Here is a 72089-nt window from a genome sequence, read left to right as displayed (position 1 = left end):
GTGGTACAGGAAGAAGTCTGCATCCTTCAAGAAAAACATGATTTTCATGCAGGACAATGCTCCATCACACGCGTCCAAGTACTCCACAGCGTAGCTGGCAAGAAAGGGTATAAAAGAAGAAAATCTAATGACATGGCCTTCTTGTTCACCTGATCTGAACCCCATTGAGAACCTGTGGTCCATCATCAAATGTGAGATTTACAAGGAGGGAAAACAGTACACCTCTCTGAACAGTGTCTGGGAGGCTGTGGTTGCTGCTGCATGCAATGCTGATGGTGAACAGATCAAAACACTGACAGAATCCATGGATGGCAGGCTTTTGAGTGTCCTTGCAAAGAAAGGTGGCTATATTGGTCACTGATTTGTTTTTGTTTTGTTTTTGAATGTCAGAAATGTATATTTGTGAATGTTGAGATGTTATATTGGTTTCACTGGTAAAAATAAATAATTGAAATGGGTATATATTTGTTTTTTGTTAAGTTGCCTAATAATTATGCACAGTAATAGTCACCTGCACACACAGATATCCCCCTAAAATAGCTAAAACTAAAAACAAACTAAAAAACTACTTCCAAAAATATTCAGCTTTGATATTAATGAGTTTTTTGGGTTCATTGAGAACATGGTTGTTGTTCAATAATAAAATTAATCCTCAAAAATACAACTTGTCTAATAATTCTGCACTCCCTGTAGCTTACAGTAAATTACTGTAAATACTTACAGTTCTGAAGACTCCAGCAGGCTCAGGATCAGTGCTCTGATCAAGGGGCAGCTGGGCTCGGGGCTGGAAGTGGGCAACGCTCTGCAGTTCAGTAGACCTATAAGAGGCACCTAGGTTTTAGAGGGGGACAATGAGAAAAAAAATATTTTTCATTACACCTCAGGTCAGACCACCAATCAGACCCCCAATGTTAATCAGACCTCAGCTGACAGCCCCAATCAGACCCCCAATGTAAATGGGGCCCCCATTATCAGCCCTTATGCCTCTCATCATCCCCCATTATGCCTCTTAGCCCCCATTATGCCTCTCAGCCAGCCCCCATTATGCCTCTCAGTCCCCAGATTATGTGCCCCTCACAGTAGATATGCCCAGATATGTGCCCCCTAACAGTAGTTATGCCAGATTATGTGCCTCCTCACAGTAGTTATGTTAGATTATGTGCCCCTCACAGTAGTTATGCCAGATTATGTGCCCCTCACAGTAGATATGCCCAGATATGTGCCCCCTAACGGTAGTTATACCAGATTATGTGCCTCCTCACAGTAGTTATGCCCAGATATATGCCTCCCTCACAGTAGTTATGCCAGATATGTACCCCTCACAGTAGATATGCCCAGATATGTGCCCCTCACAGTAGTTATGTCAGATTATGTGCCCCCTCACAGTAGTTATGCCAGATTATGTGCCTCCTCACAGTAGTTATGCCAGATTATATGCCTCTTCACAGTAGTTATGCTAGATTGTGTGCCTCTTGCAGTAGATATGCCCAGATATGTGCCCCCTCACCGTGGTTATGCCAGATTATGTGCCCCCTCACAGTAGTTATGTAAAGATATGTGCCCCTCACAATAGATATGCCCAGATATGTGCCCCTCACAGTAGATATGCCCAGATATGTGCCCCCTCACAGTAGATATGCCCAGATATGTGCCCCCTCACAGTAGATATGCCCACATATGTGCCCCCTCACAGTAGTTATGTCAGATTATGTGCCCCCTCACAATAGTTGTGCCAGATTATGTGCCTCCTCACAGTAGTTATACCAGATTATGTGCGCACTCACAGTAGTTCTGCCAAATTATGTGCTTCTTCACAGTAGTTATGCTAGATTATGTGCCTCTCACAGTAGATATGCCCAGATATGTGCCCCCTCACAGTAGTTATGCCAGATATGTGCCCCCTCATAGTAGTTATGCCAGATATGTGCCCCCTCAAATTAGTTATGCCCACAGCCCCCTCACAGTAGTTGTTGCCCCCAGTCTGCAGCTTTATAAAAAAAACAATAAAAAAACATACTTACCTTTTTTCCTGATGACGAGCTCCCACACTCATATCGCACTGCTGGCTGTGCTGGAGGCCGATTCCCGGGCCTTCAGCACTCCTCCCACAGCCAGCAGCACGATGTGTGGCCAGCAGGGGAAGCTCTCAGAAGAACAGTGAAGCAGGGAACAGAGAGCGCTCCCTGCTTCGCTATGGAAACAACAGCCCGGCAGTGACAAGATCTGACGGGTGTGTGAGTGCGCACCGCGCGCCCTCGCTCTCCTTGCCTCTGCGCCAACACCCCCTCTTCCTTGCCTCATAATATACATGTTTGAGGAGCGCTCCATTACATGTGAGTGAAAAAGACGGCCCTAAAGGGGCCCCTAGTGGCCGCGTGCCCTTGGTCCATGCCCGAGCGCCCGAATGGTCAGTCCGCCCCTGGAGAGAGAAGAGAGATGACATGTGAATGGAATATTTGCATGTCTTCTGTGTTTTGTACCTACTTCTGCTTTTGGCTACCAAATCATAAGCCAATTCTGATGCAAAATAGGGACCATGTCATACAGGCCTTACAGCTGCTACATAGACAGCTGTACATAGACATGAGAACAGCATGAGAAGTCCACAGTGTGGCCCAATGACAGAGTGTTGAGGTGGCAGCAGCATGAGGAGACCACAGAGTGGCCCAGTGACAAAGTGTTTAGGTGATAGCAGAATGAGGAGACCACATAGTGGCACAGTGACATAGTGACATAGTGGTGAGGTGGCAGCAGCAAGAGGAGACCACAGAGTGGCCAAGTGACATAGTGATGAGCTGGCAGCAGCATGAGGAGACTACAGAGTGGCCCAGTGACATAGTGGTGAGGTGGCAGCAGCATGAGGAGACTACAGAGTGGTGATATGGCAGCAGCATAATGAGACCACAGAGTGGTGAGGTGGCAACAGCATGAGGAAACCACAGAGTGGCCCAGTGATGATGTGGCAGCAGCATGAGGAGACCACAGAGTGGTGATGTGGCAGCAGCATGAAGAGACCACAGAGTGGCCCAGTGAGATAGTGGTGAAGTGGCAGCAGCATGAGGAGACAACAAAGTGGTGAGGTGGCAGCAACATGAGGAGACCACAGAGTCGTGAGGTGGCAGCAGCATGAGGAGACCACAGAGTGGCCCAGTGACATAGTGGTGAGGTGGCAGCAGCATGAGGAGACCACAGAGTGGTGATGTGGCAGCAGCATGAGGAGACTACAGAGTGGTGAGGTGACATCAGCATGAGGAGACCACAGAGTGGTGATGTGGCAGCAGCCTGAGGAGACCACAGAGTGGTGAGGTGGCAGCAGCATGAGGAGAACACAGAGTGGCCCAGTGACAGAGTGGGGAGGTGTGGGGGGCAATACCAGTACCAGCTGAAGTTGGTGGGTGCCAGTAGGAACATCTTGCAGCAGCTGTGGCATCAGGCGGGTGGCAGCATCAGAATAGTAGCTGAAGCAGGTAGCCAGAAGAAACAGGTCTCTTTTGACAAAGTTTAGGTGTGGCACCATGGATGAACTAGTCTGATGCATCAGGCACTGGTGTTTGAAAATCCTGGCTGATCCATGCGTGATTCATCTTCACAAAGGTTAGTTTCTCCTCATTTTGAACAGGCCAGTTCTCCTTGGGGTAACTATGGCCCCCGCTGCACTAAATACCCACTCTAATGCCTCACTGCTGGCCGGTCAGGAAAGCTTGTCCAGGGCAAACTCGGCCAGTTGCGGCCACAAATCGAGTTTGGCTGCCCATTAGTCCAAGGGATCTTCGATGTGGGGTGGCAGGGTGCACTCCAAGTATGCCACAACCTGCTGGTTCAGGTTCTGCTCTATGTCTAGCTGCTGCTGCTGGTGAGTAGTTTCTTCAGTAGGCAGGTGAAGAAAACTGCTCATCAGCAAATCTAGACTTAAGTTGATGCTGATGGAGCTGGTACTGCTCCTGCCCCCCCAACCCCCTAGCAGCCATGGCAGTGGAACATGAGTGCAGAAGGCCCCACCGGTCAGACCTGCGTGAGGATGGGTGATGGCGCACATAGGCAGCGGCCAACTGACTACATAGGATGTCTCTATAGTAGTTCAGTTTGTCCTGTCTCTCAGCGGGTGTAAAAACGGCCCCATTTTGGACCGGTAGCGAGGGTATAACATGGTCGAGAGCCAGATGTCATCTCTCTGCCGAATGGTGACAATTAAGTTGTCACTATGCAAACAACTGAGCATACATCGGGCCATTTGCGCAAGTGACTCGGAGGGATATCCATCTACACTGCATATTGCCATGGTGTGTCTGGGTCATCTGCCTCATCTTCCTCATCACCCTGTAGCTCTTCAGGCTGCTCCTGCTCCTCCTCTCCTGTCACCTGTGTAGAAAAACTAGTAGTTTCTCTATGCATTGCTTGTGCTCGAATGTCCTCCTCCTCTAGTTCAGCAGAATCTGAACCAGGAGATGAATCAGTGGAATGACGTTGTTCATCCCGTAGTTCTGGCGACTGACAAATAAAGTGGCCTCCTTAAAGGGCCTGAGCAAACGTCAGGTGTCACGCATGAGCTGCCACTGGCTAACATCAAAGTTACACAGGGGAGTACCTCTGTCCGCCTGTATCATCAAGAAATCGTTTATGGCCGTTCTCTGTTCATATAATTGGTCCAACATATGGAGGGTGGAATTCCAACGGGTGGAAACATCGCATATCAGCCTATGTTGGGGAATGCCATTCTTCCGCTGCAGCTCAAGGAGGGTGTGTTTTGCGGTGTACGAGTGGCTGAAGCGCATGCAAAGTTTCCTGGCCATTTTCAGGATGTCTTGCAGACGTGGTGAAGACTTCAGAAACTGCTTTACAACCATATTGAACACGTGCGCCATGCAGGGCGCATGGCTCAGGCCTCCTTGATGCAGCGCAGACACCATGTTCTTCCAGTTGTCGGTCACCATGGTTCTGACTGAGTTGTTGAGGAGAAAGCCAGGATTTGATTTTTTGATGAAGGACGCGGAGCAGTTCCTTCCCTGTGTGACTCCGTTCGCCCAGGCAAACTAGGTGCAGAACAGCATGACACCATCGTGCCCTGCACATGTGGTATGCTGGAGGAGCACTGTGAATTGTCCCTGCAGTGGAGGCTGAGGAGGAAGAGGCTGACATTGTCACAGGACCAACGGCGTGAGAACGTGAAGGCCGAAGCTCTGTCAACTGGCCAAGTTGCTGACCGTAATTACAGCTACACACGTCGGCGTTGCCGTGCACTATGGCAGAAACCGACAGGCTCAAGGACTGGCCCACCTTCTATTCCACATATGTGTGCAGGGCTGGTACTGCCTTTTTGACAAAGAAATGACAGCTTGGGACTCTCCACCTCAGCTCGGCACAAGCCATCACTTCTCTGAAAGGTGCGACGTCCACCCCTTGGAAAGGGAGGGACTGCAGCACCAGCAACTTGACCAGGAGCGCGTTCAGCTTCTGCACCGTTGGAGGAGTGCACACATACTGTTGTCTCTTGGCAATCGCTTCGGTGATCGATTGCTGACAGAATGACTAGGAGGATAAGGAGGAGGAGCATCAGGACCAGCAGATGATGGGAAGGACAGACAGCTCCCTTCGGCTAAGGTGGTGGAGCCTTGACTCCATGAAATTGGGTGTGTGCCACTGGGTGATGCAGCAGGCTGAACCACCACATCGGAGCCACGGTTCTCCCAGGCCACTTAATGTTGACGCTGCATGTGTTGACGCAGGGCATGGTGCCAACATTGACACCCTGGCCACGCTTCACCTTCTGCCATAAATTAAGCAAATGGCCATGTTCACCTCCTCCGGCGGCCTAACAAAAAATTGCCATACCACCGAGTACGGCATTTTCCCCTCAGCCTCCGTGAACCCCTGCACTGCTACTTTCCGGGCAGGTAGGCTCCTGCAAAGCGGGTGGTCTACCCTGGGCACGTTTGGCTCCCGACCTCCCACTGCTGCCACCCTGATGACTCACAGCCACGCTACCATCTTGCTGGCTCAGCTGCTGCCTCATGCACAAGCTGCCACCCTCTTCTCCTGATGATGATGATGAAGTTCCTTCTTCACCTGGTTCCCAAGTGCGATCGGTTACATCATCATCATCGCACGATCTCAGGGCCCGGCGCTTGACCGTTTGCAACAGCTGCTTCCACGCGACTCTCATCATCACTACTTGCCCACCTACCGGATCTTGGCTGGGCAGTGACTGCTGACTGTCCTATAGTATCTTGTCCTTGCTGAAAAGTGTAGCCGAGCCTACGGCATATAATACTTCTCGCGCTGAGAGAACAGAAAATTACAGAGGTAGGTTGAGGACAGTTGAGGGCACAGGGCCTGCTCCCGGGCCATGCCAACTAAACGTCGTATCAGAGGAACCCACCGACTAATGGCTGGGAGTGTCTGATGTCACTTGCGACGAAGTTGAAGACCGAGTCAACCATTCAAGCACCACTGCGTTGCTGGCCAAGACACGACCGCTAGATGACACCGGGAGCTCAGGCCTCTCGCTGCGACTCCTGCTGCCACCCCCCCTTCTTCTGCTGCTACTTCTCCCTGCGACAGAAACATTTTGGCCACTGCCCATTCCCTTTAAAGGACCTGTCACCTGTCTGCCTGACATACTGTATAATAAAATAATTAAATTAAATTAATGCACCCAAAATAGGCTGTAGTACAATGTAACTTCACCGCAGAACGGCAATTAAGACATATTATTTTTCCTATTAATACACCACAATTCACTGCAGAACGGCTAATAGGACGTACGTATATTTCCTTTTAATACACTACATAAATGGCTGTAGTACAATGTAACTTCACCGCAGAACGGCAATTAAGGCATTCACCGCAGAACAGCTAATAGGACGTACGTTTATTTCCTATTAATACACCCCGTAAATGGCTTTAGTAGAATGTAACTTCACCGCTGAACGCCAATTATGACATATATTTTTTCTTTTTTTTCCTATTAATACAGCCCCCCCAAAAAAACAAAAACAATAAAAATTCACTGCAGAACGGCTACTAGGACGGAGGCATATTTCCTATTAATACACCCCGTAAATAACTGTAGTACCATGTAACTTCACCGCAGAATGGCAATTAAGACATATTATTTTTCCTATTAATACACCCCCCAAAAAAAGTTAAACAATGTCAAATCAACGCAGAATGGCTAATAGGACGTACATATCTTTTCTATTAATACACCCTGGAAATGGCTGTAGTAGAATGTAACTTCACCGCTGAACGGCTATTATGACATATATTTTTTCCTTTTTTTCCTTGTTAATACATATGTAATAAAGTACCTAATGCAGTGAAATGACCATGAGAGAAAAATGGTAACATTAGAAACACCAACACCAACACATATGAGTAGTGTCCAAATAATCTTGGTCCACCCCAAGACATGTTTCAGCCTCTGGAGGCCCAATGTGGTGGGCAGGTTGGGACATACCTGCATCAATGTGATGACTTCATCATATGGATGCACTAGAACTCATCTATGATAGCCTATGTAGGGTGTTTTACAAAATAAAGCATGACTGCCCTAAAATGTGATCTAAATGCATGATTTGCACCCTTACCAGAAGGGTTAAGGTTGATTGTGAGCCATTTACAGGTAATTGCCTCAGATTTTCCCATGACTGATGAAATGGAGCTGAGATGTTAAAACTAGTGATGAGCGAAGTTTGCAAAAAATCGGTTCAGCTGCTTCACCAAATTTCACAAAGAAATATGTTTTGTCACGAAGCGCATTTCATTGTAAGTAGCGGGCCACGTCCATCACTGATTGAGGCATCTGAGAATAATAGTGAGGACTTTCAGGGGTTAAACAGTTGAAAAAAACTCACCTTATCCATTTGAGCCTGAAGAGACGTCATCACGCTGGGACGTCATTCGTCACTGTGCACAAGATTTTGCGCGGGATCTTCAATCAAGATGGCTGAAACGGCTTCTTCGTGCACAAATGGATGAGGTGAGTATGATTTTTTTTTTTTTACCATCATTTAGAGAAATTGATTTGTTACAACGAAGCACAAGGAAATTCTGCTTTGTGGTGAATCAATTTTTTCCTGAAATTTGGATCGAAGTCCACTTCAGATACTCCGATTTGCTCAACCCTACTTAAGACAGACAATAAAGTATACAAATGGAACACATGGGTCCACCCTTAGAAACTCCAGTTGACCAACCAGTATCACTGAAGAAAGTTGAGGTCAGACCATATATTTAATTGAGTAACCAACCATGTAATCCTTCAAAGCAAGAACTGCTGTTTGTCAGCAGCTTTCAATTCTTGTTAATAGAGGAGAAACCTAAGCAGGCCACCCGCTCCATAATGTCTATATGTCATAGTGGGGCATTTGGAAAAGGGTTGTCTTCAACATAGCGAGACAAAGCCATGGATCACAGAGAAACAGAATCTAAAGCAACCAGAAATCATAGTGTTCCTACAGATCTGGTGAGTTTGGGTATTGTAACCCTATAACTTTGCACATGTTCTTCATATATTGATTATCCATAGGTTATTCCAAAGGCAAATATCTTTCAGATATTGCAGGGGTTGTGCCATGATCCACGTAAAAAAAAGGAAAATCTGTACATCATATAGTACATGACAGTCACTTTCTAATAAAGCCAAAGCAAACACTGTACTTTACATGGATCCAGAATTCAAACCATTCATTGCTCCAATTGCTGTGCTAGATTTCTGGTATCTCAGTGGCAGTGTCCTTTCTCAGAGGGCATGCCATTTCTGCTGCAGCTCTACCCCATAAATGTCACAGCTTCTTACAGTAGATATGGCTGGTATCAGTTAAAGGATGGAACTGAGCATGAGTGACCACCTCAATGTGGTGGACAGAGAAATAATGAGAGGAACAAACAGCAGGTGGTGCTACAAAGAGACATTTTAGTCAATAACTTTGTGGCTATACTTAATTTTTAATTACATGCAGTTGCAAAAGTATTCAGATCCAGACGCTGGTTTGAAAAATGTGGAATATTTACCGTGGGGCAATTCTGTTAAGCAAGCATCCTTCCTACTCTCTGACAGTGAGCCCATTAACATAACGTAGAATAAACGTGTGTCGTACATTACAGTTTGCATAGAATTAGCATTGCAAATACATCTGCCCCATTTGTATCCTATGTACCTGTCTTTTACCCACATATTCCAACTGTATATTCTTCTCTTTCCATTCCTGAAGGATTTTCTATCTGATTCTTTGTGGTCCACTCCTTGACCCCCTGGAAAGAGCCTGGAGCTTTCGTAATGGTTGATAGACCGCCTGAGCATTCAGATGGGACCACACGTCATCCACAGAGAGCCTGCAAAAGGGAGATAAGGAAGGGAGAGATAGATGCCAGTTTTCAAAAGCTATAACCTGAGCCCAGCAGGATGCATGTGGTGCTTGTATGGCTGCTGAGTTATCTTTACCTACCTCTAACATCACAGTCTCAGCTGACATTTGTAAATGAGGACTTGCAGGTAGCTGTTTGTAGTGAAATCACAGTAGCTGAGAGGCATCGGGCTGTCTACAGATGTTTAACCCCTGCAGTGATTCTGCTGGATGCGTCGCTCCCACTGTGCATTCATTTATGTACGCTGTTCCAGATCCTGCAGACTTTGGTTGACATTATAATCTGTTTTACATTTTTACTTTTCACTAAAGCTAATGTTAACGATGCTCGTATAGCTGTCAATGTTGCAAAAAGGCCCTCAAAGAGGGCACCCAAAACGATATCAGTAGGCGGTTAGGGGTGGTATAATGGCCTCTCTCTTTTCAACGAACCCTATAATTTCTCTATATAAAGAAAATGGGAAACCGTTGTGCAGTATGCAATGAAACCTATGAGGCTCAACTGTACCTTCTTTTGTCTGCATGCCCCATCAGATATCAACATGCAGAAAAAAGAACATTCCCTTAAGGCCTTATTCACAAGATCGTTCTTTGGTTCCGCATCCAAACCGCATGTTTTGCTGCTCGGATGCAGACCCATTCACTTCAATGGGACCACAAAAGATGCGGACAGCCCTCCGTGCCCTGTCCGCATCCGTTACTCCATTCCGTGGCCCCACCAAAAAAATAGAACATGTCCTACTCTTGTCTGTTTTGCGGACAATAATAGGCATTTCTATAATGGGCGTCCCGTTCCGCAACGGGCAGCATCTGTGCTTTGCGGATCCGCAATTTGCGGACCGCAAAAAATGGTGCGGTCTTGTGCATGTAGCCTTAAAGGGTTTGTCTGCGTTATATAAAACCTCGGGCAACCCCTATAACAAACAAAAAACATACTCCCCTATTTTCTCTGTTGTTTCTTTGAGCGCTACGCTCTAGTCCTCCTGCTGTTACCGCTGCTGCCAATTGCCGGTCTCAGTCGTGCATGGGATGTCTCTGGTGAGGCCAGTAAATAGCTGCAGCAGTGACCTGTTTGCACAGAACATCACTGCATCAGACAAAAAAAAACCAAGAGCAGTAGTGAGGATAGAAGCGCACCGCAGGAAGTAGCAGAGGAGAAAATGGGTGAGTATACATTCACTTGGGATTTTAAGCAGTTTACTGGCGTTGCCCGAGATTTTATATAACTCGAACAACCCCTTGAAAATGTATCGCTTCTAGGGAAAAATATCTCTTTAATACGGTATTGCACGCTCCATTGAATCTTGAAAAGCTTGGCTAGTTCTGGATGAATTTTGATACAGCACAGAATGACATCTAGAAGTGTTTTTAACAGTGGATGGAGTAAATATGTTCACAGTTAACAATGCACTGCTGTGACTATGGTACTGATTCCTTTCCCATGTTTTAACTGTAGTAATGGATGATGAGGCTATACCATCAGAAGAGCCATGACATCACCTATGCATGATGGAGGCTAGTGATTGATCCAGTGGTTTATTCATTAGCATTGCGCCACCAACAAATGTTATTTTATTATAATTCAGGAAAAAAAATCTATTACTTTTGTAATTTACTTAATGCTACAAAAATGCTCCAATTGTGTGATATGTTCTTTACTTCATTACAGTGATGCCCACTACTGAGCTGGTTGAACATGGTTACACATGCCCAGCTCCATCCTTCATTTGCCACCAGTTTTTCTCTTGGAAGCTATAATAGTTACAGGGATAAAGCTGCAGTAGAAAGGACGCACCCCCTAAGCGGTGATCGTGAGAGAACTGCAGTAGAAAAGACACATCCCTTTAAGAAAGGACATATTCCTTAGAAAGGACATACCCCCTGAGCTACTAGCCTGAAGAAAATCTAGGAGAGCAATTGGAGCAATGAATGGGGAGATCTCTAGATCCATGTGAGATACAGTGCTTGTTGTAGCTTTGCAAGAGATTGTCATATACTATATGATTTAAATTTTTTAGATCTATCATGGGATAACCCCTTTAATTTTCTATAGGTATGAAAATGTACATATTATTTATATAAATCCCTTTATTTCAACTCCCATTACATTGAAAGTTCTTTGTACATGAAAGACAATGTGTTCTATGGTGGGTAGTAAGGATGAGCAAATTGGTTCTACTGGTTAATATTTTTGAAAAAGTTCCAATACACACAAAACCAGTGAGAAAGAGAAAGAGAGAGTTTAGTTTATAAATGTGTGTTTCCTCAACAATATATTTGTGTTGTCTAAGAGGTACTCCTTTGTATGGAGAGCCCCTAGTATGCAGAGTACTTGTGAACACTATTGTAGGCCAGGTGATTCCCTTATGGGTTTCTGGGAAAGATATTCAAATTAGCTATGCTAAACCTATCCAATGCCAGCAGATGTTAGGCATGATCATTTGCATCTATTTTCCCCAGAAATAAAGAGGAGTGTTGTTTAGCCTACAATAGTCATCATGTATATCAACTGGTCTCCATAATAAAAATAGTACCCACTTAAAGGTTCCCTTTAAGGCCTTGCAACTAGAGAAGCTGTTATTATCTGTTTTGCTCAGATAAAGGGCTTTTGTCCTGAAAGAGCTAGTTGCAGGTGTGAGGCTGACTTAGCTATTTTCCTAGCTTTGCTACCTTAGTCTGTTTAACCCCCTTCAGGGCACAGCCATTTTTGCAAATCTGACATGTGTCACTTTATGTGGGAATAACTTTGGAACGCTTTTACTTCTCCAAGAGATTTTGAGATTGTTTTCTCATAACCCAATATACTTTATGTAAAGGTATTTATAAAAATAAAATCCCAAATTTACTGAAAATTTGTAAAAATTCACTCTACCTTTAAGATTGATAGTGATACCTCATTAAAGTAGTTATTACTTAACATTTCCCATATGTCTACTTTATGTTTGCATCATTTTGTGAATGTCATTTAAATTTTTTAGGATGTTAGAAGGCTTTGATTTTTAGAAGCAAATTTTCAAAATGTTAAAGAAATTTTGGGCTGCCTTTTCAGCCATCGGGTCCTCATCAGCACAGCACAGGGACCCGATGGGGACAGGGAAAAAGCCCCCTCCCTCCACACAGCCTGTACATGCTAGACCCCTGCTGCTAATCAGACAGGTGCAGCAACTTCACCTGCCCGATCAGCGCGCCATACCTGTACAGCGGCTGTCGGGAAGACACTTCCTGATGCGGCATACATGTACAGGAAGCCAGGAAGGGGTTAAGAGGCTGAAAAATATCTTTGCCAATTAACTGTGTGGAAATAGTGCATCACCCGTATGGATGCTGTGTTCTCTTTACTGTGACAGTCAATTGCAGTTGCAAGTAGTTATACTTATAGCTCCTGCTGTCCTAATCCACTTCAATAGGACATCTCCTTCCTATTCACCTGAGGATACATCATCATGATTCATCAGTATAACAAAAAAAGACATCTTTAGCAATTCTATTTCACTATTTTAGATCAACTTCAGATGAACCAGAAAGACCTCCAAAACCTGCTTGACTATTGTATGCCAGGCGACACTACTCTTTCTTTCTAGGAAGAGTATATGCAAATCGCGTATCTTAATTCTTCTGGCATTAGAAAGCATATACCCTCTTTTCTTTTTTTGTCAGACAAGCTAATTTACATACTTTCTGCTTTCTAGAAAAGATATTCAAATTAGTTTTTCTTCCAAAACAGAAAAGAATGCTAATCTTTTCTCATGCTAGAAGAATTAAGATATGCGATTTGCATTATATATCTCTCTCGCAGGACAAATTAATTTGTGTCTGAATTGTTTTAAAAAGAAAAAGAAACCGAATCTTGCCAGGTTGGCTCATCTCTACTTTCTGTATTTTATTCTAGAACATCTATGTACTGTATGATGAGGCCGCTATCCATTAGGGATGGCGTTCTAATAAAATGTTATTAGCGTGGCATTCATTGGACCAGATTGGAAATACTCTGTTTCTATGAATACTATGTTTCTATGCTATGAATATGGTTTCAACATCCCATCAAAATACAATAACAATAGGACATCCAAAGATTTATGCTCAGAGCATTGGTCCTTTTGTAGAGGGAACAGCTGCTTGTTAGATTGCTGTCTTCAAATGCTCACCATAAACATGCATGCTCGGCTTGGCTAAGTGTGCATTTTTATTTCATTGGGGGCAAGGTGGTAAGCTAGATATACACTTTTCATCTCTGGAAACTGAACATGCTGAAACCTAACCTACTCAATCCTTTTTTTACTCTGATATCTGCCATGAAAGGAGATATCTTTGATGGCAGATATCAGATATTCCAGTCGTAAACGAAGAGTTCGGTTTCAAGTTTTAAAGTGGTTTTCCACTTTAAAAATCAACTACTGAAGTTATTCAACGAAGTCACGCGCGACTTTTAGAATAACTAACTTCGGCTCATCGGAGCCCATACATTCTAATACTGTACGGAGATGGATCTGAAGTTTTGAATGAAGCGACTTCGGATGTAGCGTCCAAAGCTCGCTTCGCTCATCACTACTTACAACCTATAAATACTTACTGGAGAATGTTGACACAAGAGTGTAAGTGCACATCTGTGCAAATTTAGGCATTTCTCAGTAACTTTGCAGGGTTAGTAGCAGGATGAATTGCTGTACTAATTGCTTACATTGGCATTCAAATTGCTTATTAAGCATTTTTGGATCTGTAATTTCTAAAGTAAACCTGTCCATGTAATCAAGACACAGTGAATAAATACACGGTATATATGTAATTATAGAGAGCACTTCAATTATTTTTTGTGTGTTTGAACAGAAGCCTTTTTGTACATTCTCATTGCTGGCTATGACTACTGGGGAGCAGCCTGTTTGAATAATAACCATGGTTACTTGTCAGAACAAAAAATAAATAAAAAATACTGAATTATTCCAGTTCTGTATGACGTAAATGTAGGCCAGTCCAAATGAAATACAGTGGATTGAGGAATATTTATCTGTGTTTGGTGAAATAATTATTTTGTATTACTGTTACATTTAATTAACAATTATAGGGAGTTTGTCAGCAGTTTTGCCCCCTCAAAACTGCTGATAGCTCTAGATAGGTGATGCATTTGCTTTGCGAGTTCTAGTTCATTGTATTTTGTACTGCAACTTTGTAGATGTGCTGCAATACAGAAGATTCGCTAGTGTTGAGCGCGAATATTCGAATCGCGAATTTAAATTGTGAATATCGCCACTTCGAGAATTCGTGAATATTTAGAATATAGTGCTATATATTCGTATTCATATTTTTTGCGAATATCGGCACTTAGCAACATTCCTAGCAACCAATAGGAAAGTTTCCTACCCCTTAGTGTTGATGTTGAATATTCTAATTGCAAATTTTTATTGCGAATATATTACATTGCCGATTTTCGCAATCAAGTAAACAATGAATGGAGATCACGAATTCTCGAATTTGTGAATTTATGGCGAATATTCGGCCAAAAATTCACTAAATATTGCGAATTCGAATATTTCCTATGCCGCTCATCACTAGAAGACACTGTTTTTATGAGATTGCCCTGCAATGCTGAAGCTTCCTTCTATTTATGTGGTTCCTTCATCCTTCATGCACATGGGACGCCTCTAGTTGAAGTGGGTGAGCTGGCTTTGGCTATTTTTTATAACTTTTTTTGACCTATACCTCTATAATTTTATTGCCTGGCTTACTTTGAGACAGAATTTCGTTCCAGAATTGTGGTGTCACTTTTTAGGCCCCGTAACCCCTACTAGTGATTTGGGAGACATCCTGTGGTCAGATGTGTTGCCTTGGCAAGACTTCCAACTGCCATTTTTCAGCAGGATAATGCTAGTCCACACACAGTAAGGGTTTTCCAAGAATGTCTCCACCAGATTGTAAGACTTCCTTGCAGGGGCGTAACTAGAAGTGACTGGGCCCCACAGCAATTTTTTGTATGGGGCCCCCCACCCCGCGCACTTTGCAACTCAGGTGCCAGGGGGGCACAGACCAGGGCAGCATAGACAAGGGCTGGGGGAAGTTGCTGCAGAATTGTGCTTTCCTGTGTAATATAACCGAAGAGGTGAATATGACGTCACACTACATTGTATGTACAGCACAGTATGACCCCTGCTGTAGGATAGGTGCCCATTCTATGTATTGCTGTATTGCTGCAGGGCTGACACCGACTGTCCCAATGGTCTGAGCCCCTAATAACCACAGCTCACTGTCTCCATACATAAGGGAAGCCTACAAGTAGCCAGGTTTTAATGGATTTACACCTATTGCAAGAACTAATATTCTGGGACTTGTAGTTCCCCAGAAGCAGTACAGGAAAGGCGGGGGGCTCTGGTTTTCTGCGACCCCCGTATCTACATCAGTGCTGGAAATGCTCCATTCACATGTCCTACGGCAATGGCTAAATACTATACTTGGCAAGGACCTACTGACGTCACAACATCACGTGGCACTCCCAGATCACGTGGATCAGAAACAGGAGAGTAACGTGCTTTTTCACATGGATCATGGAGTTCGCGAGTGTCAGCAGCGCGGGAGAAGTATGCGGAACCTACTCATGTAGTAACTTATTTTGAACTGAGATGTGGGGGGGACTGTACGCTGAGATGTGGGGGGACTGTACACTGAGGTGTGGGGGGGACTGTACACTGAGGTATGGGGGGACTATACACTGAGGTATGGGGGGGACTGTATGCTGAGGTGTGGGGGGGGACTGTACATTGAGGTATCGGGGACTGTACACTGAGATGTGGGGAGACTGTACATTGAGGTATGGGGGGGACTGTACACTGAGGTATGGGGGGACTGTTCACTGAGATGTGGGGGGACTGTACACTGAGGTATGGGGGGGACTGTACACTGAGATGTGGGGGGACTGTACATTGAGGTATGGGGGGACTGTACACAGAGATGTGGGGGGACTGTACATTGAGGTATGGGGGGGACTGTACACTGAGATGTGGGGGGACTGTACACTGAGGTATGGGGGGACTGTACACTGAGGTATGGGGGGACTGTACACTGAGGTATGGGGGGACTGTACACTGAGGTATGGGGGGACTGTACACTGAGATGTGGGTGGACTGTACATTGAGGTATGGGGGGAATGTACACTGAGATGTGGGGGGACTGTACATCGAGGGAATGGGGGGACTGTACACTGAGATGTGGGGGGACTTCACACTGAGGTATGGGGGGACTGTACACTGAGGTATGGGGGGACTGTACACTGAGGTATGGGGGACTGTACGCTGAGGTATGGGGGGACTGTACGCTGAGGTGTGGGGGGGACTGTACACTGAGATATGGGGGGGACTGTACACTGAGATGTGGGGGGACTGTACACTGAGGTATGGGGGGACTGTACACTGAGATGTGGGGGGACTGTACACTGAGATGTGGGGGGAATGTACACTGAGGTGTGGGGGGGAATGTACACTGAGGTGTGGGGGGGACTGTACACTAAGATGTGGGGGGGGACTGTACACTAAGATGTGGGGGGACTGTACACTGAGGTGTGGGGGGGGGACCAACTCACTGTGAACTGGCTATATACTATTTCAGTTACATGTCCTACCTCAGGAGATGCGAGTTCATAGTGAGCATTGAGCAAAAGGACCTTTCATGATGTCAGGAGCACATGATCAGTCACATGAGTGGGCGGAGTCAGGCTTCGGGCTGTGCTGGAGAATGTGTTGCTGCTCACATTTGGTCACACAGGGGGCAGTGTTTGGTGATCGACAGGTCAGGCCCCCAATTGGAGCTGCACTGTATGTGAAGGGGCCTGGCCTGAAAAACTATTAGATAATTAGGAAACTTTGTGCCTCACGCTGCTGGGCGCCGGGCCCCTTGTCAGCCCGGGCCCTGAAGCAGCTGCTTCCCCTGCTTCCCCTGTAGTTACGCCACTGCTTCCTTGGCCTGCCCGGTGACCAGATTTATCACCATATTCATCACCAATCAAGGATTTATGGGACCAGCTGAGGTGCCAGTTTCGGCAACCTATGGGTGCACAGGATCTACAGGCCCAGCTGTAATATTTGTGGGCAGATGTGCCACAGGATACCATAAGGAACCTGTATGCCTCCATGCCCTATCATATCTCATCTTGTATCCAGACTAGAGGAGGCCCAGCAGGGTACTAGAGCCTTTTTTCAATTGTACAGTTTTCCCCAATAAATGAATCCTTTCACACTAACATTGTAATAACTCACATATATCATCATTACGTTCACACATCATGCGATTCCAACAACTCCTTCTTGGTCCAGAGAATGAGAGTATTTAAAGGGGTTCTGCAGTTCGTTTAAACTGATGATCTATCCTCTGGATAGATCATCAGCATCTGATCAGCTGTTTGAGAAGGCAGCGGTGCTCCAGGAGCGCCGCAGCCTGCTCACTGTTTACCGCAGGCCCAGTGACGTCACGACTAGTATCAATGGCCTGGGCGGGGCTAAGCTCTGTTCACTTGAATGGAGCTTAGCCCTGCCCAGGCCAGTTGATACTAGTCATGACGTCACTGGGCCTGTGGTAAACAGTGAGAAGGCTGTGGCGCTCCTGGAACGCCACTGCCTTCTCAAACAGCTGATCGGCGGGGTCCTGGGTGTCGGACCCCCGCCGATCAAATGGATGATCTATCCAGAGGATAGATCATCAGTTTAAACAAACCGCAGAACCCCTTTAAATCTGCCTACCAATGACCTCTGTGTAACGGGGCGCCGAAGGGGGACTCGGTCTCCCATCAGCCACAGACCTGCTGCTTAGCTTCGGGAGCGAGAATCTGTGTTTGGCCTCGTTCCCAGGGCGGCTTTGCTAGCTGGGAGGCTCCCTGCTCCTAGGTCTGCCTTGAGCACCAGCTGATCACTCGGTGCTCGACTTGTCACATGACCCTCACTCCCCACTATAAATACAGGCGGCCTGCTGGCTACAGGTTGCCTGTGATTTTCGTCTCTAGGGCTGTGTGAACTATTATTATTGCTTCCTACTTGACCTCTGGTAATGAACTTGTTTGTTTCCTGACCTCGCTTTTCCCACTCCCTTGGTACCTACGCTATCTCTGGGATTTGACCTCGGTTCGTTCTCTGATTTCGTCTTCTGCCTCATCCCTTGTATTGACGTGACCTCCCGGACCAACCTCGACTAGTTGACCCGCCATTGCCTTTCCCATCACTGGGTACTGTTGTCTTATCTACCTCCCTGTCCATCCGTTTGCCTTAGTCTTGTGTACCGCCTTCTGCCTTGGCTGTCTGTTCCTCTCTTTCTCTCTGCTCTACACTTACGTAGGTCAGGGACCGTCGCCCAGTTGTGCCCCGTCACCTAGGGCGGGTGGTGCAAGTAGGCAGGGACAGGGTTGAGGGTGGCAGTTTAGGGGGTGCACTTCCTCTCTACCTTCATTATCCGTGACAGAATCACAGGCCTCAAATTAACATGGACCCTCTACAGAGTCTCACCGAGCATGTGCAGGGTCTTGTCCAAATTGTGCAAGAATTAGGGGAGAGGTTACAGGTACAGGAGACCGCCCAGACACCCCCCATTCTCGCTCCACCGCCATTCAGGTAGAACCGCATATTAAATTACCTGACCGGTTCTCGGGTGACCGCCGGAATTTTTTAGCTTTCAGGGAGAACTGCAGACTTTATTTCCGACTACGACCTCACTCCTCGGGCCCTGAACCACAAAGGGTTGGGATAATCATCTCTTTGCTTCAAGGGAACCCCCAGGAGTGGGCCTTTTTTTTGCCGTCTGACTCCCCTTGTCTCAATTCTGTCGACCTCTTTTTCCAGGCACTAGGGGTCCTTTACGATAAGCCTGACCGGGCATCTGTGGCTGAATCTAATCTAAAGGCCCTTACCCAGGGAGAGCGGCCCATGGAAGATTATTGCACCCAGATCCTCAAGTGGTGTGTTCCCTCGGGCTGGAACGAACCTGCTCTCAAATGCCAATTTAGAGCAGGGTTGACAGAGAGGTTGAAGGATATGCTGGTCTGCTACCCCAGTCATGACTCTTTAGAGGAGACCATGACCTTAGCCATCAGATTAGACAGACGAATTAGAGAGAGAGAGTTAGAGAGAGAGAGCGGGAGAATTTGTTTTCTCCTCATTCCCTTCTCAAAACTTCTGCTACCGAACCCAAGATGGAGGCTCAGTTGGACGAGCCCATGGAGCTCGGGATGACGTGAAGAGAACTACGCTGTTGTCGTGGCTCTTGTTTTTATTGTGGCAATTCCGACCACTGGGTTTGTCAATGTCCCAAAGCTCCTCCTTCCGTAAGATCATCCAAGTCAGAGGGATCCAAGGACAAGGTATTCCCAGAGGTGGTAAGCAAACTATTGCTGCCTGTCCCAATTTCCTTTGGGGTCTTAAAGGGGTCAGGAAGTGCTTTTGTGGATTCTGAGTCAGCCTTTACAGTTGTGTTCAAAATTATTCAACCCCAATGCTGTAAAGGGTTTTAGGGAATTTAGTGTACATTTGTAATTGTGTTCAGAATGAAATCTTACAAGGACTTTTTAAAGAACCAAATGCAACTAAAATTACATCAATTGTTTTTGTAATACAGTATTAAATGTTTTTTTTGTGATTTCTTCATTGACACCCCTTAAAGACTACCACTCTTAAGAACAGAGGTTCATTCAAGTGTTTTCGATCAGGTATTCAGGCAATCAAGCATAATAAGCACCAATTAGGCAGATTTAAAAGGACTGTGATACTCAGCTCCTTCTAGACATTTACTGGTGTGTTTACAAACATGGTGAAGTCAAGAGAATGGTCCAGGAAGACAAGAGAAGAGGTGATTTCTCTTCACAGGAAGGGCAATGGCTATAAGAAGATTGCAAAGATGTTAAACATACCAAGAGGCACCATAGGAAGCATCATTCGCAAATTCAAGGCAAAGGGCACTGTTGAAACGCTACCTGGTCGTGGCAGAAAGAAGATGCTGACTTCGACTGCTGTGCGCTACCTGAAGCGCAAAGTGGAGAAAAGTCCCCGTGTGACTGCTGAGGAACTGAAAAAAGATTTGTCAGATGTGGGTACTGAAGTTTCAGCTCAGACAATAAGGCGCACACTGCGTAATGAAGGCCTCCATGCCAGAACTCCCAGGCGCACCCCCTTGCTGTCTCCAAAGAATAAGAAGAGTCGACTGCAGTATGCCAAAAGTCATGTGGACAAACCACAAAAGTTTTGGGATAGTGTTCTGTGGACTGATGAAACAAAATTAGAACTGTTTGGGCCCATGGATCAACGCTATGTTTGGAGGAGGAAGAACAAGGCCTATGAAGAAAAGAACACCTTGCCTACTGTGAAGCATGGCGGGGGGTCAATCATGCTTTGGGGCTGTTTTGCTTCTACAGGTACAGGGAAGCTTCAGCGTGTGCAAGGTACCATGAATTCTCTTCAGTACCAGAAAATATTGGATGAAAATGTGATGCAGTTCGTCACAAACCTGAGGCTTGGGAGACGTTGGACCTTTCAACAGGACAATGATCCCAAGCATACCTCCAAGTCCACTAGAGCATGGTTGCAGATTAAAGGCTGGAACATTTTGAAGTGGCCATCGCAGTCACCAGACTTAAATCCGATTGAGAACCTCTGGTAGGACTTAAAGAAAGCAGTTGCAGCGCGCAAGCCTAAGAATGTGACTGAACTGGAGGCTTTTGCCCATGAAGAATGTGCGAAGATACCCGTAGATCGCTGCAAGACACTTGTGTCAAGCTATGCTTCACGTTTAAAAGCTGTTATAACTGGAAAAGGATGTTGTACTAAGTACTAAGATTGAATGTCACTTGGGGGTTGAATAAAACTGATAATGATGTGAGCACAGAAAAGACATTTGTGGTTATTTCATTATAAATGTTATGTTATATTTGTCTGACTTACAAGTGCCTCTTTGATTTAATTGTAAACAAGATGACTGAAATGATCAAAATCAATGTCAAACTGGCCAAAACACTCAATTTCAGTGGGGGTTGAATAATTTTGAACACAACTGTAGTTTTATTGATCTCAAATTTGTTGAACGGGTAGGGATCCCAATACTAAAATTGTCCACCCCGGTCCAGGTGGTTGCTATCCGTACTCCCGAGATTACCCTGTCTGTAGGGGTCTGCCACTCTGAGAAATGTTCTTTTTTCATTTTAGAGAATCTTCCGGTACAAGTAGTTCTTGGCATGCCCTGGCTTAAGCAACATAATCCGGTCATAAACTGGAGTTCGGGTGAGTTAGAGAGATGGGGTTCCAACTGTAGTTCTTGCTTAACTGTAGTTCAAGCTGGAGTTTCTTTTGATGCCATTCCTCACTTTATTGCTGATTTTTCATTATGTTTTTTCCACTGCTGAGACTGACACTCTCCCTCCCGATAGGCCTTATGACTGTGTTATTGAGTTAGTATCACGGTCGGCGTGGCTATCACATACGTGACACAGAGGGAGGGAACGAGGAAGGCCCTGCCAAGTGAGAGGGAAGATGGTGACCCCTGACTGACCTGGCGGCTGGCACCTGGCTGCCCTGACGTCCCTAGACGGGTTCCTCACCCGTACGCCGATCACGTGCCTAAAGCCCTGGCTTTCCCTGAGCTGAGCCCTAGGTAGTGAACAGGGCGATGGGAACACTAGTCCGCACCACTAACTCTAATGGAAAACACCAAGGGGAGGACAGACAACACAGACTCAACATATATTCCCAGGTGGGCGACAACAAGAGACAACAATAAGCCAAACAGGGATCGGGAGGGAAGCACACAGGAACAACAACCAGGATTAACCACTCCAGTGGGTCAGTATAGATGTCCAGGCAGGAAGCTCTATAACTGGCAACTAAAGAAGTGTGAGGGGAGAATATAAGGAGGTAGGGAGTGGCAGACAAGAAACAGCTGAGGAGGAGAAGCTACGGATCCCTGAGAGAGACAAAAAGGATAGCAAGGCAAACACAGAAAACAATAACTAAGAAACACCGTGATCTTTAGATATAGAGCGCGCAGCCACCCGCTGCGACTTCCTGACCCCGGGTATAACGGAGTCAGACGTGGCTCTTGATACCCTCGTGACAGTTAGTTCCCGAGTCCAAGTTTCCTAAGAGACGCATTTACAATCTCTCTGGTCCTGAACACACTGCCATGAGAGACTACATCCAGGAGAGTCTTAAGAAGGGACATATTAGGCCCTCCACCTCGCCCTTGGGAGCTGGGTTCTTTTTTGTTAAGAAGAAGGACGGTGGTCTCAGACCCTGTATTGATTATAGAAACTTGAATAAAATTACTATTAGGAATCAATATTCCATCCCGTTGATTCCGGATTTATTTAACCAGATCTTGGGTGCTTCTTGGTTTTCTAAACTCGATTTGAGGGGGCTTATAACTTGATTTGTATTAAGGAAGGTGATGAATGGAAAACAGTCTTTAATACCCCAGAGGGACACTTTGAGTATCTTGTTATGCCATTCGGTCTATGTAATGCCCCAGCTGTGTTTAAGAACTTTATGAACGACATTTTTAGAGAACTTATCAGCAAAGTTATGATTGTTTATCTTGATGATATCTATAGTATCTCACATTGTTCTTAGAATCCTCAGGGAGAATCATCTGTCCGTTAAATTGGAGAAATGTGTGTTTGGAGTTCAAGAGATTCCCTATCTTGGGTACATTCTTACTCCACATTCATTTAAAATAGATCCCAGTAAGGTTCAGGCTATCCAAGACTGGGTAAGACCATCCTCCTTAAAGGCACTTCAACGCTTTTTAGGATTCACCAACTTTTATCGTAAATTCATAAAGAATTTTTCTGTTATCGCTAAGCCCCTTACTGAGTTAACTAAGAAAGGGTCTGATCTTGTCAACTGGTCATTGGAGGCCTGTCAGGCCTTTGAGACTTTAAATTTTTTTTTTCAAGTGGCCCCAGTCTTGGTTCAGCCTAATCCTGAGGAACCTTTTGTGGTGGAGGTGGATGCCTCGGAGGATGGTGTGGGGGCCATTCTTTCCCAGGGGTCTTCCAACTTCACAAATTTAAGACCGTGTGCCTTCTTCTCTCGCAAGTTCTCTCCTTCGGAGAGAAATTACGACATTGGAAACCGCAAGCTACTGGCCATAAAATGGGCATTTGAAGAATGGAGGCATTTTTTAGAAGGGGCTAAACACTGTATTACGGTCCTCACTGATCATAAGAATTTAGTGTTTCTTGAGGCGGCTAAACGCCTTAATCCTAGGCAGGCTAGGTGGGCTCTATTTTTTACTTGTTTTAACTTCTCTGTTACTTTCAGGCCAGGAAGTAAAAATATTAAAGCAGATGCCTTGTCCCGGAGTTTTAATGCCATCCAACCTCCTGACGCTCCTCCTGAACCCATCTTACCGGCAAGCATCTTTGTGGCAGCGATATCCTCAGATCTTTCCTCTGAAATTCAATGAGCTCAGCAACTTGCTCCTCCACAAACTCCTTCAGATAAGTTGTTCGTTCCCGAGCATTTTCGTTTTCGTCTTATGGGTGAGTGTCATGACTCTGTTCTGTGTGGTCATCCAGGCATTGCTGCCACTAAGGAATTGCTGCTGAGGTCCTTCTGGTTGCGTACTTTGTCTAAGGATGTACAATCTTATGTTTTGGCTTGTGAGGTATGTGCCAGATCTAAGACCCCGAGAACACATCCCGCTGGTGAACTACAACCACCCATTCCCTGCAAACCATGGTCACACATTTCCATGGACTTTATTTCTGACCTGCCCCCCTCCGAGGGGAAGTCAGTAGTTTGGGTAGTGGTTAAAAGTTTTAGCAAGATGGTGCATTTTGTTCCTTTAAGTAAGCTCCCTGATGCGAAAACCTTAGCATCCTTGTTTATTGAACATGTGGTACGCCTGCATGGTGTCCCTGAAAATATCGTCTCTGATAGGGGCGTTCAGTTTGTTTCCGGATTCTGGAGAGCTTTTTGTCAAAGATGCAACATCTCTTTATCTTTTTCGTCTGCTTTCCATCCAGAGACTAATGGGCAGACGGAACAGTTAAATCAGGCAGTGGAACTTTTCCTGAGGTGTTATGTATTGCACAATCAGCTTTTATGGGTGAGATATCTCCCGTTGGCAGAGTTTGCCATCAACAATCGGGTTAATTTGTCCACGGGAGTATCTCCTTTTTTTGTAATAGTGGTTTTCATCCTCGTTTTAGCTCTAATTCCTCCACTTTTTCACTCAACCCACAGGCAGATGCTTTCACCTCTAGACTGTGCACAGTCTGGGTGCAGCTTCAAGCGAACCTGAAAAAGGCCCAGGAGTTTCAGCGTAGACATGCCAATAAGAAACGTTCCAAGGGAGTAAATTTCGTGCTCGGCGATAAAGTATGGTTGTCGACTAAGAATCTTTCTTTGAAACATTGTTCTCGAAAATTCTCTCCGTGTTTCATAGGACCATATAATATTATTGAGGTTATTAACCCGGTGTCTTTTAGAGTAAAACTACCTGACTCCCTTCGTATACATGATGTGTTTCATAAGTCTTTACTCAAGAAATATGTGTCGCCAGTGGTTCCTTCTAAAAAACCTCCCCCACCTGTGGAGGTTGAAGGTCAGGAAGAATTCGTCATCTCTAGAATCATGGATGTTAGAAAGGTTAGAAACTCCTTTCAATACCAGGTCCACTGGAAAGATTTTGGACCCGAGGAGAGGTCCTGGGTACCTGTGTCCAGGATGCATGCTTCCAGGTTAGTTGCTAAGTTTCACCGGGAACACCCTGAGAAACCTCATCCACAATGCTTGGGTCCGGTGGCCCCTCGTAAAAGGGGGGGGTACTGTAACGGGGCGCCGAAGGCGCACTCGGTCTCCCATCAGCCGCAGACCTGCTGCTTAGTTTCGGGAGCGAGGATCTGTGTTTGGCCCCGTTCTCAGGGCTAGCTGGGAGGCTCCCTGCTCCTAGGTCTGCCTTGAGCGCCCAGCTGATCACTCGGTGCTCGACTTGTCTGTCTGTCGGTCATGTGACGCTGGCCACATCACATAACCCTCACTCCCCACTATAAATATTGCTTCCTACTTGACCTCTGGTATTGACCTTGTTTGTTTCCTGACCTCGCTTTGCCCACTCCCTTGGTACCTACTCTATCTCTCGGATTTGACCTCGGCTCGTTCTCTGATTTCGTCTCCTGCCTCATCCCTTGTATTGACGTGACCTCCCGGACCAACCTCGACTAGTTGACCCGCCATTGCCTTTCCCATCACTGGGTACTGTTGCCTTATCTACCTCCCTGTCCATCCGTTTGCCATAGTCTTGTGTACCGCCTTCTGCCTTGGCTGTCTGTTCCTCTCTTTCTCTGTTCGCTCTGCTCTACACTTACGTAGGTCAGGGACCGTCGCCCAGTTGCGCCCCGTCACCTAGGGCGGGTGGTGCAAGTAGGCAGGGACAGGGTTGAGGGTGGCAGTTTAGGGGGTGCACTTCCTTACCCGTGACACTCTGTATGTGATTTAGATCTGAAAGGGCACCTTGTAAATCTCATTAGTGCTCAATGCACCATTCATTGAGGTAGATTTACTAGTCCTGTCTAATTCTTAGACAGTCTAAAAGTGCACCAAATTTATCATAGTGGCTGTGTTGCATGATTAATTTTGTGTATCTTTAGTCTAAATTTAGCCTATTAGTTAGTTTACTCTGTGTCTGAATTGTGCACCAAAATTCTGTTGCAATTTTGGTCATGCTCCATTTCCTTCAAGATTACGCCCTTTTCTTGTGAAGCCAAACCTCCTTGTCAAGTGCAGCGCAAAAAAAAATTACCAAAGACACCTAATAAATGTGGTGCACTTATCACTGCAGACACCATATGGCAATACTATGTGGACACTGCACGATCCTATCCCTATAACCATGTATCCCAGTACATTGTTCCATGATGTTATCCTCATAATACTAACAAATAGCTTGTCGGAGGAGAGCTACATGTCACAAGGGCCCAGTCCTATATTAGTGGGCTCTGCCGAAGCCGTTAGTCAAGCACTTATAGAATACTAAGCAAAAAGTTAATTAAAAAGGAAAAGACATATTCATCAACTCAATCTTATTTGGATAGCTTGGCTAACAGAGCTTTTGCAGATACATTTGATTTAATTTGTTAACGGGGCTTGTTGAGCACAGTCGTGTTTGCCAATTAAGAATATTAGCACCTCAATTTTCAAAGTACAGAATCAAACTGAATCAAAAGAAGAACTAACTTTGATCTAATTTCTAAAGATGAGTGAATCGAATCCGACAAAGTGGAATTCGATCCGAATTTCAGGATAAATTAGATTCGCCGCAAAGCCGAATCTCCTCGTGCTTCGTGGTAGCGAATCGATTTAACCTGAATTAGTGTAAAAAAAAATAAAAAAATCATGCTTTCCTCCTCCATTTGCTTGCGATCTTGGCCAAAAACGTATGACATCACCACGCCGGCTGGCCTGACAACGCCATCTCAGGACGCGCAAGATCTTCAAGCAAGATGGCAGTGGCTGGTGCGAGCAAATAGAGGCTGTAAGTATGATTCCATTTTTTTAAAGTTAATTTTACACTGTATTATTACTCTCAGATGCCCCGATCATGTATGAATGTGGCATCTGAGGGGCACAATGATGGTAAGCAGTGCTATCACAGCTCCCTGTCATTGCACCCGCTACTTACAAAAAAATGCGCTTTGTGACAAAGTACTTCATCACTAAGTGAATTTTTTTTGTAAAATTCGCGCACAGCAGCTAAATCGAATTTTTCAAAACTTCGCTCATCTCTAGTAGGAATACAGGACGGTAAAATACAATCATTTTCCTCACATTTGCTGATGCTCGACATAGACTGCACAGGTCTAATTTAGTTTTCTGATTATCGTAGCATGCTCTTTGTCTGTGTTCCTATAACTGCAGGTGAGCACCATTCACATGGCACGGTGAGAACTTCACTTCAGGAAGTGTTTTTACTTGACTACAGGAAGACAGCATTTTGGCTAAATCCAATTTGGATAGTAGGTGTGCCATTTACTTTTTTGCAGTAAAAAATCTAGAAGCATCCTTGCACCAGATCAAAGGAAAAACTCTGTAGGTAAAGGCCTTCAACCCTGTTTATTCAGATGCTCTGGGTTCCGAAAAGAATGAAAACTCCTGTTGCATGGCAGAAAAAAAGGAATACGGTCTTCTGCTCAGCATTTTTTTTTTTTTTACTGTTTTTGTGCAACACAATGCCTCATTGTAGACCTCCATGGCCCCACTTGAAGAAATGGAATAAAAATACACAAAATTTATACTGAGGTCCAGACTGGGGCTAAAAAGCAATCAGGCACACAAATACCTCCAGCCCACATACAGTATCACAGAAAAATAGTAGTGTGCAAGACTCCCTACTGTGAATCTCATAACGCTCCCTTAAATTTGTGAACTACACCATCAACACAAGAAAATAAATAAAAGTGAAACACAGAAGCTGTAAATCACATGGTCAAGAACAAATGTATACTAGCCTCAAAATATTTTGCTACACCACCTAAATACATACTGTAGGCAGGCTTGGACTGGCGCACAGGGAACAGGTGAATCCCCCGATAGGACCCTAACGAAGGTGGGCCTCGCATAGCATCTTATTCAGCCTATATCCAGTTTATTGTTGTAGACACATTAGGTGACTATGATGACTTGTAGGTAAAGAGACTGGACCCAAACTTCTTGAAGCATCTTCTGAAGCATCTTGAGCATCTTAATGCTGCCTGCCGCTATGTGGGCAGATAGTATTTGCATGTAACTGCACAGTTTGCCACCAGAATGAATATTGCTGGTGGGATCTAAGCGCCCCAGTCCAACACTGACTGTAGGTTTACTACATAGTTGCAGTGCCAAGAAAAAAATTATTGCACATAAATGCAACAGAACAAAGCTGTTACACAGTGCCAGTATCAATCTTACTACATAGATATGATGCCAGAACCAAGCTTACTGCATAGATATGATGCCAGAACCAAGCTTACTGCATAGACACAGTACTTGAATCAAGTTTACTACATAAAAACAGTAGTAGAACCAAGCTTACTGTCTAGATATGGTACCAGAACCAAGCTTACTGCATATATGGTAACAGAACCAAGCTTAGTACATAGAATACAGAACCAGAAATGAGCTCACTGCATAGATACTGTACCAGAACCGAGCTTAATACATAGATACAGTACCAGAACCAAGCTCACTGCATAGATACAGTAATAGAACCAAGCTAACTACATATATATGGTATCAGAACCAAGTTTACTGCTGAGATATCATACCAGAGTCATGCTTGCTACATAGTTGTGGTACCAGAACGAGACATACTACATACAGTAGATACAGTACCATAAACAAGCTTACTGTATAGATACAGTACTAGAATTAAGCTCACTCTATAGATACAGTAACAAAGCTAGACTAACTACATGGACACAGGACCAAAACCAACCCTACATATAGATAAAGTACTACAGCCCATCGCACTACACAAAGACAAAAGTCTGTGCACATGAGTGCAAATTTGAAAAATAATTGCTGACTCTTGAGTAGGTTATTGGTTATTCTACGGGGCCCCCACCCCAACTGTGGATTCCCCAAGCTCTTCTTATTCCCCCCAAAAGAAACACACAACCACTGTTCAGATTAAATAGGCCACAGCACCCGTTTTATTAATAAATAAAATATCTAACATAAATAACATTAATATTAACAATAAACCTGACGAGGGAGGTCGTAGAAGCCCCAAAAATTAAACCTCCATAAACAACCACCATGGCGATTCCATCTTGCCTCCAGCCATGTAACACCAGCTCGGAGACACCAACTGATGGACGCCTCAAGGACGTGGTTGCGATGGAGAAAGCATTCCAAAAAACAATTTCTCTCCACCTGGAGATGAATTCTGTCAAGAGTGATGCAAGTGCGGTATAGGCTGCTCATCGAGCATCGAGATACTTCTGGGGGAACCTGCCTGGCATGAACAAGCCTCTAGTAGCTACAGACAATGAGAAGACAAAGCTTCAAGATAGCTTGGAGCCCGGAAGAGTCGCGAACTTCATCAAGATTGAAACCATAACTACCAGCCCCTGGTCTCTTCCTCAGGGAAAACCTCACGAGTTCCCAGTCATCATAGATGGGAAGGAGGACATTCTGTGGTGCACGGAGATGGAGAGGGTCTTCGGATTCCCCCTGCACTATACGGACGTCTCAGAAATGAACCGCTGCCCCCGGCAGCAGCTACTGGGGAAGGTCATGGAGCATCCTGGTCATCCGGCATCTATTCGCCCCATTGAAGGATTATTTTGAAAGTGTGTAGAATCCACACGGGGCCCCCACGCTGCAGATTTATCATGGAGACATCATGGAGATTTTACTGCATATAACTACAGCGCTGAACGCTGAATACATTTTGTTTTTCGACCAAAATACGCCACAAATTTTCTTACCGCATATAATGATAGCGCTGAACACTGAATACATTTAGTTTTTCGACCTAAATACGTCAATAAAGATTTTACCACATATAAATGCAAAATACGTCACTAAAGATTTTATCACATACCACGGCAACAGTGAAGGCTGAATAAATTTTGTTTTTCGATCGAAATACATCACTATAGATTTTACCGCATATAACTACAGCGCTGAATGCTGAATAATATTCGTTTTTTGACCGAACTACGTCAATATAAAGATTTTACCACATATAACTGCAGCACTGAATGCTGAATAAAATTAGTTTTTCGACCAAAATACGTTACAAAAGGTTTTACCACATATAACTACAACACTGAACGCTGAATAACCTTTGTTTTTCGACCAAAATACGTCAATAAAGATTTTTCCACATATAACTTTAGCTCTGAACGCTGAATAAAAATAATTTTTCAACCAAAATACGTCAATAAAGATTTTACCACATATAACTGCAGCGCTGACTGCTGAATAAAATTAGTTTTTTGACCAAAATATGTCCATAAAGATTTTACCACATATAACTGCAGCGCTAAACGTTGAATAAAAAATTTTTTTCGACCAAAATACGTTAATAAAGATTTTACCACATATAACTGCAGTGCTGAATGCTGAATAACATTTGTTTATTGACCGAAATACGTCACAAAAGATTTTACCGCATATAACTACAGCGCTGAACAAAATTAGTTTTTCGACCGAAATACGTCAATAAAGATTTTACCACATATAACTGCAGTGCTGAATGCTGAATAAAATTAGTTTTTCGACCAAGATACATCAATAAAGATTTTACCACATATAACTGGAGCGCTGAACACTGAATTACATTAGTTTTTCGACCAAAATAAGTCAATAAAGATTCTACCACATATAACTGCACAGCTGAGCATTGAATAAAAAATGTTTTTGACCGAAATACGTCAATAAAGATTTTACAACATATAACTGCAGCGCTAAATGCTGAATAACATGAATTTTTTGACCAAAATACATCAATAAAGATTTTACCACATATAACTGCAGCGCTGAACGCTGAATAACATTTGTTTTTTTTTACAAAATACGTTAATAAAGATTTTACCACATATAGCTGCAGAGCTGAGCGTTGAATAAAATTAGTTTTTCGACCGAAATAGGTCAATAAAGATTTTACCACATATAACTGCAGCGCTAAACGTTGAATAAAATTAGTTTTTTGGCCGAAATACGTAAATAAAGATTTTACCACATATAACTGCAGTGCTGAATGCTGAATAACATTTGTTTTTCGACCGAAATACGTCACAAAAGATTTTACAGCATATAACTACAGCGCTGAACAAAATTAGTTTTTCGACCGAAATACGTCAATAAAGATTTTACCACATATAACTGCAGCTCTGAACGCTGAATAAAATTAGTTTTTCGACCAAAATAAGTCAATAAAGATTTTACCACATATAACTGCAGTGCTGAACACTGATTTGCATTAGTTTTTCGACCAAAATACGTCAATAAAGATTTTACCACATATCACTGCAGAGCTGAGCATTGAATAAAAAATGTTTTCGACCGAAATAAGTCCCAAAAGGTTTTACCGCATATAACTAGCTCTGAACGCTGAATAAAATTTGTTTTTCAACCAAAATACGTAATTAAAGATTTTACCGCATATAACTACAGCGCTGAACAAAATTAGTTTTTCGACCGAAATACGTCAATAAAGATTTTACCACATATAACTGCAGTGCTGAACGCTGAATAAAATTTGTTTTTCGATCAAAATACGTCAATAAAGATTTTACAACATATAGCTGCAGCGCTGAACACTGAATTACATTAGTTTTTCGACCAAAATACGTCAATAAATATTCTACCACATATAACTGCACAGCTGAGCATTGAATAAAAAATGTTTTCGACCGAAATAGGTCAATAAAGTTTTACCACATATAACTGCAGCGCTGAACGCTGAATAACATTAGTTTTTCGACCAAAATACATCAATAAAGATTTTACCACATATAACTGCAGCGCTGAACGCTGAATAAAATGTGTTTTTCGACCGAAATACGTCAATAAAGATTTTACCACACATAACTGCATCGCTGAACGCTAAATAAAATTAGTTTTTCGACCAAAATACGTCACTAAAGATTTTATCACATATAATGGCAACAGTGAAGGCTGAAAAAATTTAGTTTTTCAACTGAAATACGTCACTAAAGATTTTACCGCATATAACTTCAGCGCTTAATGCTGAATATAACTTGTTTTTCGACCGAAATACGCCTCAAAATGTTTTACCACATATAACTGCAGCGCTGAATACATTTTGTTTTTTGACCGAAATACGTCAACATAGATTTTACCACATTTACCTGCACCGCTGAACATTGGAAAAAGTTTTTAGACCGAAATACATCGCAAAAGGTTTTACCACATATAACTGCAGCGCTGAACGCTGTATAAATTTTGTTGTTCAACCGAAATACGTCAATAAAAACTTTACCACATATAACTGTAGCGCTGAACGCTGAATACAATTTGTTTTTCGACCAAAATACGTCAATAAAGATTTTGCCACATATAACTGCAGTGCTGAACGCTGAATAACATTTGTTTTTCAACCGAAATACGCCACTAAAGATTTTACCGCATATAACTACAGTGCTGAACGCTGAATAAAATTAGTTTTTCGACCAAAATACATTTCAAAAGGTTTTACCACATATAACTGCAGCCCTGAATGCTGAATAAAAATTTTTTTGGACTGAGTTACATCAATAAAGATTTTACCACATATAACTGCAGTGCTGAATGCTAAATAAATTTAGTTTTTCGACCGAAATACGTCAATAAAGATTTTACCACATATAACTGCAGCGCTGAACGCTGAATAAAATTTGTTTTTCGACCGAAATACATCACAAAAGGTTTTACCACATATAACTACAGCGCTGAATGCATTTTTTTTTGCTACCGAAATACGTCACTAAAGGCTTGGGACTCTCCACCTCAGCTCGCCACAAGCCATCAGAAAGGTGCAGAGTCCACCACTTGGAAAGGGAGGGACTGCAGCACCAGCAACTTGGACAGCAGCTTCTGCGCCGTTGGATGCATGCATGCATACTGTGGTCTCTTGGCAATCGCTTCGGTGATCGATTGCTGATGGAATGACTAACGAGGAGTAGGAGGAGCAGGAGCATCAGGACCAGCAGACGATGGGAGTGACAGACAGCTCCCTTCGCCTGAGGTGGTGGAGCCATGACTGCCTGAAATAAGGTGCGGCGTGCCATTGGGTGATGCAGCGGTTGCTGCGGCAGGCTGGACCACCACATCGGAGCCACGGTTCTCCCAGGCCACTTTATGGTGATGCTGCACACTGGCCACGCTTCACCTTCTTCCCACAGATTCTACATATGGCCATGTTCACCTCCTCCAAGGGCTGTACAAAAAACTACCACAACGCAGAGTAGGTGATTTTACCGACAACACTACGCACTGACTGACTTCTACCGCCGCTGCTTCCGTGAACCCGTGGACTCCTGCTTAATAAGGATACATTTTTATAAGAATACATTTTTTTTTCTATTGAAATATGCAATTAAAGGCTTTACCACGTATAACTGCAGCACTGAACACTGAATAAATATATCGTTTTCTACCGAAATAACGTCACTAAAGGTTTTACCACAAATATTACTGCAGTGCTGAATGCTGAATATATTTAATTTTTTGACCGAAATACGTCACTAAAAGTTTTGTCACATATAACTGCAACAGTGAATGCTGAATATATTTAGTTTTTCTACCGAAATACGTCACTAAAGGTTTTACCACATATAACTGCAAAAGTGAACGCTGATTATATTTTACTATATGCTATATTTTGTACTGAAATAATAATAACTGCAGAAGTGAAATGCGTATATATTTTTCGTTTTGTACTGAAATAGGCCACTAAACTTTTTCACCAAAAATAAATGCAACAGTGAAGTGCGTATATTTGTTTCCTTTTTGTACTGAAATAGGCCACTAAACTCTTTCACGACAAATAAATGCAATAGTGAAGTGTGTATATTTTTTTCCTTTTTGTACTGAAATTGGACACTGAACGCTTTCACCACATATAACTGCAGAAGTGAAATGCGTACATATTTTTCGTTTTGTACTGAAATAGGCCACTAAACTCTGTCACCACAAATAAATGCAACAGTGAAGTGCGTATATATTTTTCCTTTTTTTACTGAAATAGGCCACTAAACTCTTTCAGCACAAATAACTGCAGAAGTGAAATGCGTATATATTTTTCTTTTTCCACAGATATAAGCCACTTAAGGCTTTTCAACATAGCACTTGCACCCCAATAACAAGAACAAATTGCTGGAATGCCAGAGCTGTATAATGGCTATTTGGATCCTCATATAATGTTTCCCTGCACTTGTAAATGGCTTTTTTTTTTTTTTACAAGGAGGTTTTTCTAGCACTGTCTTTAGCGACTTCAGACGTCTCTCCCTGCACTAAGATGCTGCGAAATGATTCCTCCCTATCATTTCCCTGCAATTTGAATAATGTTTCCCTGCACTTGCAAATCGCTTCTTTTTTTTTTTCACACTGAGGTTTTTCTAGCACTGTCCCTAGCGACTTCAGACGCCTCTCCCTGCACTAAGATGCTGTGAAATGATTCCTCCCTATTGTTTCCCTGCAATTTGAATAATGTTTCCCTGCACTTATAAATCGCTTTTTTTTCACAATGAGGTTTTCAGTATAACTCTCTCAAGCGCCTGCAACGTCTGTCCCTGCACTCAGAACGCTGGAAAATGTCTGAATCCAAGATGGCTGCGGGTATTTATAGGGCTGTGACATCACAGGGCTGGCTGGCTGCTGATTGGCTGCATGCATGGCATTATGGGTCAGCCCGCCTTCCCAGAGTTCCTTGCCCCATGTCCTCACACGTGTAGCTGCCATTTTAGGAAAAATTGTGATTCGTTACCACAAAACGCGAGGAAATTCGCATAAGTTGCGAATCTAATTTTTCATGAAATTCGAATCGAATTCAACTTCATCAGCTTTAATTCGCTCATCTCTAATAAACGCCATCAAAAAATATTACATGCATCATATGAAACATGGTTCACATAAAAAGCAGCCAAGTAGGGCAAAATAGATAAAGATAGAAACAGAATTAATTACCCATATTGAATGTGTGGCCCGGTGGCCTGACACCGCTACTACCTCGACACGCGTTTCGCCAACCCACTGGCATCATGAGGAGGCAGGATTGCCGGTAGGGGACGCTTCCCTCCTGCCAATCGTCTGCTCTATCTACCTGTGTATACTTATTCTTTCAATCGACTGTTCATATACATATACAATAGAGGAGAACTACTGTTTCTGTTTGCCTTTGTAGCTATTGCATACTGAAGTTATTTCAGTAAAGAGTTAAGCGCATATTGTCTAAATCTGATTGTCACCCATCCACTTGGACCCTATTAAAAATTTTCATGATGGTGTCTAAAAAGGGGGTCTTTAAATGTAACTCAATGCTTAGGGTCATCATGCATTGGTGCAAAGTAATGCCTCATGCAACCATTGTAGGGATTTATACATTGTGTATGTAAATATGTGTGCCTTTGCTATCAGACTACGGAGGTAGAATATGGTGCCTCATACATGCACCCAGAAGTGTAACTTGTAGCTCCTAGGGCCCAATGCAAAACCAATGAACAGGGCCATCACCTGTCATGCTTCACTTATAGTATTAGTCTCCTCATGGGCCTGGGTACAACTTCACGCTCTGCAATTCCTGGATTCACCATAGTGACATAATAGTAACTCTATATACTGTGTGGGGATTTGCTCTGGTAGACAGGCTTGCGGACACAGTACAGAGGCAATGACAACGTCTTTAACTTAAACAGTGCAGTGTTTTATTCACACATAAGTAAAGTGACAACAAAAAGGCAGTTTCAGGGAAAAACTGTCACCTTGAGTCTGGTGTTTGTTCACACCAGGCTGCAGCACACAAGTCCTTAGGTGAAGCAGAAGTCCACGTGCTTTTTTCCAAACAATATAGCAGGCCTTAGTCCAGGCCAAAACTCTCAGGCTTCAACACCCAGACTGACTAAGCGCCACTATCAGATAGAGGATAATCCACACAGCTGAGACTTCTGGCTGGGTTTTTATCCCAAACCAAAACCCGGACTGGAACGTGGGGAACAGCCACCCACCCTGCACTTTGGCTGCTCCCAGTAAGAGCCGGCCAGGATCGGCTTTACAGCCACACTAAATAACCAATAGTGTCAGTCAGCACGAGCTGCCGCTGACACTTAAAATTACCGGCTCTTACCTCACCGAGGCCAGGAACCTCGGTGACACATATCTTCCGTCAATGACGACCACTTGCCCTTTCCTACAACTGCCATGAAGTGTTCTTGTGGAGAACCAGCAACTTAAAACAGAAAAACTGCCATATCCTAAACGTATACAGTATAATAGAACTATGGGGTTGGGTGAGGTAACCCCAGTCTTACTAAGACATTATTGCAATCGTTCTTGCTGCAGCCCAAGTCAGCTTTGTATGTTATTTGCATTTCTCATTACCAGACATCATACTTTATGAACTAAATACATTTCTTCCTTAGACAAATAATACCAAATACCCCAAAGCATGAATCCTCAGTGCTGCTTAACTAATCGCTCTCCAGACACACGGCACATTAGATGCAGTTCATCTTGGGTAAACTGCTGCTACTGTAATTGAATTGTGAAAGAAAAAAGAGATTGGAATTGAACAGAAAGCAGAGAGAAAAACAATGGAAATGTTTGGGTTGACTGGTGAAATGTTAGCAAAACTGTATGAAGCTAAGGTACAATGCAATGCATGGAGAGCACAAAACCATACCTTGACACAATTAACTATACCACACAACATTTTTGTCCTCTTTATAGTTATCTTAAAGTAGACCTAAAATAGGTAGAATAAATAGAATAGACCTAAAGTCCTAAAATAGATAACCAAATCAAACAAATGAGTCAAAAAAACTTGATCATTTATTTATTGAGGAAAATGATCTAATATCAAATGTCTGTGACTGGCAAAATTATATGAACCTTTAGGATTAGCAGATAGTTTGAAGGTGAGATTAGAGGAAGGTATTTTCAGTTAGGCCGAGTTCACACGAAATCACACGAAATCGCGGGCCGCAATACACGGCCACAGTTCCGTGTGCATTCCGCATCACGGATGCGGACCCATTCACTTCAATGGGTCCACAAATCCAGAATCGCGGAACCGCCGCACGGGACGGGACCCCTCGGAAGCACTACGGAGTGCTTCCGTGGGGTTACGTCCCGTACTTCCGTTCCGCAAAAAGATAGAACATGTCCTATCTTTTAGCGGAAAGGGCGGATCGCGGACCCATTAAAGTGAATGGGTCCGCGATCCGATGCGCCTGACCTACGGCTGGCGATCTTTCATTGCGGCCCGCTATTTGCGGGCCGCAGCACGGGCACGGGTCACACACGTTCGTGTGAACTCGGCCTTAATGGGATGACAATCAGGTGTGAGTAGGTGACCTGTTTTGTTTAAAGAACAAGGATCTATCAAAGCCTGATCTTCACAGCGTGCTTGTGGAGGTTTATCATAGCAAGAAGAGATCTTAGCAGATCTTAGAAGAATAGTTATTGATGCTCATCAGGCTGGAAAGAGTTTTGACTCCTCCAATCTACAGTCAGATTGTATGCAAATGGAAGAAATTCAAGACCATTAATACCCTCCCAAGGAGTGTTCAACCTACAAAGATCACACTAAAGCCTGTATTAGACACCCTGATGCCGCAGACAAATGACAGGAGGGAAGTGTTCCCTCCTGGCAATCGTCAGATAGCTAGATAAGGACACCCCTGCTATTATATACAGCAATGTCTTCTGTGGCATGGAGAGCAGTGATCACTATGCCATCGCTCGTCCCCATGCAGGGCAGCAGTGTGCCGTCGGCAGATCGCTATTACACAGCACTCTGGTGCTGGCACCATTGTGATTTTTAAGCAAGCACTGAGGTCCTATGTTCGAATCCGACCAAGGACAACATCTGCATGGAGTTTGTAGTTCTCCCAGTGTTTGTGTGGGTTTCCTCCACTTCAAAGACATACTGATAGGGACTTTAGATTGTGAGTCCTATTGAGGACAGTGTGATGCTAATGTCTGTAAAGCACTGCGGAATATAGTAGCGCTATAAGTGTGTAAAATTAATAAATAATTGCCCAGTGAACGAGCATTTGCTCATTCATCGTGCATTCTGAGGCAGTATTAGACTGCCAGATGATCGCTATCGACCGTTCATAGCAAACAATGATTCAGTATGGGGAAGAGCGATGGCATAATGATCCCTCCTACCTATACTGAGGAGGAGATCGCTGCATGTAGTAGCAGCGGTCTCCTCCACTGATGAGCAGGCAATTGCCTGGAAGGAATGCCTCCCTCCAAACAATCGCTTGCCTGATCTGGCTGTCTAATATAGCCTTAACAGGAACGAGCCTCCCTAGTGTCACCCGCGATGCTAAGGAGGGTCGTTCCCGTTGTGGCCTGCTATTGGCTGCTCCCTGTGGCCTTATGTTTTGGTCCGTTCGACAGGGAGATGCAGCGGCGGCTGTGCAGGCATCAGAAGCGACGTGGGTGCCAGGGAGCGGGATAAGTATAACCAGTATGAGGGGCCCAGGCATTTTGGGGGACATTATAGGGGTTAGATAACCTCTTTAAGGCATGTAATAGTTCACAAAGTAAAAATAGAGCCCAAGGCAACCTTTAAGCCATTAAAGAACTTTCTCGAATTAGCTAATATTAATGTTTATGAGTCCACAAATAGGAGGACACTGAACAACAATGGTGTGTATGGCAGGACTGCAGGGAAAAAGCCGCAACTCTCCAAAAACAACACTGCTGCCCATCTGCAGTTTGCAAAAGATCACCTAGACAAGCCAGAAAGTTATATGAACATTTTTTTGTGGACATATAAGACCAAAGAGTTTTTGGTTTAAAGGAGAAGGAAAACACTACATTCCAATATGAATCATCACCATCATACTTCTTCCACCCCCATCTATGAAACATGGTGGAAGCAGTATCATGATTTGGGCCTGTTTTGCTGCATCAAGGCCAGGATGACTTGCCATCATAGATGGAAAATGCATTCTGAATTATACCAACAAATTCTAAAGGAAAATGTCAGGACATCTGTCCATGACCTGAGTCATGCAGCAAGACCCTAAGCACACAAGTAGTTCTACCATAACATGACTAAAGAAAAATAAATAAAAAATGTAAAATTCAGACCTTAACCCCTTAAGAACCTGCGCCGTACATGTACGGCAGGCTTATCGGGCGGGTGAAGGGGCTGTGCCCGCCCGATCAGCGGCAAGGGTCTGGCAGTCACTGATAGCTGGACCCCTGCTGTATGCGCCGGCATCAGTGAAAACACAGATGCTGGCACATTAACCCTCACACTGCCGCGGTCAGTGCTGACCGCAGCACGTGCGGGATCCTGCCAGGTGCAGGGTGGCCATTGGGTCCCTGCGCTGCTGTGACGGGGACCCGATGGCAAGGAAGGCAGTCCGATGCCTTCCTTAGGCATTGTGGCTGCCTTCCGTGACAGCCTGTGAGATCCAGGGGGGGCTGTAATACACTTACAGACAATGCATTACAACATTACAATACAGAAGTATTGTGATGCATTGTAACGGGGAACAGACCCCCAAAAGTTGAAGTCCCAGAGTGGGACAAAAAATAAACCGACTCTATAAAAATATCACATGACCTAACCCCTCAGATGAACACCGTAAAAAAAAAAAAAAAAAAAAAATGTGCAAAAACAATTTTTTTTTTGTCACCTTGCATCACTAAAAGTGACCCCAATCTTGCCACTGCCATGTTTTAAACATGATGGGGGTCACTTATTTTTAATGTCAGGCTGGGCACATTTGGACTGGACCTCATGCGCCTCACATTAATAGTAAGTGACCCCCAATGTAGCGTACCATCTCACATCATGGGCAACATGGGGCTAATGTTGGGGTTGAGTTTGTAAAACATATAATAAATGCTCCAAAATTATTTGCCTAAGGCCTCATGCACACGAACGTTTTTTTTTCACGGTCCGCAAAAACAGGGTCCGTAGGTCCGTGATCCGTGACCGTTTTTTCGTCCGTGGGTCTTCCTTGATTTTTGGCGGATCCACGGACATGAAAAAAAAAGTCATTTTGGTGTCCGCCTGGCCGTGCGGAGCCAAACGGATCCGTCCTGAATTACAATGCAAGTCAATGGGGACGGATCCGTTTGACGTTGACACAATATGGTGCCATTTCAAACGGATCCGTCCCCATTGACTTTCAATGTAAAGTCCGGAGTCCCTTTTATACCATCAGATCGGAGTTTTCTCCAATCCGATGGTATATTTTAACTTGAAGCGTCCCCATCACCATGGGAACGCCTCTATGTTAGAATATACTGTCGGATATGAGTTAGATCGTGAAACCTCATTTCCGACAGTATATTCTAACACAGAGGCGTTCCCATGGTGATGGGGACGCTTCTAGTTAGAATATACTACAAACTGTGTACCTGACTGCCCCCTGCTGCCTAGCAGCATCCGATCTCTTACAGGGGGCCGTGATCAGCACAATTAACCCCTCAGGTGCCGCACCTGAAGGGGTTAATTGTACTATCATATCCCCCTGTAAGAGATCAGGGCTGCCAGGCAGCAGGGGGCAGACCCCCCCCCCCCCCTCCCCAGTTTGAATATCATTGGTGGAAAGTGCGGCCCCCCCCCCCCCCTTCCTCCATTGTAATAAATCGTTGGTGGCACAGTGTGCGCCCCCCCCTTCCTCCCTCTATTGTAATAATTCGTTGGGGGCACAGTGTGCCCCCCCCCGCCCCCCCCCCCCTTCCTCCCTCTATTGTAATAATTCGTTGGTGGCACAGTGTGCGCCCCCCCCCCCCCTTCCTCCCTCTATTGTAATAAATCGTTGGTGCAAATCATTGGCCCCCTCCCTCTATAGCATTTTCAACATTGGTGGCCAGTGTGCGGCCTCCCATCTTGCGCCCCCCCCCCCCCCCCCCCCGATCATTGGTGGCAGCGGGTTACTAGCAATAGTACAAGATTCATACTTACCTGGGAGCTGTGATGTTCGTGTCCGGCCGGGAGCTCCTCCTACTGGTAAGTGACGGTTCATTTAGCAATGCGCCGCACAGACCTGTCACTGTCACTTACCAGTAGGTGGAGCTCCCGGCCGGACACGAACATCGCAGCAGCAGGTAAGTATTAATCTTCTACTATTGTACTATTGCTAAGTAACCATGGCAACGAGGACTGTAGTAGCGTCCTGGTTGCCATGGTTACCGATCGGAGCCCCAGCGAATAAACTGGGACTCCGATCGGAACTCCGCTGCCACCAATGATGATGGGGGGGGGGGGGGGGGGGGGATGGGAGGCTGCACACTGGCCACCAACGTTGTTAATGCTATAGAGGGGGGGGGGGGGGGGCAATGGGGGGCGCACACTGTGCCACCAACGATTTATTACAATAGAGGGAGGAAGGGGGGGGGGGCGCACACTGTGCCACCAACGAATTATTACAATAGAGGGAGGGGGGGGGGGCCGCACTGGCCACCAATGATATTCAAACTGGGGAGGGGGGGGAGGGTCTGCCCCCTGCTGCCTGGCAGCCCTGATCTCTTACAGGGGGATATGATAGTACAATTAACCCTTTCAGGTGCCGCACCTGAAGGGGTTAATTGTGCTGATCACGGCCCCCTGTAAGAGATCGGGTGCTGCCAGGCAGCAGGGGGCAGTCTTGTACACAGTTTGTAGTGTATTCTAACTAGAAGCGTCCCCATCACCATGGGAACGCTTCTGTGTTAGAATATACTGTCGGTTCTGAGTTTTCACGAAGTGAAAACTCAGCTTTGAAAAAGCTTTTATGCAGACGGATCTTCGGATCCGTCTGTATAAAAACTAAACTACGGCCACGGATCACGGACACGGATGCCAATCTTGTGTGCATCCGTGTTCTTTCACGGACCCATTGACTTGAATGGGTCCGTGAACCGTTGGCCGTGAAAAAAATAGGACAGGTCATATTTTTTTCACGGCCAGGAAACACGGATCACGGATGCGGCTGCAAAACGGTGCATTTTCCGATTTTTCCACGGACCCATTGAAAGTCAATGGGTCCGCGAAAAAAAAACGGAAAACGGCACAACGGCCACGGGTGCACACAACGGTCGTGTGCATGAGGCCTAAAGAGGCAGGCAGGAGAGGTGAAGGCTCCTCATTAGCATTGTTACATTGTCAAATTCAATATCGAACTCTGACAATCTGATATCTGGTGCAGGTTTTTCTGTTTAATTCAATAAATGTTTTACGTTTAAATAATCAAAAGGCTTTTTTGTGTTTTATTTTATTTTTGCGTGGTATCGAAAGGTATCGAGTATTGCAATACTTTTTTATGGTATTGAAACCGAATAAAAATATTGGTATCGAAACAACCCTAGTTTATTGTGTGTAAAAAAAAATAAAAAAAAGTAGACATATAATGTAACGCCTAGTCTGTAACAACCTGCTCTATAAAAATACTACATGACCTAACCCCTCAGGTGAACATCGTAAAAAAGATAAAATAAAAACGGTGTCAAAAAAGCCATTTTTTGTCACCTTACATCACAAAAGGTGTAATAGCAAATAGTAATATGCACCCCAAAATAGTGCCAATCAAACCATCATTTCATTCCACAAAAATGATACCCTACCTAAAACAATCGCCCAAAAAATAAAAAAAACAATGGCTCTCAGACTATGGAGACACTAAAACATGATTTATTTTGTTTCGAAAATAATATTATTGTGTAAAACTTAAATAAATAAAAAAAAGTATATATATTAGGTATTGCCACGTCCGTAAGGATCTGCTCTATAAAAATCTAACATGACCTAACCCCTCAGATGAACACCGTAAAAAAAAAAAAAAATGTCAAAAAGCCATTTTTTGTCACCTTACATCACAAAAAGTGTAATAGCAAGCGATCAAAAAGTCATATGCACCCCAAAATAGTGCCAATTAAACCGTCATCTCATCCCACAAAAATGATACCCTACCTAAGACAATCGCCCAAAAAATACAAAAACTATGGCTCTCAGACTATGGAGACACTAAAACATGATTTTTTTTTTGTTTTACAAATATTATTGTGTAAAACTTAAATAAATAAAAACAGTATGCATATTAGGTATTGCCACGTCTGTAATGACCTGCTCTATAAAAATACCCATGACCTAACCAATCAGGTGAACACTGTAAAAAAATAAAAATAAAAACGGTGTCAAAAAAGACATTTTTTGTCACCTTACATCACAAAAAGTGCAATACCAAGCGATCAAAAAGTCATACACACCCCAAAATCATACCAATCAAACCATCATCTCATCCTGCAAAAACTATGGCTCTCAGAATATGGAGACACTAAAACTTGAACTTTTGTTTAAAAAATGCTGTTATTGTGTAAAGCTTAAATAACAAAAAAAAAGTATAGATAATAGGTATCGCTGTGTCCGTAAGAACCTGCTCTATAAACATATCACTTGAACTAGCTCCTCAGGTGAACACCGTAAAAAAAAAAACTGTCAAAAAAGCCATTTTGCCACCTTACATCACAAAAAGTGTAATACCAAGCGATCAATTAAAGCCATATGCACCCTAAAATAGTACCAATCAAGCCGTCATCTCATACTAAAAAAATTGGGCCCCTACATAAGAAAGTCAAGCCATATGCACCCTAAAATAGTACCAATCAAGCCGTCATCTCATACAAAAAAAATTGGGCCCCTACATAAGAAAGTCGCCCAAAAAATAAAAAAAACTATGGCTTTCAGAATATGGAGACACAAAAAATATATTTTTTCAAAAATGTTTTATGTAAAACTGAAACAAACAACCCAAAAAATTTGTCATATTTGGTATTGTTGCATCCGTAACAACCTGCTCTATAAAAATACCACATAATCTAACCTGTCAGATAAACATTGTAAATAATAATAAATAAAAACAGTGCCAAAACAGCTATTTTTTGTTACATTGCCTCACAAAAAGTGTAATATAGAGCAACCAAAAATCATGTGTACCGTAAAATAGTACCAACAAAACTGCCACCTTATCCCATAGTTTCCAAGTGTCCAAGTTTCCAAGTGTCTACTCTAGGGTTGCATCAGGGGGGTCTTCAAATGTGACATGGCAACTTAAAATTATCCCAGTGAAATCTGCCTTCCAAAAACCATATGGCGTGCTTCCATAGAAATGTTGTGCAAAGACCTGAAGCGTACAGTTCATGGGAGGAAACTCAACAACATAACAGTTGCAGCTATTTTACATGGAGGAATGGGCTAAAATTCCTCAAAGCTGATTTGCAGGACTATTCAATTACTGGAGACATTTAGTTGCAGTTATTGCTGCACAAGGGGTTCCCACCAGATACTGATGGCAAAGGTTCACATACTTTTTCTATTCACAGACCCAAACTCGAACCCGAACCCCATTGAAGTCAATGGGGACCCGAACTTTAGTGCACTTAAATGGCTGTAAAATAGTCATAGTAAGAGGGAGATGGCTGCAAAAGGAAGCAAAATGGGGGTAAGAGCAGGACAATTGCCCTGCAAACAAATGTGGATAGGGAAATGACTTTAAATAACATATAAGGAGGAGGAGGTAGCCAACACTTTTTTTTGTTTTATGTTTATTTTTTTTCTCTTTAATTATTATTTTTTTTATTAATTTGGGAAGACCCCAAAACATTGGGAAATAGAAAAGAAAATGCAAAGAGAAAGTGAGCTGGAGTCTAACAATGGCTGGGTGCAGCCGGTATATTTGTCTATTCAGCACACGGTACAGACAAGTTCTGTGGGATCCATGCCTGGTTCATTTTAATGAACGTGAGCTTGTCTGTGATCACCCCCCCCCCCGTTGTGCTAAACACATGTTCTGACAATACAATGGCCGCAGGGCAGGCCACCATCTCCAAGGCATAAAGGGCAAGCTCAGGCCATGTGCCCAATTTGGAGACACAGAAGTTGAATGGGGCAGACCCATCAGTCAGTACGATTAGGCGTGTGCACACATACTGTTCCACTATGTTGCTGAAATGCTGCCTCCTTCTAAGACGTTCTGTATCAGCTGGTGGTGCTGGTTGTTGTGGCGTGCTGACAAAGCTTTTCCACATTTCGGCCATGCTAACTCTCCCTTTTGAGGTGCTGGCGGTGCTCCAGCTGTGTTGGCGACTTCTTCCTCCTGCACTGCCTTTGACTTGTGCTTCCACTGAGCCCCCGCTGTCAGGTGGAAATGCCATCAGCAGCGCGTCTACCAGCGTGCGCTTGTACTCGTGCATCTTCCGATCACGCTCCAGTGACGGAATTAAGGACGGCACATTGTTCTTGTAGCGGAGATCTTGCAGCATGGCCACCCAGTAACCAGCACTGGTTACAATGTGGGCAACTCAGCGGTCATTGCGCAGGCACTGCTTCATGTAGTCGCTCATGTGTGCCAGGCAACCCAGAGGCAACGACAAGCTGTCCTCTGTGGGAGGTGTATCGTCTGTGTCCTCTGTATCCCCCCAGCCACGCTCCAGTGATGGCCATAAGCTGCTTTGGGTGCAATCCTCCTCGGTGGTGGAAGGACATGCACCAAACTGCTATCTGCCTCAGGCCGAGCCGCCACTGCATTAACCCAGTGAGCAGTTAGGGAGATATAACGTTCCTGTCCGTGCTTACTGGTCCACATATCGGTGGTTATGTGGACCTTACCACAGATGGCGTTGCGCAGTGCACACCAGATTTTTGTCTGCCACTTGGTTGTGCAGGGCAGGGATGGCTCTCCTGGAGTAGTAGTGGCGGCTGGGAACCACGTACTGTGGGACAGCCACCGCCATAGGGTGTTTAAAAGTCTCTGTTTCCACCAGATGGAATGACAGCATTTCAAAGGCCAGGAGCTGTCCATCCTCTCCAGTGTTTGGGGGATGGACAGCTGAACACTTCCATGGGACAGTGTGGACATGCTGGGTGACGGTAGTGGAGGTGTTGTTGCCACATCCTTTGTTTGCAGGGTAGCAGGTGCCACTGTCACTCCAGATGGGAGGAAGAGGCCGAGACTGCAGCAGAAGAAGGAGCAGGAGGAGCCTGAGATCTTTTGTGGTTTTTGAGGTGTGTACTCCACTGCATCTCGTGCTTTGCATTTAGATGCCTGGTCATGCAGGTGGTGCTCAGGTTTAGAACATTTATGCCTCGCTTCAGGCTCTGATTGCACAGAGTGCAAACCACTAGCGTCTTGTCGTCAGCACATTGTCTGAAGAACTGCCATGCCAGGGAACTCCTTGGAGCTGGCTTTGGTGTGCTCAGTCCCTGGGTGCGGTGGGCAGTAGCAGGCGTACTGGCTAGGGGACGGCCACTCTGCTTTTGCACACTGCTCCCTCTTTTGCTCTGCAGCTGGTGCTGTGTGACCAACACCTCTTTCTCCAAACTGCACGTCACTCGCATGACCTTGATTCCATGTGGGGTCTAGGACCTCATCATCCTCCACATCATCTTCCACCCACTCCTCACCCCTGCCTTCCTTGCCGGTCTGCACACTGCAGAAAGCCATCATCAAAGACGTGCTGCGGTGGTCCTCCCATGTCCACATCTTGAAACATAAGTGGTTGGGCATCAGTGCGCTCAATCTCTTCCACTTCTGGGGCAGGGCTAGGTGGATGGCTGACGGAAATCCTGCCAGCAGAGTCATCAAAAAGCATAAGAGACTGCTGCATGACTTGGGGCTCAGACTGCTTGCCTGATTTGCAAGGGGGTGAGGTGAAAGACAGATGACCATAGGCTGCAGGTGCCAACTCTGCGCTTTCAGCAGGGAACCGGGTGGGAGACAATGTGAAGGAACTGGAGGCTCTGTCAGCCACTCAATCTACTACTGCCTCTACTTCTGGCCTACAAAATAACGTTGAAAGTTCTGTCGCCTACGTGCACCTGAGGAAGGTGTTTCATTTGGGCGTGTAGCTGGCACAGATCGACCACGTCCATGTCCATGTCCTTTCCCTGCAGCAGGAGCTCCACCAACACCAGCAGCATCACAACCAGGGCCACGTCCCTTATTTGATGCTCTCCTCATTCTTTGAGGTCACCCACCGAACTAACAGATGGTTTAACTAGATTTATTTCCCTGTCACGTATGCAGTGCAGGTGTACCTCAGACAAACAATGGGTATATGTCACCCACCGAACTAACAGATGGATTAACTAGATTTATTTCCCTGTCACGTATGCAGTGCAGGTGTACCTCAGACAAACAATGGGTATATGTCACCCACCAAACTAACAGATGGATTAACTAGATTTATTTCCCTGTCACTGATTCAGTACAGGTGTACCTCACACAAACAATAGGTATATGTCACCCACCAAACTAACAGACGGATTAACTATTATATTTTTGTGTCAGGGGTACAAAGATGGTGCATTGCACCCACAAAAAAATCGGTATAGGTCACCCACGGAATTAACAGACAGATTAATTATTAAATTTCTGTGTCAGGGGTGCCAAGATGGTGCATTGTACCCACAAAATATCGCTATAGGTCACCCACAGAATTAACAGCCAGATTATTTATTATATTTCTGTGTCAGGGGTGCAAAGCTGGTGTATTGCACCCACAAAAAAATCACTATAGGTCACCCACAGCCAGATGAGATTCCTAACACTTTCCTTCACTTCAGCTGCCTGCTTCCTGTCCCTGCAATACTTAGAGGGGTGCTACATGTGATCCAGCTTTTATAGAAGCTGGGTCATATGATGCACGGGCCAATCACTAGGCATGGCTGTGATAGCTTCTAAGTGCCCACAGCTTAAAGGGAACATGTCACCTCCAACAAACATCCCAAGCCGGCAGCAATACCTTAGAGTAGCCAGCAGTATGTTTGTAACGATCATTTTCTTCCTGCAGGCAGATGAAGCAAAAGCTGTAAAAACGTTGTAATCCCCTGCCCGGCGCGCTTCTCTAGTCAGGCTTGAAGTCACGGAGGCAGTGGCCTCCTTGCTTCAAGTCACAGTAATCATGCCCCGTTCGCTGTGACTGACAGCCGGCAGTTCGGCAAAGCCAGCCGAACTGTTGTGCATAAGTGCTGTCAATCACAACGAAGGGGCAGGGAAGGGGGCGTGGTTGCCGTGACTTGAAGCAAGGAGGCCGCTGCCTCCGTGACTTCAAGCCTGACTAGAGAAGCGCACCGGGCAGGGGATTAAAGATCGTTTTTACAGCTTCTGCATCTCTGCCTGCAGGAAGAAAATGATCGTTACAAACATGCTGCTGTCTACTCTCAGGTACTGCTGCCGGCTTGGGATGTTTGTTGAAGGTGACAGGTTTGCTTTAAAAGCTTGTTGATTGGTTGCCCTGCAGCCTTTCAACAAGCTTTATTAAATGCCCGAACACCGAACTCGAACCCAAACTTTTCCTTTTTCCTGAAACTCGCAAAGTTTGGTACTGACCCGAACTTTACAGTTCGGGTACGCTCAACACTATTCACAAGCTTTCAAAGACCACTGTAGTACAGTGGCTTTCTGTATCTACTTGCTTTGGGGCAATTCTTGGCTTTAGTTAACAGAGGGAGGAAGGGGACAACATCACACAACATCTCTTCTATGCTTTCCTAGACTTTCATCAAAGCCTCTTCATTTAGCAGTATATAATAAAGAGGAAGACCCATAACAGAGATCAAAATAAGCTCATCATTGTTTTAGCTTCATGCCCTTTGGACTAATTCTCCTCTATCTTGCATGGAAACGGAAGTGCTAGCTATGTTCTTGGCATCCATAAAAAAAAGAGAGACGGGACCTGTTTGGGACTGTGTTTGGGATTGTGTGTCTTGTACCAAATTAGGATTTTCGATGAATGTGTGTATCAGATGTATCGGATGTGTATCAGATAAGTGATAGGGCTGCGTACGGACAGGCTAGCCAAGGTACATGGACAGAGTACTCCTACCATCAAGGTGTATCTCTGGGCTGAGCAGATTTTTATTAGGGTGAGCCTAGGGAGAGTAATGATCTCTCATTGATGCTACCCGATTTTTGCCTCTAGCCGTCCCTTATTGATTGCTCTTTGGTTGTTGTACTGTGAGAATATTGGTCCTGTTGAGACCTGTTTTATTGGATATTTAATAAAAGTGAAGTTTTAAGAAGTTGCCCTCAGTGATGTTGTTGATATTGCAACTGTCTTTATGTATATTATTTTCAGTGACTGTATCTGACAGTCTTTCTGTTTTCACCATGCAGTTGCAATGAGCAGGATATGGGTACACTGATGCCACTTATGCAGTGGGTCAGGATATGGGTGGTTAATAGTCTATAGTTTGTTCGTGACGCCAATTGCAGCGTGGCAGGGTACTATCACAGGGTCCTCCCAAGGTGTTATAACGCACGTCCCAGGTTAGGAATGCCAGAGTGGTGTAATGGACTATAATGTCTCTATATAGGTGATGATAATTGTGTCAACGGTGTCTCCTACCTGGGTACGGCTGGACTCCTGGCTCCTGGTTCACTTGTAATAAATTTGAGTGTAGTGATAGTAGGAGTAATAGAGGAATTTTGCAGCCGAAATGATGTCCAGACCTTTAGATGAAGTTCAAACTTTTATTTACTGATGATAACTTGAATCCAAACAGAATTCAGCTTTGGTCCTTGGTCCCAGCAGGTTTTGGCAATGGTTGGCAGGAATGAATACTCTGCACTATAAATCCGGAGCTTTCAGGATAAGACGTCTGCTTAGTAGTTCTGTAACTGTGGCAGGAATTTATCTTCTGCACTTCTCTATATCTTCTGATTTGTGGGGAAAGACTAGCTGAGGAGGATATGGCTTCTCCTAGGTCTCTGGACTTGACTCAGATAGGATCTCAGGGAATGCTTTCGTCCTGGAACTCTGGAGGTTGTCTGCTTTCTTTTCATCCAGCTGAGACTGCAGGGCTCAGACTGGGAATATGATCAATGTCTCAGCCGAGACAAGATCCTGGCTTTCTTCCCTATACAGGGAGACTCTTGAAGGCTATCACACAGCCTTCCCCAACAGGGGTGGCTGGCACACTGACCTAACTTTCTTCTCCTCCCATACTGCAGGATGTGAGAACAGTCCACACCTCCACATAAATAAACCATTCCAGCCTAGATACACTAAACTGTAACTAGTTCCTTACCAATGCATTGCTGCCTCCTGCTGGTCAACCTGGAAAATTACAGGAAAACAAATGTTGAAGGCTGCTTGCAGCCTGTAATTGTGGGAGGAGCGCACTTAGCCTATTTAAACTCCCTCCTACAAGCAGGAGGGTGCCCGGTTCTTGCCTTACCAGCACCTGACGTCACTTCCGGTCGTCATCTCGGGTCCTGACCACTGCCTGGCTTCCAGAGGAAAAGGGGGGCCCGTTCTTAGGCCGGCAGCATGCACCGCTCCTCGATCCCTGCGGGTCGGCGGCGGGTTGGTCTGCCTGGTGGCAGCTGCTCCAGAGGACCTTCAGTGTTGGCGCAGCTTCTCCGGTCTGGGGCGCCGCCGGGGACGCCACTAGTTGAGGCCCTGGCTTCTGCGGCCTCCTCCCGCATTGCTCCCGGCTGTTTGTATCTCCCGGCCGGCGTCCCTGTGCGGCGGGGGGCTGTAGCGCTATGTTTTTTTCCCAATAATGTCGACGGATGCCAGCAGGGCCTGTGAAGTTCCGCCCGTCCGTGACGCCACTTCCGGTTTCGATACCTTCCGTGACGTAACTTCCGGTTTCGTGTCCTCGTGGAATCCAGACCGCGGCGCCTCCGGTCAGTGGTCCCGGCTGGGTAGCCGAGCCCTGTTGGCAGTGCGGACGCACCCCCGCTTCTCTCCCTGCAGACTAGAGCAGGTCCGGTCGTGGGACCCGCGCGGCGTCTCCTGCATACGGCAGCACTGGGGCACTAGTCGACGCCGCGGTCCTCAAATGAGGGACAGGTTCTCTGTAAATATGGCCTAACTATCCAGTCAGGCGGCGGGGTCCCGGTCAATCCCTGTCTTCCTGGGCTTGCGCCGCTCCTGCTGGCCATGCCTGGTCCTCCCACAAGCACCTCGGCTGTCCTGTCACCTGGGGTCGTGGGGGGGGCAGGCTGTTCCCGGGGAGCTTGGGGGGGCTGGCAGGCGGCACGTCGAGTCACAGTCCTCTGCCAGCCGGCCCCCGGCGGTCGCCGTTCCTCTGTCCCCCACAGATCAGGGGGTGGGTTCTGCCGGCCGGCTGCGGCCTCAACCCAAGCAGGTGGTTTCAGTCCAGGGTTCTTTCAGTCTGCGAATTCCTGGAACCAGTCAGGGGCCGTACATCCCCTGAACCGCTCAGGCACTTGTGTTTTGTGGTATTCTTGAAGCACGCCGGTGCTCTGGCTTCCCTGAATCGCTCAGGATTTTGTTCCCTGTTTCGCTCAGATGTTTCTCCATTCACAGGTGTCATGTTACCAAAATTGTCTGTGGCAGTCGTGCCTTCCTGCTCATGTTACCCAGTGCGGGGGTCCGGGCTGCAGGACTAGCAGCACAGCCGCCACTGTCCAGTGGGCGCCGCTTCTCCGTGTGGGCGAGTCGCTGGCTGTTGGCATGCTGCCCGCACTGCTGAGAAAAAATAGAATAAATAAATAAATAAATAAATTTTCCCTGAATCAATAGTGTAATGTCTTCCCTGAATCGCTCTAGTGTAATGTCTTCCCTGAATCGCTCAGGTGTAATGTCATCCCTGAATCGCTCAGGTGTAATGTCATCCCTGAATTGCACAGGTGTAATGTCATCCCTGAATCGCTCAGGTGTAATGTCATCCCTGAATCGCTCAGGTGTAATGTCTTCCCTAAAAGTCACTCAGGTGTAATGTCTTCCCTAAAAGTCACTCAGGTGTAATGTCTTCCCTAAAGTCACTCAGGTGTAATGTCTTCCCTAAAGTCACTCAGGTGTAATGTCTTCCCTAAAAGTCACTCAGGTGTAATGTCCTCCCTGAATCGCTCAAGTGTAAATGTCTTCCCGGAATCGCTCTAGTGTAATGTCTTCCCTGAATCGCTCAGGGTTAATGTCTTCCCTAAAAATCACTCAGGTGTATGTCTCCCCTAAAAGTCACTCAGGTGTAATGTCCTCCCTGAATCGCTCAAGTGTAAATGTCTTCCCGGAATCGCTTTAGTGTAATGTCTTCCCTGAATCGCTCTAGTGTAATGTCTTCCCTGAATCGCTCTAGTGTAATGTCTTCCCTGAATCGCTCTAGTGTAATGTCTTCCCTGATTCGCTCTAGTGTAATGTCTTCCCTGAATCGCTCAGGGGTAATGACTTCCCTGAATCGCTCAGGGGTAATGACTTCCCTGAATCACTCAGGTGTATGTCTCCCCTAAAAGTCACTCAGGGGTAATGTCCTCCCTGAAATCGCTCGGGTGTGATGTCGTCCCTGAATCGCTCGGGGGTAATGTCGTCCCTGAATCGCTCGGGGGTAATGTCGTCCCTGAATCGCTCGGGGGTAATGTCGTCCCTGAACCGCTCAGGTGTCATGTTTTTCCTCAGATCGCTCAGGTGTCATGTTTTCCTCAGATCGCAGGGGTCATGTTCCCGGAGTCACAAGTGTCATGTCTTCCCTGAATCATTCAGGTTTTGTCTTCCCTGATTCGCTCAGGCGTCGTGATTTTCTCCAAATTACAGGTGTCATTTTACCCAAGAACCGCATGTGTCATGTCTTCCCGGAATCACTCAGGGTTATGTTTTCTCCAATTCACAGGTGTCATGTTCCCAAAAATTGCATGTGCCATTTCTTCCCTAAGTGACTCAGGGGTCAGGTCCCTGAATCGCTCTGGTGTTTTGCCTCCCTTAGTCACTTAGGGGTGAGGTTCCCTGAATCGCTCAGGTCTTGCGTGTTCCCTGAATCGCTCAGGTCTTGCGTGTTCCCTGAATCGCTCAGGTCTTGCGTGTTCCCTGAATCGCTCAGGTCTTGCGTGTTCCCTTAATCGCTCAGGTCTTGCGTGTTCCCTGAATCGCTCAGGTCTTGCGTGTTCCCTGAATCGCTCAGGTGTGGTGTGTTCCCTGAATCGCTCGGGTGTCATGTATTTCCCTGAAATCGCTCAGGTGCCATGTTTTCCCTGATTCGGGTTTTGTTTTCCTTCCTCTTCCAGGTCAGTTGTTCCCAGGTTGCATATTTTCCTGAACAGTCTGGTTATGTATTCCCCTGATTCACGCAGGTCTCTGTTTTCCCTGGTCTCCCAGGGAGTAGGTAGTGGCCAGGTCCAACCAGATTCAAGGTACTGCCCGACCCTCCCGGGTGTCCGTCATCTTCATGAAGGTGCATGTAATTGCCTGCGTTGCTTAGGATTCCATGTCGCCTGAACCGCTCAGGAGTCAGTGCATCGCCCGAATGACGCAGGTTCTATGCATCAACCTGTAACGCTCAGGGATTTGTTCAGCAGCATCCGGTTGGTTCCTGGTTACCCGATTCGTGTCCTGTGTGTCTGGATTTCTGTTTCCGCAGGTTTGTTGCATGCGGCGCGACTTCGGGCTCTGATTCTGGCCGTCCAGGGTCACCCAGCAGTTGGCCATGACGCCCAGGTTGCATCCCGATTCTCCATCGCCTCTTTCCAGTGCCACCAGATCGCACCTCTCTCCGGGTCTCGTACCGACGCAAGCTTATTATTTCCTGTAAGCAGGGCCTCAGGCCACCGGAATGTTGATCCATCCTCAGTTATATCGCAGGGCTCCTCCATGCCCGGTCACTCCACGGTGCCGGGTTTCAGGTAAGTTCCAGCCGAGTGGCGGCATGATGCTTCTCCGCAGCTCAGAGCCTTCCTTCATTCATCACGAACCTCCATTCCTAGGTCTCCGGTATCGCCGGGGAGTTGGCAGCGCTGTCCGTTGATTCGGTTGGGTTGCGATCCTTTCTATACCATGTTTATTCCTGTTTCCTTATGATTCTCAGGTTCGGGGGTTTGGACATGGCCATGTATTTCCCAGATCAGCTCAAAATTCACGTATTACCCTTTCATCCAGGTCTGATTCCCCGGAGTCGCGCGGGTTGCGTGTTTCCTGGATCGCTCGGGTCCATGTTTTACCTAGATCTCGTGTTCATGTTCCAGAGTCGCCCAGGTTCATGTTCTGGATCGTTCGGGTTGTGTATGTGCCCAAGTCACTCAGGTTACGTTTTCCCCGATTCACTCAGGTCAGATGTTTTCCCTGAATCTCTCAGGTCAGGTATTTTCCTGAATCGCTCAGGTTTAGGTTTCCCTGAATCGCTCGGGTTTTGTATTTTCCTGTCTCTTCATTTCCCCAGGTTACGTATTCCCGGAATCACTCAGGTTCTGTATTTTCCTGTCTCTTTCAGGTTGGCGGTATTTCCAGGTCGTATGTTTTCCTGATTCACCCAGGTTACGTATTCCCTGAATCGCTCAGGTCTTTTTGCCCACAGGCTGTTCGCATCTGCATGATTCTCTCAGCTCTTTTTCCCGCAGGTGGTTCGCATTTGCCTGAAATCACTCAGGTCTCTTCCCGCTGCTGGTACACATTTGCCTGAATCATTCGGGATCCGATACATTGGCCTGAGACGCTCTGGGTTTTCCAGCAGTATCCAGTGGTTTCTGTTATCCGGTTCGGGTTCCGCATTTTTGAATCCCTGATTGCATTGGATCCGGGTCATCACGGGGGTTTGGACATGGTCATCCATTATCTCGACAACTATGGTTACATCAGGTATTGTACTCTGCTCCCACTCAAACGGCATTCTTGTGTTCTTTGCTACATCATGGTTTGCTCAATCTCACCTGGGCGGTCTGCACCCTGATTCCTGATAAGGGGACCTCAGGGCGTCCCCTCGGGCTGGGCTAGTTGCTCCAGCTTTCGCCAGGCTTGAGGCTCAAGCCCTCAGCGTTAGCACGGCGGTCCGGGTGCGTAGGCAACCAGTGTCAGGCGAGTTTCCACAGATTGTCTGTAGGCCTGGACGGTCTCCCTTTTGGCCAATCAGCAAGCATCATTACAAGCGGCCATGTACCTCGGGTTTTATGGGTTCCTCCGACCCGGGAAGTTCACCTGCAGCACCATCTCCCGGGCAACCTTGCTCAGGCGACATCTCGCCTGGCACTCCGACCACTTCATCCTGTCCATTCCGTCCTCCAAGACCAATCAAGCCGGTCCTCCCATGGAGGTGGAATTTTACCCTACGGCCAACTGTTGGTGTCCTATCAAGGTGCTCCAGGAGCTCCTGGCCTCCCTCCATCTCCCGCATTAGACGACCCGTTGCTCCCGGTTAATGGAAGCCCCTGTCTCCAACCCTGTTCATCTCCAACATCCACACCCTGGCCGCAGGGTTGGGTTCCAACCCTAGCACAATATCCGGGCTCTCCTTTCGTATAGGGGCCGCGTCCGCAGCTTCTAGTCACCAGGTACCGGCGCACATCATCCGCAAGATGGGCCTTTGGAGGTTGTCCCGCTTTGCAAGGTACATACCGAATCCTCGGGCTAAGATATCCAGAGCCTTTTGTTCCTTGGCATTGTAGGCACAATGCTTCAATAAATATTCCATACCCTGCAACGTGCCAGTTCTCTCTTGCCCACTTATTCAGGCCTTACTGTTCTGTCCCCACATGAAGGCGAATGAAGGTGTAACTGATAATGACTTTGTGACTGTCCTACCTTCGTATCCAAGCAGTGGAGCAGACCGGACCGGCAGATGCTCAGGTTAGATGGATCCAGACATAGACATGAGGATGCAATCAAACGTGGGTTTATTTGATCCAGAGCAGTGACATACAATGATGGAATACAGGAATGCAGTAGATGCTGTCATGTGGATGTCTTTTCTGAGGCTACTGCTGAGGCAACTGCTGGTCAAAAACTGATGCCTTCACAAGCCAAGGTGTGCGTCTCCAGTCACAAAGGATGCAGCACTGAAAAAGGCTACAGGAAGTGACCAGGCCCAAGGCTGCAAAACCACGCCCAGAGAAAAAACTTTATAGACAACGAACGAGGCGTGCAGCATACAAATTCCGGCCAGCAGATGGCAGCAGAGAACAATAGATTGAAACAACATAGTAAAGAGAGATAATAATGCAATGCAGGAATTCAATATGAAAGGAACAGCACACTCCCCGTCTGAAATTCACTTTGGGGATTTCACTATGACGAATGTCCATAAAATATAAACAACCTGTAAAAGAAAACATGTTAGAATGCAAACATAGATAGTCCTGTTTTCCAACTTGGAATGGAGAAGATCTGCGAAGCTTGATACAGTCCTGTTCACCCATCAGGGACGTTCTCGATGGGTCTCATCCAATTGGAGAAACGTTCAAAGCGCTGACAAACGAAGCTGGCGGTTTGCTTTGTTCCAGTGACTAATGCACTAACTTCAGCGCGGATTTCTGGATCATTATCCGGATCCTGGATGCTGAAAACTTCCTGTACACATTCGTCTGCCTCTCCAAGCAGAAACTCTGGACCTGTAAGCCAAGTAGAGTTAGTAAAGGAACCTATAGACATAGGCCTAGTGGCGTGATTTGCTGGATTAAGTTCGGATGGTACGTAGTGCCATTGTTCAGGTTTGGAGGACCTCCTGATTCTCTCTATGCGGTTACTAACGTACACATAAAATCGCTTGGTCCGATTGTGGATGTAACCTAAAACGACCTTACTGTCGGTGTAATACTGGACTTCGGCAATGTCGACACCCAGTTCTTGTTGTACAAAATCCGCAATCTCCACTGCCAACACAGTCCCACAGAGTTCCAGTCTGGGAATAGTATGATCAGGCTTGGGGGCTAACTTAGCCTTACCAAAGACGAATCCAACGTGGTTTTGGTTGTTGGGTTCTGTCACCTTCAGATAGGCAACCGCTGCGATGGCCTCCGTGGAGGCGTCCGAGAACACGTGGAGTTCTTTCTTTATGCTAGAGGAAAGTGAGGCTTTAATATAGCATCTCGGGATGTGGATCTCATCCAAGGCACACAAAGATCGCTTCCAGGTTTCCCATTTTTGCTCTTTCTCGGAGGGAAGTGGGGTATCCCAATCCTTGACTGTTTCAGAAAACTGTCTCAGTAGAGATTTACCTTGTATGGTGATGGGCGCTACAAATCCCAGCGGATCAAATAGGCCGTTTACTACTGATAGGACGCCTCGTTTTGTGAATGGCTTGTCTGCACAACTTATCTGAAAACCGAAGGAGTCAGCCGAGAGATCCCATCTGAGGCCCAAGCTCCTCTGCACAGGTGGACTGTCCAGTCCCAAGTTAATGTCCTTGAATCCTGGTGCATGATCGCCTGATTCGAAGGCCCTCATAACGGCCAGGCTGTTTGAAGCAATTTTGTGTAGTCTAAGTTTAGCTTGGTACAACATACTTTGAGTCCTTTTGAGCAGATCGATAGCCGCTTCTTCAGTCGGTAGTGATTCGAGTCCATCGTCTACGTAAAAGTCCTTTTCTACAAAGTCTCTGGCGTCTTTACCGTACTCAGATTCTCCCTCTAATGCAGTTCGCCGAAGGCCGTAAGTTGCCACGGCAGGTGAAGGGCTGTTTCCAAATACGTGTACCCTCATTCGATATTCTGCCATCTCTGCGTTGGTGTTGTTATTCTTGTACCACAGAAACCTGAGGAAATTCTGGTGGTCCTCTCTGACTACGAAACAGTGGAACATCTGTTCAATGTCAGCGGTGATGGCAACGAGCTCTTTTCTGAACCTCATCAGCACTCCAACTAGGTTATTCGTCAGATTAGGACCTGTGAGAAGGACATCATTAAGAGATACACCTTGATGTTTGGCACTTGAGTCGAAAACGACCCTAATTTGATTAGGTTTCCGTGGGTGATACACTCCAAATGAAGGCAAGTACCAGCACTCGTCATTCTTCCCTAAGGATGGAGCTGGTTCTGCATGGTTGTTGCGGAATATTTTGTCGATAAAGGCAATGATGTGTTCTCTCATCTCAGGCTTACTGTTCATGGTACGCTGAAGAGAGTTAAATCTAGACAGAGCTTGTTCCCTATTGTTCGGGAGTCTCACCCTGGTAGCTCGGAAGGGTAATGGAGAAACCCAGTGATTGGTTTCGTCTTTAAGGAACTCATTGTCCATTATCTTGATAAATTCTCTGTCCTCTACTGACAAAGCTACTTTATCATCGTCCTTGCTTGTGTGAAAGACTAATCTTCCCAAGTTGTCGGCAAAGGGAGGAATGTCGTCAGGTGGTTGTATGAGGTCTGGAGGCTTCTCTTTCACCTCATAGTGATGAGGACAAGGCTTAATGCAAGTTGTGCGTCCATCTCCACGCACGTACGTTTTGAAAGAGCGGATTCTTGGTTGATCCAAGCATACATTTCCTATGACCACCCATCCCAAGTCCAGTCTCTGGGCGTATGGTGCATAGTCGGGACCATTACACTGTTGACGCACCTTGTGTACCCTTAGATTGTCTCTGCCAAGCAGGAGTAGAATCTCGGCGTTGTTGTCCATAGGTGGGATAACGTTGGCTAGGTGCCTTAGGTGTGGATGGTGAAATGCAGCTTCCGGGGTAGGAATTTCATCCCTATGGTTGGGTATTTGATCGCATTCGATCAGCGTCGGTAGAGGTATTTCCGTATTTCCACTGACGGAACAAGCGATGAATCCTTGTGCCCTCCTGCCGCTAGTCTCTATGCGACCCGAGCAGGTGTTTAAGATGTAGGGTTCTGACGGTCCCTTTATTCCAAAGGCTTCAAAGAATTTAGGTCCTGCTAGGGAGCGGTTGCTTTGGTCGTCAATGATGGCATACATTTTTACTGCCTTTTCTGGTAGCCCCTCCTGGTAGACCTTGATTAGGCATATGCGGGCACAACATTTCTCACTCTGGCCCTCCCCACATACGTCCGAGCATGAGCAGGAAACAGCAGTGGCTGTGTTAGCGTGGTTCTGGGGCTCCCCGCCATGACTTTGAGCAGGACTGGTGGTGACAGCAGCAGGTGAATCCCTTGTGAGTGGAGTTGGGTGCATAGCTGAGGCATGTCTTTCACTATGACACTCCTCACACTTGATAATGGATTTACAGTCCTTAGCCATGTGCTCCAATGAAGCGCAGCACCTGAAGCATACCCCAAGCTCGGTGAGGACTTTCTTGCGCTCCTGTATGGTTTTGGATCTAAATCCTCTGCATTTGTTCAGCGAGTGTGGTTTTTTATGAATGGGACATTCACGATTGAAGGCCTTGTCTCCTGATGAGGTAGTGTACTGTCTACCAGTGGGTACTGCAGATGATGGTAGGTTAGTCTTTCTAACATTTACGCTGCTCTTAAAGTCTCTGTGTTTATGTACAATACTTTCATACCTTGATGATGGTGTCACTGAGGCTGTAGTATTGAACTCCAGGAAGTCGAGGCTGGGGTCATTCCTCATCTGGGACTGTTCATCGATGAATCTGCAGAAATGAATAAATGGGGGAAAAGTGACGTCATGCACTCTTTTGTACCTTGAGACTGATGCCGCCCACTTCTCTTGCAGGCTGTATGGTAACTTCACGACGATTGGGTTCACCCCATGGGCTGTATCCAGGTAGCACAGCCCGGACAGACGAGGGTCTCTTTTGGCGAGCTCCAGTTCCATGAGCAAATCACTTAAATCCTGAAGCTTGTGGACATCCTTGAGACTGATCTTGGGGACGTTCTGCAGTCTCCTGAATAGTGCCTTCTCTATTGCTTCTGCACTGCCAAAGGTGCGTTCGAGTCTCTGCCAGGCTGCAGCGAGACCTGCTTCTGCTTGTCCCACATAGACAGTTCTAAGGCTCTTGATGCGATTTGTGGAGCCTGGGCCCAGCCATTTGATCAAGAGGTCGAGCTCCTGCTCTGCGGTTAGGTTGAGGTTGGCGATGGCAGCTTTGAAGGTTGCCTTCCAGGCTCTGTAGCTCTCCGCACGGTCATCAAATTTTGAGAGACTGGTGTTAATTAGCTCTCTGCTCACCATAAACCTGGCAAACTCAGACATATCTGATTTCTCACTGCTTGTTGCCATGACAACTTGTGATGCCCCTGGGGCGTATAGGTTGCGTGGCGTGAAAGGGTGAGATGCTTCCGGGTAGAATGATGTTGCTGCAGGGTTGAGCTGTGGTCTAGCCTCTGTAGATTCTGATGACTGCTGCTTGAGCTGTGGAGGTAGGCCAGGAAACACCTGGTAGCCATCTTGCTGTAATAACTGTCCTTGAGAGGGCGCGTCTGGGCAACTGTTATTGGATTGCTCGGGTGCTGTGGGTATCACTGCCACTGCAGGTAGAGCTGACTTGGAGGTTTCAGTGTTGTTGGCTTGGACAGTACTGCACACTGGGGGTGGTGCAGATAACTGTTTCAGTATGTAGTCGCTGGTGCGATCAGCTGGATCGTCTATCTCCTCTGGTGGTAAGCAGACTGAATCAAGGCCTTGGCTCAATGCTTGCTCAAGTAGTCTTACTTTTGCTAATGCAATTTCCTCTTCCCTCTCTGATTCAAGGATCTTTATTCGAGCCTCCGCTTCTGCCCTCTTGGCTTCTGCTTCTGCTTCAGCCCTCTTGGCCGCCGCCTCCGCTTCAGCCCTCTTGGCTTCTGCCTCCGCTTCAGCCCTCTTGGCCGCCGCCTCTGCTTCTGCCCTCTTAGCTTCTGCCTCCGCTTCAGCCCTCTTGGCCGCCGCCTCTGCTTCTGCCCTCTTAGCTTCTGCCTCCGCTTCAGCCCTCTTGGCCGCCGTCTGTGCCTCTGCCCTCGCAAGGACTTCTTTTTCGGTGAAGGAACGCCTCACTTTGGATTGCTCTGCATTTATGCGGGCCTCTAGTAATCTTTCGCTCAGGGTGGAGCTTCTAGAGCATGATGATCTGTAGGACCGCGAGGAATGTTTGGATGAATGCGATCTGTGTGATCTAGTTTCTTGCAAATGAGAGATACGGAGTTCCACTTTATCTTTAGCATCCAGCACCATGGCGTCTCTTTGTCTGTCTATTGATTCTGCCTTGCACAATTCTGATGGGGCTTCTTCAATATTAGAGTCTTTTAGAAAGGTTATATACCTTGTGGACAGTCTCTTGTATCTTTCATGGGCTGCGTTCAGCCGCACGACGGTAACTTGTAAGCTGGTGGCATCGCCTGAGGAGGACTTAAGTCCTGATATGAGGGAGGAAACTCGTTCCCATAGCTCTTCCAGGTTGTCACATAGCTCATCTTTCCTGATGTGATAATTTTCTGTGATCTTTATAGTTGGTTTGAGAGAGCGCCTTGGTCGCGTGACTTGGTCTGCTGGAAGTGTGGGTTCTACCTCCAGCTCTTCATAATGATCAGTATCAGGTAGCATTTGCTTTGTTTCATCACTGGGGAACTGTACGAGGTCCTTTTCGGACATTTTGATTTAAGGTGCGCTGTCTCTTTAAGAAATCGAACTTTTGAATTGGGGGCTGAAAATTGCAGTGCGGCTCAGATGAGGCAACCCGATGAGTTTCCCAAGGTGTCTTGAGTGAATTGCGGGGTTTTGGTTTGAGGGAGGCCCCGCGTGCGTTAACAGTTCTTATATCATGCGAGCAAGGGTTAACATAGGATGTAGAAAGTGGCTTGGCGAGTAGTGGAGGACTTCCAGGCGAGAGTATATCTACTGCGGACACGCCGTGCTTCCCCTTAGGGCTCATTCAGACGGCCGTATGCTGTCTGCAAAAATACTGAATGCTATCCGTTTTTTTGCGGATCCGCAAAAAAAATGAAACATGTCCTATACTTGTCCGTGAAAATCAGGACATGGCCCCATTGAAGTCTATGGGTCAGCAAAAATACTGAATGCTATCCGTTTTTTTGCAGATCCATTTTTTTGCGGATCCGCAAAAAAACGGATAGCATTCAGTATTTTTGCGGACAGCATACGGCCGTCTGAATGAGCCCTTAGGCTTATGGGACGTGCACTGTTGCTGGGCAGATTTGCTGGGAGTGGGCCTGTTGCAGGGGAGGTTCCTGAGTGTGGCACTGGGCTCTGAGGGAACCTGTAGCCGGGCATTGGACATTCAGACGGATATTGATTGGGGTATAAGGCTTTAAGGCAGTTTTTGACTGTTCTGTCCCCACATGAAGGCGAATGAAGGTGTAACTGATAATGACTTTGTGACTGTCCTACCTTCGTATCCAAGCAGTGGAGCAGACCGGACCGGCAGATGCTCAGGTTAGATGGATCCAGACGTAGACATGAGGATGCAATCAAACATGGGTTTATTTGATCCAGAGCAGTGACATATGGTGATACAATACAGGAATGCAGTAGATGCTGTGATGTGGATGTCTTTGCTGAGGCTACTGCTGGTCAAAAACTGATGCCTTCACAAGCCAAGGTGTGTGTCTCCAGTCACAAAGGATGCAGCACTGAAAAGGCTACAGGAAGTGACCAGGCCCAAGGCTGCTAAAACCACGCCCAGAGAAAAAACTTTATAGACAACGAACGAGGCGTGCAGCATACAAATTCCGGCCAGCAGATGGCAGCAGAGAACAATAGATTGAAACAACATAGTAAAGAGAGATAATAATGCAATGCAGGATTTCAATATGAAAGGAACAGCACACTTACCTCGTCACTGGCATCGGGCACACTCCAGCCAGTTAGGTCAGGACGGTATGTAGGCATGCCTATTCTGTTCCTCGCTCAGCTCCTCCCACAAATGTTGAAGGCTGCTTGCAGCCTGTAATTGTGGGAGGAGCGCACTTAGCCTATTTAAACCCCCTCCTACAAGCAGGAGGGCGCCCGGTTCTTGCCCCTCCCTCCCATCCCCTTCTTCTTACTCTCCTCTTGGGTGGCCCACTTATTCAGGCCTTACCTCGTCACTGGCGTCGGGCACACTCCAGCCAGTTAGGTCAGGACGGTATGTAGGCATGCCTATTCTGTTCCTCGCTTAGCTCCTCCCACAATTACATTTAACATAGGTTGATGCACATTTGTGAGGACATAATGTAAATTATATCAGATGACAATATAGAAGCACTTAGGAGACAGTAGCGGGGTAGAGGCATGTGGTAACACAACTCTGGGGTGTTATACAGTGTTGTTTGGTAATGACCACACCTCTTGTCAGGTGCAGCTTGTGATCATTACTGAGGCTCTATTTAATCTGGTTGATTTGCACCCTGAACTTACGCAGGCTTTAAATATTCATGATGTTTTTCACATATCATTACTGAAAAGATATGTCGAAACTGCTAAACCGCCCTCCTTACCTCCTGCTCCTGTCTTGGTGTACTGTAATCTTGAATTTCAGATTGCCAGGATTGTGAACTCACAAATTCTCAGTAGATCTCTTCAGTATCTCGTGCACTGGAAAGGCTACGGTCCTGAGGAAAGAATGTGGGTTCCTGCGACCCACGTTAATGCCAGTCGCCTTGTGAAGGCCTTGGTGTCCGGAGGAGGGGTGGAAGGTACTGTCACGGTTCCTCCCATGAGACAGGTAAGAAGTAGAGATGGTCTTGCGGTTTGCCCGGCGGTCAATTCGCGGCAAACTTTGCTAGTTCGCGATTCGCCAAACTTGCGAACATATGGCCAGTGTCATATTCTTTTACATTATGAAGAACTTTGACCCATGACACATCCATCAGGTGGTACAGGACAGCCAATTGAGACATCTCAGCACATTGACATACCTCCTACCTTATAAATAAACCTGATCTGGCCGCCATTTTACATTCAGTCTTTTGCCACTGTAGGGAGAGGTTGCTGTGTGGAGCAGGGACAGAATGTTAGGGACACCAAATGCTAGCTAATAGGGCCACAAAAGTCCTTTTAAGGACTGGTATAGGTGTGCTATCGATAGGTATGACTTACTGAGGGGTGTAATATACTTATAATATACTTTCCAACATAGAAAGTATATTATAGGGCATTTGTATTGTGCAGCAGTTGTGTGCGGTTCTGCTGCGATACTGCAGCCACACATAGTGCCAAATGCTATTGGAACAAATAATTTCTACTGGTGTAATATACCAGTTCCCCCCCCCCCCAAAAAAAAAAATGATTGGAGCAGGGGTGTTATATACCAATTATATACTTTCTATGTAGTGCATTTAGGTAGTGCAGCATTTGTTTGCGGATTTGCTGCGTTACCGTAGCTACAGATAGTGAGAAACGACATTGGAACAAATAATTTCTACTGGTGTGATATACCAGTTGCCCCCTAAAAAAACTGATTGAAGCAGGGGTGTTATATACCAATAATATACTTTCTATATAGTGCATTTGGGTAGTGCAGCATTTATTTGCGGTTTAGCTGCATTACCTCAGGTACAGAGTGACAAACGCCACTGGAACAAATAATTCCTACTGGTGTGATATACCAGTTGCCCCCTAAAAACTGAATGAAGCAGGGGTGTTATATACCAATTATATACTTTCTATATAGTGCATTTGGGTAGTGCAGCATTGGTTTGCGGTTTTGCTGCGTTACCTCAGGTACAGATAGGGACAAACGATATTGGAACAAATAATTTCTACTGGTGTGATATACCAGTTGCCCCCCCAAAAAAACTGATTGAAGCAGGGGTGTTATATACCAATTATATACTTTCTATATAGTGCATTTGGGTAGTGCAGCATTGGTTTGCGGTTTTGCTGCGTTACCTCAGCTACAGAAAGGGACAAACGACATTGGAACAAATAATTTCTACTGGTGTGATATACCAGTTGCCCCCTAAAAAAACTGATTGAAGCAGGGGTGTTATATACCAATAATATACTTTCTGATGTTGTGGAAATTTTATTATGCGGACATTTTACTTTAGGATGTGGGTGTGTTTTTATAGATTGTCACCTGTCTCCCTGTGTCTCATTTAGCCAAAGAGCGCTCTAGCAGAGGGTACTTTGGCTGAATCGGGACCAGTGGTAAAACAGTCAGTATGAAAACCTTCTCATGGGCTTGGAGACATGTCTGCTTTTAAGACATGCATATCTGCCTTGTCAGTATACTAGTGTCACGAGGGTATCGAGAACCACGCCTGACTCCGTTATACCCGGGGTCAGGAAGGCGCAGCGGTTGGCTGCACGCTCTATTTAAGATAGGGCTGTTTTCCTTATGGTAGCTTTCTGGGTTTGCTTTGCAAACCCTTTTGGCTCACTCCGGGATCCGTAGCTCCTTCTCCTCAGCTGTTCCTTGTCCAGCACTCCCAAATCTCCTTATATTCCTCTCTCACACTTCTCTGGTTGCCAGAGATAGAGCTTCCTGCCTGGACATTTATTCTGACCTTCTGGAGCTGTGTTGCTGCGTTCTCTGGTAGTTGGTCCAGAACGCTACCCTCCGGATCCCTGTTGGACCTTTGTGGTCTATTGTGGTCGCCCACCTGGGTGTATGTGTTTGTCTGTTTTGTCTGTCCTCTCCCTGATGTTTCCCTCTTAGTGATAGTGGTGCGGACTAGCGATCCCACCGGCCCGTTCACTATCTAGGGCTCATTTTAGGGAAAGCCAGGGTTTAGGCACGTGATCGCCGCACGGGTGAGGAACCCGTCTAGGGACGTCAGCGCAGTCAGGTGCCAGCTGCAAGGTGAGTTAGGGGTCACCACCTTTCCCTCTCCCTTGGGCAGGGATTTCCCTTTTTTCCTCCCTGTGCGTTACGTCGGTCATTACATTATCTCTAGGTAAAAAATATTTTTTTTACCTACTTAGAATCCAGTATGGATCAAATTGCTGCTCTGTCCAAACAATTTCATGGCCTGTCTTTGGAGGTGGCAGGATTGAAGGCGTCGGTCCTCCAGCAACAGCAGCGATTGCAACTGACCGCAAGCCCAGCGGTTGCTACTGGTAACCAGGTTGTTGCGGAACCCAAGGTCCCTCTCCCTGACAGATTTTCTGGGGGAAGGGACAAGTTTTTGACATTCCGTGAGGCCTGTAAGTTATATTTTAAACTGCACCCTTACTCCTCTGGTAATGAAGATCAGCGGGTGGGGGTTGTTATTTCCCTGCTGCAGGGGGACCCGCAGTCCTGGGCGTTCTCTTTACCTACTGATTCCCAGGCTCTTCGGTCAGTGGATGAGTTTTTCGGGGCCTTGGGTCTCATATATGACGACCCTGACCGAGTCGCACTCGCTGAATCAAGATTACGGAGACTCTTACAAGGAGAGCGGCCAGTAGAGGAGTATTGCTCTGAATTCCGTAGGTGGGCTACGGATACCCAATGGAACGACCCGGCTCTCAGGAGTCAGTTCTGCTCTGGGTTATCCGAAAGCGTTAAGGATGCGCTTGCATTATATGAGACCCCCTTTTCCCTTGATGCGGTTATGTCCCTTTCTATCCGTATAGAGAGACGCCTTAGGGACAGGTTGAAAAAACCGGAGCAATTGGTAACCCCTCCCAAGCAGCAGTTAGTCTGTACAGACTTAGACGAGCCTATGCAGCTAGGAGGAACTACTCGTCGGGTCCGTCCTCCTGAGGCTCGCCGTAGGCGTGGGGTTTGTTTTTTTTGTGGGGAGAGGGGTCATTTCATTAATGTCTGTCCTTCTTTCCTCAGAAACAAAAGACCGTCGGAAAAACTACTAACCCCAGGCTGTGTGGAGGATGTCAGCCGGGGGGTATACGTTTCCTCCATACGTACATCGCAATTTGTGTTGCCAGCGGTTATTATTTTTGGTGATAAGACGGAGACTATTTCTTTCTTTCTAGACAGTGGAGCAGGGGTAAATTTGATAGTTGCCCATTTTGCCCGCACTTTGGGTTTGTGAAGAACCCATCTAGGGACGTCAGGGAGGTCAGGTGCCAGCCGCAAGGTGAGTTAGGGGTCACCACCTTTCCCTCTCCCTTGGGCAGGGCTTTCTCTTTTTTCCTCCCTGTGCGTTACGTCGGTCATTACAACTAGTACCGTATACTGACAATAGCCGTAGCAATGTCTCACAGATAATTTCAAACCTATGGGAACCAGTAGAATGATCTTTATTAGATACTGATCACCTTTGAGCAGTATTGAATGAGGTCCATGCTGACAGTGATTGGGGGTGGGCGGCCACCTGGCTGATCGGACAATGGACATGACTCATCCTTCCTTATACAGGGATGGGACGTGTGCATTGTCTGCCCAGCCACATTGATTGCCCTTCCCTGTCCTTTGACATCACTTCCTGCATGTTATCACTTCCTGTATCCTTGTCTTGGGCCAGCCCCTTTTACACCTTTAAATAAAAGTACAGGCTGGGCATGGAGGAGGAGGAGGAGTTGCCTAGAATTTTCAATCAAGATGGTAACACATGTGTCTATCTCTGACTGGGGCTGAGGGAATAGAGTTTCACCTTTTTCCTTACACAAACTTTGATGCGAGCGGATTACAACTATTAATATTTTCTACAACACTATATAGTGCATTTGGGTAGTGCAGCATTTATTTGCGGTTTAGCTGCATTACCTCAGGTACAGAGTGACAAACGCCATTGGAACAAATAATTTTTACTGGTGTGATATACCAGTTGCCCCCTAAAAACTGAATGAAGCAGGGGTGTTATATACCAATTATATACTTTCTATATAGTGCATTTGGGTAGTGCAGCATTGGTTTGCGGTTTTGCTGTGTTACCTCAGGTACAGATAGGGACAAACGATATTGGAACAAATAATTTCTACTGGTGTGATATACCAGTTGCCCCCCCAAAAAAACTGATTGAAGCAGGGGTTTTATATACCAATTATATACTTTCTATATAGTGCATTTGGGTAGTGCAGCATTGGTTTGCGGTTTTGCTGCGTTACCTCAGCTACAGAAAGGGACAAACGACATTGGAACAAATAATTTCTACTGGTGTGATATACCAGTTGCCCCCCAAAAAAGTGAAAAAAAAAGTAAACAGTAAACAACAGTAAAATTGTTATTCAGTGAACGCATAATGTACCTCGAGCCACATAATCACAATTTTGTTTTATGTCAGGTGAATGCCTAATTTTTAAGGCCCGTACTCCTGTGGCCTAAAATAAAAAATTTCTAGACTCCAACGGGGCACATTTCAGAGAATTTCTCTTTAAAACGCATTAAAATGTCCCCTGATTAAGATACATATTTTTTGTTGGAATTTTTGTCATTGATCCCCCCCTCTAGTATGTCACTGTCCATGTTGTGGGACTATTTTTACTATTTGTATTTGGTGGCTGCAAATATGAGCTAAAGTGAATGAGGCCGCCGCGAACTTGCAGTTCGCGAACATTTGTCGTCCTGGCCGATGTTCATCCATCACTAGTAAGAATATCTGAGAGACTGGCGGCACGTGAGGGTATCTGACAGTCTCTCTGTTTTCACCTTGCAGTATTGTTGTTTGGTAATGACCACACCTCTTGTCAGGTGCAGCTTGTGATCATTACTGAGGCTCTATTTAGTACTGACTCACACTGCTTACCATGCGGTTGATATTTCCTGATGGAGTTGGTTGAGCTGGTGTGTTGTTCCTTTGGATCTCCTCCTACTCCATTCTTCTCTAAGCTAAGTGCATCTTGTTTTGCATTTTCTTGTTTTCTAGACCTCAGGGAGACAATGGTTCCTTCATCTGGGAGGGAACCAGTAGTCTCATTCCCTGCCACCACTCCTAGGGATTTCCAGGGTCTCCAGGGCTAAGGTTCCAGTGTATGAGTATTTCCACCTTCTGAGTCTACTCATATTGGCAGGAGACAGGGAGAGGTCTAGGTATTCCTAGGAGGTCACCATCCCTCTCCCTTAGCTTTGAGGCCTAGACTATTTCCTTCTGTGTGTTATCTGGTGTTTTCCCCTCCCAATTACCCGTGCCATACAGCCTACAGTCACAATCAAGCTTCAGTTCTAGTGTGTGGGACAGTGAAGGGAAAGGCTAGAAAGAGTGAGAAGTGAGGAGCTAAGGCTGGGTATGTCTGGCAGTACCTTCTAGCTGAAGTTACTGCCTTATACCTCAGCTGCAGCTGATGCAGAATCTCAAAAGCAGCTGTGTGCAAGAACATTTGTCCCTCCCCATACCTGACTTACTAGTACAAAATCTGTGTCAGGGCATCTCCAGATCGTTCATTTTTTTTTTTTTAGGGGGGGGGGGGGGGGTTTTGAAAAACAGCAATATACATAAGTGTCTTACAAAACAGAGGGTTGTGTTTTAAATCTCTGAGTGATAACATGAAATAGTAGGCCAAAATCCATGTCAGTGCATCTCCAGACAGTTCAAGTTTTTTGGGGTGGGGTTTTGGAATTTTCAATATATGTGTGTCATAGAATTCAGAGGGTAGCGTATTAAATCTCTGAGTGATAATTTGAATTACCAGGTTGAAATCAGTGTCAAAGCATCTCCAGATGGTTCCATTCTTTTTGGGGGGATGGGTTGTGAAAATAACATAATGCTTGTGTCTATCAATACAGAGGGTATCGTTTTTAATCTCTGAATGATAATGAGAAATACTAGGCCAAAATCCATGTCAGATGTCAGAGCATCTCCAAACAGTTTAATTTTTTTAAATTTTATTTATTTGGGGGGGGGGGAGATTGGGAAAATAACGCTATACATTTGTATTACAATACACAGGGTAGCATTTTAAATCTCTGAGTTATAATGAGAAATACTAGGCTGAAATCCATTTTGGTGCATCTCCAGACATTATACAGTATGTGTATCTTACAATACAGACAGTAGCATTCAAATCTCTGAGTGAAAACGTGAGATACTAGTCCAAAATCTATGTCAGGTCATCTCCAGACAGTTCAAGTGTTGGTGAGGAGGGAATAATCGTATAGTAGGTTGTTAACTTGTGTTTTACACTAGAAAGCTTTTTTCTGAATCTGGATATTTAGACACACATAAGACATTAGGCCCAAATCTGTTAGTGGTGCCTATACTGCATTATTTCCAAAGTCAGTTGTCAGTAGTAGTGTCTTTAGTGTGTTTGTGAAAAGGGAAGGACATTTTATTGTGCCTCTATGCCTTTAAGTTCCAGAAAACAGACTTGCAAACCTTTCCATATTGAGTGTGACTGTGTAAATTTAGGTATATAAATGTCAGAAACAGGGGCATTGCTAGGGTCTCAAAAGATCTGGGGCCCAAGCCCAATTCATATAGCCCAATTCTCTAAGTCAAACCCTTGCCCCCTCCCTACACTGGCACTAAAGGCATTTTTCAGTCACTCCTATAGATTCCCCAGTAGTAATAAGAACGCCTATAATGTACCCTGTATTTAAAATGCCCCTACAGTGCTCCCAGTATTTATATTGCCCCCCTACAACAACTCTGCAAATAGCCCCTAATAATAATGAGAAATACTCGCATTAATTATCAAGCAAAAATCTTTATTATTGGTAATATATATAAAACATGGTGAACACAAAATGGAGGAGGTGGCTGCAAAACCGCCTCACCCCCAACCCCTGATAGTGGAGATCACACTGGAGAAACTCAGGTTGTGCTGTTCCTTTCATATTGAATTTCTGCACTGTATTATTTCTTGTTTTTACCTATGTTGTTTAAATCTATTGTTCTCTGCTGCCATCTGCTGGCCGGAATTTGTATGCTGCACGCTTCGTTCGTTGTCTATAAAGTTTTCTCTGGGCGTGGTTTTAGCAGCCTTGGGCCTGGTCACTTCCTGTAGCCTTTTTCAGTGCTGCATCCTTTGTGACTGGAGACACACACCTCGGCTTGTGAAGGCATCAGTTTTTGACCAGCAGTTGCCTCAGCAGTTACCTCAGCAGTTAGCCTCAGAAAAGACATCCACATGACAGCATCTACTGCATTCCTGTATTGCATCACCGTATGTCACTGCTCTGGATCAAATAAACCCACGTTTGATTGCATCCTCATGTCTACGTCTGGATCCATCTAACCTGAGCATCTGCCGGTCCGGTCTGCTCCACTGCTTGGATACGAAGGTAGGCCAGTCACAAAGTCATTATCAGTTACACCTTCAATCGCCTTCATGTGGGGACAGAACAGTCAAAAACTGCCTTAAAGCCTTGTACCTCAGTCAATATCCGTCTGAATGTCCAATGCCCGGCTACAGGTTCCCTCAGAGCCCAGCGCCACACTCAGGAACCTCCCCTGCAACAGGCCCACTCCCAGCAAATCTGCCCAGCAACAGTGCATGTCCCATAAGCCTAAGGGGAAGCACGGCGTGTCCGCAGTAGATATACTCTCGCCTGGAAGTCCTCCACTACTTGCCAAGCCACTTTCTACATCCTATATTAACCCTTGCTCGCATGATATAAGAACTGTTCACGCACGCGGGGCCTCCCTTATACCAAAACCCCGCAATTCACTCAAAACACCTTGGGAAACTCATCGGGGTGCCTCATCTGAGCCGCACTGCAATTTTCAGCCCCCAATTCAAAAGTTTGATTTCTTAAAGAGACAGCGCACCTTAAATCAAAATGTCCGAAAAGGACCTTGTACAGTTCCCCAGCGATGAAACAAAGCAAATGCAACCTGATACTGATCATTATGAAGAGCTGGAGGTAGAACCCACACTTCCAGCAGACCAAGTCACGCGACCAAGGCGCTCTCTCAAACCAACTATAAAGGTCACGGAAAACTATCACACCAGGAAAGACGAGCTATGTGACAACCTGGAAGAGCTATGGGAACGAGTTTCCTCCCTCATATCAGGACTTAAGTCCTCCTCAGGCGATGCCACCAGCTTACAAGTTGCCGTCGGGCGGCTGAACGCAGCCCATGAAAGATACAAGAGACTGTCCACAAAGTATATAACCTTTCTAAAAGACTCTAATATTGAAGAAGCCCCGTCAGAATTGTGCAAGGCAGAATCAATAGACAGACAAAGAGACGCCATGGTGCTGGATGCTAAAGATAAAGTGGAACTCCGTATCTCTCATTTGCAAGAAACTAGATCACACAGATCGCATTCATCCAAACATTCCTCGCGGTCCTACAGATCATCATGCTCTAGAAGCTCCACCCTGAGCGAAAGATTACTAGAGGCCCGCATAAATGCAGAGCAATCCAAAGTGAGGCGTTCCTTCACCGAAAAAGAAGTCCTTGCGAGGGCAGAGGCACAGACGGCGGCCAAGAGGGCTGAAGCGGAGGCAGAAGCCAAGAGGGCTGAAGCGGAGGCAGAAGCCAAGAGGGCAGAAGCAGAGGCAGAAGCCAAGAGGGCAGAAGCAGAGGCTCGAATAAAGATCCTTGAATCAGAGAGGGAAGAGGAAATTGCATTAGCAAAAGTAAGACTACTTGAGCAAGCATTGAGCCAAGGCCTTGATTCAGTCTGCTTACCACCAGAGGAGATAGACGATCCAGCTGATCGCACCAGCGACTACATACTGAAACAGTTATCTGCACCACCCCCAGTGTGCAGTACTGTC

General features: G+C 45.6%; 1 long non-coding RNA gene across 1 annotated transcript; it reads left to right on the top strand.

Annotated features, from left to right (window-relative positions):
- Positions 1-44616: 44616 nt before the first annotated feature.
- LOC121003128 lies at positions 44617-61149 on the top strand. Its single transcript, XR_005779425.1, has 3 exons — positions 44617-44785; positions 56597-56601; positions 61139-61149. It is a non-coding gene; the product is annotated as an uncharacterized LOC121003128 (long non-coding RNA).
- The last annotated feature ends 10940 nt before the right edge of the window (positions 61150-72089 follow it).

This window comes from Bufo bufo, chromosome 6 (assembly GCF_905171765.1).
Source record: "Bufo bufo chromosome 6, aBufBuf1.1, whole genome shotgun sequence".
Taxonomy (NCBI): Eukaryota; Metazoa; Chordata; class Amphibia; order Anura; family Bufonidae; genus Bufo; species Bufo bufo.
This window is presented reverse-complemented; position numbering and strand designations above follow the sequence as displayed.